The sequence below is a fragment of the Calidris pugnax genome, unplaced genomic scaffold (genome assembly GCF_001431845.1).
Source record: "Calidris pugnax isolate Ruff unplaced genomic scaffold, ASM143184v1 scaffold396, whole genome shotgun sequence".
Taxonomy (NCBI): domain Eukaryota; kingdom Metazoa; phylum Chordata; class Aves; order Charadriiformes; family Scolopacidae; genus Calidris; species Calidris pugnax.
The window spans coordinates 144,685-215,443 of record NW_015091219.1 but is presented as its reverse complement, the minus strand read 5'-3'; the positions used below and the strand labels follow the sequence as shown (position 1 = coordinate 215,443).

The 70,759-nt window shown below is 44.6% G+C and overlaps 3 protein-coding genes across 3 annotated transcripts; all 3 read left to right on the top strand.

The window, feature by feature from the left end:
• Positions 1-11,553: 11,553 nt before the first annotated feature.
• On the top strand, positions 11,554-24,535 carry PERP (PERP, TP53 apoptosis effector). The gene is made up of 3 exons (XM_014959821.1): positions 11,554-11,893; positions 20,513-20,656; positions 22,085-24,535. Exons 1-3 carry the CDS (start codon positions 11,683-11,685, stop codon positions 22,318-22,320), a joined length of 591 nt encoding a protein of 196 aa, XP_014815307.1. The 5' UTR covers positions 11,554-11,682; the 3' UTR covers positions 22,321-24,535.
• A 6,257-nt stretch (positions 24,536-30,792) lies between these two features.
• Positions 30,793-52,072, top strand: LOC106898524 (p53 apoptosis effector related to PMP-22-like). Its single transcript, XM_014959820.1, has 4 exons — positions 30,793-30,803; positions 34,209-34,542; positions 49,034-49,177; positions 50,096-52,072. The coding sequence occupies exons 2-4, from the start codon at positions 34,332-34,334 to the stop codon at positions 50,308-50,310; spliced, it is 570 nt and encodes a 189-aa protein (XP_014815306.1). The 5' UTR covers positions 30,793-30,803; positions 34,209-34,331; the 3' UTR covers positions 50,311-52,072.
• Positions 52,073-56,340: 4,268 nt separating this feature from the next.
• LOC106898522 (p53 apoptosis effector related to PMP-22-like) lies at positions 56,341-62,108 on the top strand. Its single transcript, XM_014959818.1, has 3 exons — positions 56,341-56,344; positions 59,394-59,537; positions 60,132-62,108. Exons 1-3 carry the CDS (start codon positions 56,341-56,343, stop codon positions 60,344-60,346), a joined length of 363 nt encoding a protein of 120 aa, XP_014815304.1. The 3' UTR covers positions 60,347-62,108.
• The last annotated feature ends 8,651 nt before the right edge of the window (positions 62,109-70,759 follow it).

Sequence of the window (70,759 nt, the reverse complement as noted above, 5' to 3'; positions counted from 1 at the left end):
TTCATTTTCTTATATTTGTCTTTTTCATGCTACCATAAGAAAGAGGAAATGCAGGGTAAAGAAAACTACTTGTTTAGAACAAACATAGAAATATAGGGAAAAAAAAAAAGGGCGTTACTTCTAAATTCAGGGTTTTGACCTCAATTCTGTTCAACTCAGCTTTTGATCTTGCAAAGATTTGCAGGAGGCTAGATCCAGCTGTGGTTGTCAGGGAGGGTTTATACATCTCTGCTGCTCATCCCACCACACGAGTGGGCATTGCCTGCACGTGGGCCACAGCCCTGTCACCTTCTGTCACCCCTGCAACTGGCAGATAGCTGGCAGGTCTTTCTTTTAAACATGGGACAGTCACAGTGGACTCAGTGGGACTTTCCTAGCTAAGAGCTGGGCATGGAGTGAGGGAACAACAGGACCTGGTCTTCTCAGTGGAATCTGTGGTTCAAGCACGTGTTTAAACTCATGGCTGCTCGGTGTGAGTCTGTGATGAACTTCTCACAGACGGGTCCTGGAGTGGTCACCACTGGATGAGGACCACAGACCACATCCATGCTGCTCTGAGTGTGCTGAGCTGGGGTTGGCAGCAAGCACTGCTCTGGGTACCTCTCTTCCTCACATCTGGACATTAGGAAACAATTCTCCACAGAGAGAGTGGTCGGGCATTGGAATAGGCTGCCCAGGGAGGTGGTTGAGTCCCCATCCCTGGCTGTGTTTAAGAACCGTTTAGATGTGGTGTTGGGGGATATGGTGTAGGGGAGAACTTTAGAGTAGGGTAGATGGCTGGACTCGATGATCCCGAGGGTCTCTTCCAGCCTAGATGATTCTGTGATTCTGTGATCTGCCTCATGCAGAAGCTGAAGACCACCTAGATAATTCTGTGGTTCTGTGATTCTGTGATCTGCCTCGTGCAGAAGCTGAAGACCGTTTGGGGCTGCTGCTGGACATACAAGGTCCTCCATGTCCCACAGAGAGCAAGGGAGCTCTGGCTGTGCCTGGAGCTGCCCTTGTAGGCTGGATCTCTGCACCGGCACTGCTGGGCTTCTCCATCCCTGCAGCAGTCTGTGCTGACAGACTCTGAGCAGCTGCAAAAGATTCCAGCATTCGAGTAGTTTATCGATGTTTACCCCATTGATCCCAGCCCATAGCCCATGTTTATGGTGTTTCTTCTTTTCTCAGTGGAGCAGAGTATGGGATACACTGGATGTTGCAGTTTAGATACTGCACTGAAAAGTACAGAGTCAGTGCCTAGACAGAACCGATTCCTATCCCATTTCTAATTGCATTCACTTTCTAAACATGGCTTAATCTCCTTTACAATAGTATGTGTGGGACAAAAAGTATCTCGGTAGCATTTTTGTTCAGACCACCTGTGATAAAGCCTCCTTTTCTCCTTCCCCTGCCTATTGTGCTTTTCTTTAAACTTTTGCTGAACCTACGTTTTGTACCGAGTTCCTTCCTGCTTTGAACTACGGAGATCCAAGGAATTATTTCTTCACAAATGGTAGCAAAAAAAAAAAAAAAAAAAAAGCAGGCAAAGGCTAGAAACAGGCGTGCTTTAAAGATAGTTTAAAAACATACATTTTCCTCTGTGTGTATTTAACAGTTTCCATCCTCGCCATATGTTCTTTCCCTCATCAATTTGCCTTTTAGATTGTTCTTTAACGCTTGCCTATTTTCTTGCTTCTGCAACAGAAGGGAAGTTGATCTTTCATTTGTTCCGCAAATATTCCTTATTGTCCCAGGTTTTATTACCCCATCTGTTATTGTGTGATCAATTGAAGTCTCTCGTGGTCTCACTTTTCCAACTGATCACACTGTACCACAGGTTATATTTCAATTTAATTGCTATCTACTGTATGATGTGTAAACTAGAAAGAGAGGAGCAAAAAGATGAGGATATTTTTCCCCTGCCTACCATTCCTTTTGTTCTGTGTAAGCACGTATCTTGAGTGCTTACTTGTTATTGGAGACAGCGTTTAAACTAAATCCCTCATCTCCGCTCTTTTCTACATGAATCTGATGCTTCCATCTCAGCATTTGCTACTCTAAAGCACAAAAGTATATACAGAAGAAGCTCACCAACAATTGAGGGAAACAGGTAGGTACCATCTCACTTCATGAACCAAAGCAACACTTCCCTGCATCACCCTTGCCAAAAAGGAAACTTCTCCCCCCAAGCACAGTGTCTCCCTCTTCTCCCTCTGCGTCTCCCAGCAAAAAGGAAACTTCTCCCCCCAAGCACAGTTTCTCCCTCTTCTCCTTCTGCATCTCCCAGCCCTTTCACAGAATCACGCGGGATTGGAAGGGACCTCTGGAGATCACCTAGTCCAACCCCCCTGCCAGAGCAGGTCCACCTAGAGCAGGTTGCACAGGAATGTGTCCACATTTTGAATGTCTCCAGAGAAGGAGACATTTCCTACTGCTCTCAACTCTTACCCTCAGTCACGTGTGGTTGTGCTAACTCTGCCTGTGTGCTTAGTTTTAAAATGACTTTTTCTCCCATTTTTTTTTCAGAGACTACCTTCTGCAAAGTCCTCTTTCATCTTCCTGCACCCAGCTCGGTCTATCACAGCAAGGTGCTCAAGAAAGACATGCTTTTAAAATTAGAAGTATGGTACTGTTTCTGCAAGGGGAAGCTAACCCTCTAAGTGCAATCAAGCTGATTTGAAGAAGGCGAGTCTTCTGATGGAAATTTCTCCTACCTGACCAGCACGATGGGAGAGAAGCCTCAGCAATATAACTATTTATAACTACTGCTTTTCATAATAACAGAGCAAAGTGGGTCATTGCCGGGGAGGAAGACGGAGGCAGCTCCTTCTGTAACAAGGCTTGGAAGAGATGGCGTGAGAAGCAGTACCCTCGGTTTGCCCCTGAAAATAATGACTCAAAGTATTGATGTCCGTTCGTGCACGTGGTGTGAATGCGGCGTCACGTCCACGTGCGCTGCTAATTTGGTGGTGTGATCCCTCATTTGAGCCTGTGCTTAAAAACCAGACTGTCTCTTAGAAATCAGGCCTCGGCGGCCTGAGCAATTTGTTGGGTGAGTCATTTATAAAAGCTAAACAGGGTCTTTCATGTGGAGCCACGCAATGGAGTGTTCTGCTTCTGGATGTGCAGGTGGACATTGAATTTATCCCAAAAGCTCCGGATGCTGCTGCTGGGAACCAAGACATCGTTTTACAAGAGCTGCCTGTGCCAAGGCTGGAAAGAAAAAAAAAGAGGTGATGGTCTTTGACAGTGCTGTGTGGACAGGTTTGAGATATGCATGGCTTTACAGAGGGGAAGGAGGAACTGAGACAGGAAACAAGAATCCAGTTCTGGGCCCCCCAGTTCAAGAGAGACAGGGAACTACTGGAGAGAGTCCAGCGCAGGGCAAAAAAGATGATTAAGGGATCAGAGCATCTTCCTTATGAGGAAAGGCTGAGAGAGCTGGGGCTTTTTAGCCTGGAGAAGAGAAGGCTGAGGGGAGACCTTATTAATGCTTATAAGTGTCTAAAGGGTGGTTTGAGGGAGGATGAAGCCGGACTCTTTCCAGTGGTTCCCAGTGAGAGGACGAGGGGCAATGGGCACAAGCTGGAATATGGGAAGTTCCACTCAAATATGAGGAAGAACTTCTTCAAGGTCAGGCTGCCAGAGCCCTGGAACAGGCTGTCCAGGGAGGTTGTGGAGTCCCCTTCTCTGGAGATCTTCAAGCCCCACCTGGATGCAGTCCTGAGTGATGTGCTCTGGGCAAACCTGCTTTAGCAGGGGAATTGGACTAGATGATGTCTAGAGGTCCCTTCCAAATCTGACAATTCTGTGATTCCGTAACTAATGCAAGCAAATGCTAATATTTATGGAAAGGAAAGCTGCTGTAAATCTATCGAGCCAAATATCTTTTTCTTAAGATATCTGAATGGAAAACTCTTTCTAGATTTGACTCTTTTCTCAAAAATATTAACTATATATATATATACACACATACATATAAAAGTTGCAGTGCTAAGAATGGACAGCAGTACAGCAGCTTCTGGCTCCCTAAGTGAACTCAAACCCACAAATGGAACCACAGAACCAGAGAATGGTAAGGGCTGGAAGGGACCTTCAGAGATCATCTAGTCCAACTTCCCTGCCAAAGAAGGGTCACCCAGAGCAGGCTGGACAGGAACCCATCCAGGCGGGTTTTGAATGTCTCTAGAAAGGGAGACTCCACCACCTCTCTGGGCAGCCTCTTCCAGGGCTCTGCCACCCTCAAGGGAAAGAAGTTTTTCCTCATGTTTAGTTGGACCAGTTTGAGGGGAGGGAAGCGCCCAAATATCTCCTTTTTGCCGGTATGTCCTGCCCCCTGGTGGCGGGGGCTGCCACCACCCCTGCCCTCGGACCACCGAAAGCCTCCGGGCTACCCGCCGAGTATGGAGAAAACGTGGCAGGGGGTCTTTTAGACACAACGTAATTAGTGTAATCGCAGGAGAAATCTCAGTTCCCGCTCAAGCTGAGTTTCAAATCTGGTGCCTGTACTCGGGATGCTGTGAAAAAACAGCCTCCCTGCAGGTCAGAGTCACAATAATCGCGTTTCCAGCGTTATACCTGATGTTGCACGGGCGTGCTGTGTTCCAAAACACGTCTTCTCACCACTTATTTGAAGTGAATACACAATTCAGAATAAATAAAAGCATGCTGCTCTGCCAGAATGATAAAGCCCTCCCTGTACTGAGTAAATACAAGTTTATGTTAAAGTAATCATAGAATCATTGAATCATCTAAGTTAGAAGGGACCTTCAAGATCATCTAGTCCAACCATCAACCTAACTCTGACAAAAAAACCATTGCTAAACCATATCCCCCAGCACTACATCAACCCATCTTTTGAACACCTCTGGGGATGGTGCCTCAACCACTTCCCTGGGCAGCCCATTCCAATGCTTAATAACCCTTTCCGTGTAAAAATTTTTCCTAATATCCAATCTGAACCTCCCCTGGTGCAACTTGAGGCCATTTTCTCTTGTCCCATTGCCTGTGACTTGGGAGAAGAGACCAACCCCCCCTGGCTACACCCTCCTTTCAGGGAGTTGTAGAGAGCGAGAAGGTTCCTCAGCCTCCTTTTCTCCAGGCTGAAAACAAAGAAAACAAAGCCAAAACCCTCTGAAAACCTCCAGACCCTCGTGCATAAGTATACACTATACCTTGGGTTTTACTTGGGGGGGTGATTCAAAAGGAAATATTATCAACTTTAGGAAATGATGTTCACGTGCTGCACCAAGCTCCCATTCCTGAGGGAATAGTTTCAGTGCTAGCACTTTGTTACCACTTTTTACCATGAGGCACAAAGATGGTCAATTTGCAGCCTTGGAAAAGTAGTTATGAACAAAACCAAATATCATCTGGAGGTTGAGGATGACACAGTTCTTTATTAGATGCTTTTCTTTCTATACATTTTGAAAATGCAAGTGAGAGGATGAGGTAAAGGAGGAAAAACTGCAGCAACAATTCCATAGACCTTAACTGTCTGAGGACCCTGGATGTGGTGTGAGCATGATCTAAGTGAGCTTGAGGCCTCTAGAGGGCTCTGGGGTGAAATCCCAGCCACCAGGACAGATTCTGCTGTTTCCTTTAACACAGACAGGATTTCATCCAGTTTAGAGGCCCCTGCACAACCCAAGTGTAGAAAGAGCATGATCTAAGTGAGCTTGAGGCCTCTAGAGGGCTCTGGGGTGAAATCCCAGCCACCAGGACAGATTCTGCTGTTTCCTTTAACACAGATGGGATTTCATCCAGTACAGAGGCCCCTACACAACCCAAGTGTAGAAAACTGGAGTTAGAGGGCTCACTTTCACAACTATTTCTATTCAACTCTACAACTATTTCTATGGCAGTCATAGGCACAGCGCGCACAGAAGGGGGAGGGCTCTTTACCATCCTTTTATTTCTAAGATTTTAGGTCGTCTCAGGCCGACAGAGTCACAGAAGTTGTCTCTTGGTGGAATGAGAAAGGGTTAGTCACACCTCTGCGGGCCACACTGATGTCCTAGTATTTTCCCCAGGTGGAGTCCCCTTCCTTGGAGATTTTCAAGACCCACCTGGATGCAGTCCTGAGTAACATGCTCTAGCTCTAGGCAATCCTGCTTCAGCAGGGGAGTTGGACTAGATGATCTCTATGGTCCCTTCGAACTCTAAAAATTCAGTAAAATTCAGTGAAAATTCAGTGAAAACTGGAGTTAGAGGGCTCACTTTTACAACTATTTCTAGTCAACTCTACAACTATTTCTATGGCAGTCATAGGCACAGCGCGCACAGAAGGGGGAGGGCTCTTTACCATCCTTTTATTTCTAAGATTTTAGGTCGTCTCAGGTCGACAGAGTCACAGAAGTTGTCTCTTGGTGGAATGAGAAAGGGTTAGTCACACCTCTGCGGGCCACACTGATGTCCTAGTATTTTCCCCAGGCTTCTGAAGCAGGCTCGGTGTGCCTCAATTGCACACAGACAGATTATTTCGGCTGTGCCAGCCCCAGATGAGTCTCTAATATAAGCCGAGTTCAACCAAGGGCTACTGATGAGACCTGGTCAGGAAAATTGCTTTCTTTTAAATTCAGACAATGGCAGGGTTTCAGCACACGTGTGGAAATTGAAGTTTGATCCCCAAATACTGCTGGAGCGGTTGTTGCGGGTTATACCCAAGTACCTCCCATCCCTATCCTGTTTTATGGGTTGAATGACTACCTTGTTTTGGTGGTTCTAATTAGGCTGTGATGCCTGAAGAGAGATTAAGTAGAATTAGGGCACCTGAACATGGAGGAAAGTGAGCATAAGACGCCGCTGAAGGACAACACCCATGAATTATAAAATAATTGGATTTACAACAGGTATTCAGTCAGCAGACATTGCTTTTTTTTTTTTCCTAATGGTTTTTAGCTGAGAGGTAAACAGGCTTAGAAAAACATATTCGGGTAAAATGGAAAAAGGAAAGGAAACCCAGCCTCCAGTACCTGAAGGGAGCCTACAGGAAGGCTGGGGAGAACCTGTTTAGAAAGGCCTGCAGTGACAGGACAAGGGGAAATGGCTTCAAGCTGGAGGGGAACAGATTTAGACTGGAGATGAGGAGAGGGTTCTTCACTATAAGGGTGGTGAAACACTGGAACAGGTTGCCCAGGGAGGTGGTTGAGGCCCCTTCCCTGGAGATATTCAAGGAGAGGCTCGATGAGGCCCTGGGCAACCTGGTCGAGTTGGGGGTGTCCCTGCTGACTGCGGGGAGGTCGGACTAGATGACCCTTGGAGGTCCCTTCCGGCCTGGGCAATTCTATGACTCTATGACTCAGGGGAGCCCCTGCCCTGCAGGACAGAGGGGTGGCCTTGGCACTGTGCTACCCACCATGTCCCCCCAACCTCCCCAAATACACCCTTGGGAACCAGCCTGCAGATTCCCACTGACCCCGTTCAAATCCGTCCCCGTGAGAGCCCGGCCGTGCTCGTCTGGGCTGGAGCTGATCCCTGACCTTCACTCGGCGCCGCTGGGTTTTCTCTGATAGCTGAGTGAATGATTGCCAGCCCTGGTAAATGATTTACTCCACGTAAAGCAGCGAGGGCCACGGCCCTCCTTAGGCTGCAGAGAAAAAATAATTGCAATAACGCCCCAAGGATTATGAAATTAGCTGATTATTTACATAATAAATAATTAAAGGTAAGGATAGTGGTGGTGAATGAAGCTTGCGATTTCTTTTTTCCATGGTAAAAGAAAAATTTGGGAAAAGGGTCTAGATGTTCATAATTACTAAAGAACTCCTAGTTGTGTTCATAGCAGAAGAGAACATAACTTTTGACAGAGCAGCTTGGTCCAGAATTCCCAGGTAGATTCAGGCATTTTTGATTGTTTAGTGAAGCAAGCCTCCAGTTTATTTTGTTCTGTATGAGGGCATCTTTTCCTCAGGATCAGAGCACTGCGTGTCTTTCACTCGTGTATCGTTGCAGCCCCACAGAGCTGACTCCTGCCATCTGGTCCCTGTGAAGATGTGGGCTACAGGGCCTGGAGGTGAGAAAAGCTACATATGCTGCTGGAGCTGCCTGGTTTGCTGCAGGAGGCACTGGTTTATTAGCTTGCTAGATTTCCTCACTATTAAATCCAAGCAACATTGGGACTGAAGGCAGATAACTTCATTGACTTCTTTTTTCAGTGGTGCCCAGGGATAGGACAAGAAGAAATGGGCACAAACCTGAATATAAGAAGTTCCACCTAAACATGAGGGGGATCTTCTTCACTTTGAGGGTGGCAGAGCCCTGGAAGAGGCTGCCCAGAGAGGTGGTGGAGTCTCCTTCTCTGGAGGAGAGACCAGACCCGCCTGGACAAGTTCCTGTGCAACCTGCTCTGGGTGGACCTGCTTTGGCAGGGGGTTGGAGAAGATGATCTCCAGAGGTCCCTTCCAACCCCATGTGATTCTGTGATTCTGTGACTGTGTTGTAGGCTCTCCATTCCACAGAATGAAATCTTTGGTATATTTCCTTTTGACTTCAGCCAAATTTCCCAGTTGTTTAAAAGCCAGATGTTGCAAAAGAAAGGAGAAGATGGCATTTCACTGGAAGCAGCAGGGAAGGCCATGAGAGCTGCTAAAGCCAGAAGTAGGCTTAGAGGTTGCCCTTGGTGCTTCTCTTTGTGTCCTCCTAGCCACCTCAGTGACCAGACCCCGAGGTACTCCAGGTGCAGGCACATCCTTGGGAAACCAATTAATGCAACAGCTAAAAACAGCCAGAACTACAGTCCTTTCTGAACTGGGGAGAACTCTCTAACTTTTGACCTTGGAGTGAAGCGAGCAGTTTCCTGAGTGGTCCATTCCTACTCTATTTCTTGCAAAATGGATGAAATTTAACCCCCCTTCTCTTCCAACAGCTCTCACCTATTTTTGTGCTGAAGAAAATACCTTCTGCCTCTCCTTCTGAAGTGACTCAAGTGCTGACAGTGAGACTGCTGGAAAATCACCTCTTGGCACTGCACAAATCGAGTTCTGCTACAGGGACAAAAAAGATGATCACAGTGCCCACCGTGTACTGATGAATTATGCCTGCAAGCAGTTCAGGCAAAATTTATTTACAGCTCTATTTTATTATGAATTCAGAATGAAATCTGAATGATGGGAATGACCACCAGCAGTAAAGGAGGAAGATAATTTTGATTGTAGTGTGGTCCTGGTGATTTGGTTGGATTAGAGAAGGACAAAGTTGTGGTAATCTAGGCTTGAAGAATAATACAAACGTAGATATGATTTAAATTGATATTTTAAGGCAACAGTAGCAAGAACTGAAGAGTGGAAGAGGAGTTATGAATAAAAAGTATTTGTGAGTAGTACATATATGTGTGTGTGTTTATAATTAAACAGTAAATTGATACCTTGTCATAATACAATTCAATACGCAGGAATATGCAAGCCATTAATTTTTCCAGATAGGTGATTTAAAGCTAGATTACATCTTAAAACCAGCCCTTCATTATTTTGCCAGCCAATATACGCTTGCCAGAAAAGCCCTTGAGACAGTTAAATGGCAAGTAGTCCCGCAGCAATATACAAAAGTAGAAATTCCTAAAAGCATTAACTTAAAAATACCTTTTTTTTTTCAATTTTTAGGAAATGTTACAATAATTCCTAGTTATAGCTTTTCATTTGCACTCTTTGAAAAGCCACATGCCATGCACCAAGTATGCAAATTACTTTTTAAAGCTAGTTTTTAATAGGAATTTTATACTTTATCTATTATTGACAGAATTAATACTTCTCACAGTCCCATTTTTCACTCACATTGTATTAACAAGTACATACAAGTACATACTTCCCAGATACAGCATCTTTCTAGATTTTTCTGGTGGGAACTTTGAGGAGGACGTTGAGAGGGCTGGTGGAACTCTGACACTGACTAACCCTGACACTGGGCATAGTTTGACCATGTTTGACATGAATCTGCCAAAATCCCATTTGATGAGGTCCAATAAGAACTCATACACCCCCTTCTTCCCTGAAACCCATGAAAACCACCTACCTGCTATTCTTCTTCAGCTCTTCAGACCTCAAAGATCTGTCCTCCTACTGACCTCTTTGCTGAGGCCTTGAAGCTGCTCCAAGAGTCAACCAAATGCGTGAATTACATGCCCAAAACACGTGCCCCCCCTAGTCCTGTGATAGGCACGTGTCTGCTTGTATGAAAAGAGTTTGCACTGGGATGATGGGATGGGATGGTGTGTGTGTAGATCTTATTGTGGAGAATTGTTTCTCTCATGACCCCAACTTTGGATCTTCATTCATGCCTTATGATGGGGAAGCCTTCATTTTGGTCATCTCGGGAGAGTATTTGCAGGCATGGGAAGGGGAAAGATCAGGGCTTATGGGTCCTGAGTACCACTGCTGGGCTGTAACCAGCACTGCTGGGTTGGAAGCCAGAGCACAATTGCAATCAAGCACTCATTAGATGGCCATTAGGAAATATGCATTTGCTGAATGCTGAGCTTGATGCCAGCCAAATGACGGCTTCCTTGTTAATAAAGACACACTCCCATCCCCACAGAACACCTTTCTTCCTTCTTCTCATTTGCATTAAAGCTGTCCAAAAGCTGGGCAAGAAGTTGACCATTTCAACTGCAAAGCAGCTCATAACAAGCTTTTGGTACCTGAGGTGGCTAACATCATTAGGAAGGACATGGACCTGTTGGAATGGGTCCAGCAGAGGACCATGAAGATTATCTGAGGGCTGGAGCACCTCTCCTATGAGGATCTGAGACTGAGAGAGTTGGGGTTGTTCAGCCTGGAGAAAAGAAGGCTCTGGGGAGACCTTAGAGCCCCTTCCAGTCCCTAAAGGGGCTACAGGAGAGATGGGGAGGGACTCTTGATCAGGGAGTGGAGAGATTCAATGAGGGGTAATAGTTTTAAACTGAAGAGGGGAGATTTAGATTAGATATTAAGGAAGAAATTCTTTCCTGTGAGGGTGGTGAGACCCTGGAAGAGGTTGCCCAGAGAAGCTGTGGCTGCCCCATCCCTGGAGGGGTTCAAGGCCAGGCTGGATGGGGCTTGGAGCAACCTGGTCCGGTGGGAGGTGTCCCTGCCCAGGGCAGGGGGTTGGAACTGGATGGTCTTTAAGGTCCCTTCCAACCTGAACCATTCTATGATTCTATAATTATTGATGTTGTATGATGCTGATCCGTCTCTCTAATGAACAGAGAGGAGACAGCCGAAGCTCCAAGACCCGGGAGGAGGCCGGGGCTTGTGAAACCTAGCAAGAACCGAAAGTTTTGGCCTCGGTTACGTCTTTTTTTTTTTGGTGGGCGGCGGGGCCACGTCGGAGAAAGGGCTGTGGAGGCTGGAAGCTGGCAGCCAGCAAGGGGTTAAACGCCAAACCCCAGCCGGGGGTAGGACGAGAGAAGGGACGGGGTGGTGGTGGGGATGGGTTCGGGGCTGGCTGGCCGGTGGAGGGGGGGTGAACCGGGGCAGAGCCGGTTCCCTCCTCTCCGCCGCTCCCAGCGCTTGCGGCCGCCGCCGGGCTTAGTCAGAGGAATGTGGGTGGTTCTCCCTCCTCCCCCGGCGCCTTAAAAACCGGCTCCGAGCGACAAGGCACGCAGTCACCCGTCCCGGCGGAGCCTCCCCGCCTCATCCCCGCCTCTCCCGTCCTTCCCCGGCCCGTCGAGTTCCCGGCCCGTTTCCCCCCCCCCCTCCACGTCCCCGTCGCCGGCCGGGCAAGATGGTGGTGTGCGGCCTAGCCTGCTGGAGGTGCAGGTGGCTCCTGCCCTTGCTGCTGGGGCTGGCCATCATCATGGGCATCATCGCCCTGGCAGGTAGGGGCTGGCTGGAGTCCGAGTCGGCGCCCTACGTGCAGCAAGCGTCGCTATGGGAGAGCTGCACCCGCACCCCGGATGCCCTCAACTGGAATTGCGAATCCCTCATGGACTACGGTAAACTTGGGGGGGGTGGTGGGATGGTGGGATGGGGAGGAGACCCCTCGCTGCCCTCCCCACCCTTGGGACCGCAGCCCCTGCCACCCGTCGGACCCAAGGTGGGGTGGCTGGAAAGCTGCAGGTTGAGCGGGTGCTGATGCCACCAGCCTGTCTCCCCACCGTTCGTGGGGAGCAGTGGCTTTCTGGGGTGGGGTTTCCCTTGCAGAACCCCTTTCAGGGCTCAAACCAGCCAAGAATTACAGGTCCAGACTCCTTCAGAGCAACCTAGTTTGGTGGGAGGTGTCCCTGCCCATGGCAGGGGGGTTGGAACTCAATGGTCTTTAAGGTCCCTTCCCACCCGAACCATTCTATGACTCTATTATTCAATCTTTTCTTATCATTACAACACTATTTTGTGGTGTTTCGTCTTTTTTTTTTAAAAAAAAAGTTATTTGACAACCAAACTAAGGGAGCCAGCTGGCCGCAAGTCCCTCCAGCTCTCCAGTTTGCTTTCTCTCCGTGACCTTCAGGCTGGGGTCCTGGCACTACCAGCACCAGCAACCTCACTGGTGGGATGGTGAACATGGAAACCTTCAGGAAGGGCCTCCTATGCAGAGCTGGAACCTGAACGGTAGCAAAACTGCCTTCCCCCAGCTCTCCGGAGGGAGAGAGCACCTTAATTTAACCCTGCCTGGCCAAGGGAACTTGGGATAATCAGTTCCCTCCCGACCTGTAGCTGAAAATGGCCTGATGTGGGTTTGCAGATGGAAAAAAATGCCGTTTCCTGAATGTACCTCTCTATTGCACTGGGGCCTAAATCAGGGGATAATTGGGCCTCTGTTTTAACTTGCTGAGCTGCTTCTGTATCTGGCATCACCAGTATAATATTCTTACTGCACACTCCCAGTTCCTGGGCTTTTGGGGGACTTTTTGTCGTTTGTTGGTTTTTGTTTGTTTGGTTTTTTTTTTGCTAGGACACATGGGTCTGATTACATCTGCTTTTCCCTCAAACAAAAATACTTCTGGACAAATAAGCAGACCCGCCTTAAGATCCTGGACGAGGGTACTTTGGGGACTGGGGAGCTGGAAGGGTGTGTTTTAGCTGGGAGAGCTGCCCCGGGCAGATCCCTTGTCACCGAGGTCTGACTTCCAGAAGTTTTCCATTGCAACCCTCGTGCCTGAGCTAAACCTTCCCTATAGTGCAAGAGCAGGGGGTTTTATTTCTCACCCAGATGATGACGGCAGGTCTCACCGTAGGTGGAAGAAACCTGGCTGACGTGACCCAAAATACCCCACACCCCCTAATTGGGGGGGGGGGGGAAACCCCATTAGACAGAGAAGAAAAGCCAGCCCAGAGTTGCTGAAGTTTGCATTGTGTAGGGGAGAAGCGCTAATGCGGTGGAGCTGCTGAAGTTGGCTTTCTCCGGTGATGACACTGCTTCTCCTGTCCCTCAGTACCCATGGGTGTGTGCTCTGCGTCAGCCCTCAGCCTTGTGGGGCAACTTTCTGTTTTTTCTTTTTTTTTTTTCTTTTTTTTTGCTAGTTAACAAGCTGTCAAAGAGGAATAGTATCCTTGACTTCGCTTATTTAAGCCTTGGCTTATTTAAACCAAATTTTATTTAAATCCTTGGCTTATTTAGACCAACTTGGGCTTTGCCTCTTCTCTAATTTTCATGACATCAATGCCACTGTCTGCCCAAGTACTATTTACATCTGGAGACAGGATGTAACGTAGTAATTCAGGTTTGATTTACTTTGTTTCCTTTTTTTCCATGCTAATGCAATTAGGCTCAAAATAAGCGAGGGCATTTACAAAGGAAAAAACGCCTGGCAGGCATTTACAGCACCGCTGCGGGAAAACAGAAGTTAATTAATTGAGATGCATAACTTGTGTTTTGCATACAATAACTACTATGCACTAAACCATCCTGTGCCTCTCCTGATGAAAACTTCAGAGTGGATCCCCATTAATGGAAAGTTCCATTAGACAGCCTCTTAATTGAGCCGCGGCGTGTGTGCTGAGGAGAGGAAGAGAGAAAAAAGCAGCCGGGTGGCTTGTTTTAAATGGGGAGAAAGGGGCAGGGGCAAAGATGGGCAAATGGGGGTGTCTGCTGAGCTGCGTCGCTGCTTAATGCCCGCTGGCAGATGCCACATGAGAGGGATAGAGGTGGAAAGGGGGAAAGGAAAGCAGGGTGTCATTGGGTGGGAAGGGGTTTGGTTCAGAGCTCTCTGTACTGGTTTGTGTCTGGGAAGTACCTGGCTGGCAGCATCTGCCCATTATCCACGTGTTGCAACCCGGAGCTGCTGTTCCGTGCTATAACGTGACTCCAGATGACTTAGTCTGGACCACCGCAGGATTAAACTGTTGATTTATGTGTTTAAAACACATCAGCGAGCCATCAGATAGGACCGGGGCTGTTTGCAGCGCGGTTACTTGGCAGAGGGTGGTTGTCTTTATAGCAGCCAGGCCATAATTTAAAGAGCAATATTGGTGGGTGGCTGCGTCCTCCCAGTTCTGAAGGGCTGCTCCCAGCGACTCCGCTTTAAATCATCGCTGTAAAAGATGGGAATGTAAGCATGAGTTAAGGGTGATCCCACAGAGGTTGACTCTTTCTGATATTCCTAACAGCCGCTTGGTATTCATCAAGTACGAAATGGCTGGCCTGGAAAAAAAAAGGGAGCATTCATCTGGATCCTTAGTAGGTGCCAAAGAGAAAAAAAAAATAATAAAAAAAAGAAGGTGGAACCTGGAAGTAGGAGCCCAGCCTTTGTGAGTCATGTTTCACCGTGGCTGATCCACTGTACCTGTCTCCCTACAGGCACGGACTTTGATACCGGGGGTTATTGGTGAAGCTGAGTGCGGGTGTCAGCTTCACTCAGGGGCTGGGTAAATAAAGGAGGAATGTTACAGGGAGGCTTATCTTCTCAGCATGCCTCTTTTCAGGCACAGCTTCTCTCTGATGTACGATGCCAGGGTGTATTCGAGAAAAACTAACTTAGTTTGTAGTGTCAGCCAAGTGCAGGCACTTGGAAAATGCTAATCCAAGAGGTGTAGCAATTGGTGTCCCTGTTTACACCCGGAAAACATGTACTGCAACTCCCCAGTAAAAGATCCCAACCAGCAGGCGAGGTTGGTGTCCTGGCCAGTGGGTTTTGCTGGCCCCTGAGCAGGCACACTTCCACTGCTGGCAACCAGGAGACCTTTTTTTTTGCAGGCACAAACTTTTGCAGGTTTGTGCCTCTCCTGAACTCCCATCAGAGCCAAGAGATAATCATAGAGTCATAGAATGGTTTGGATTGGAAGGCACCTTAAAGATCATTGAGTTCGACCAGGGACACCTCCCACCAGACCAGGTTGCTCAAAGCCCCATCCAGCCTGACCTTGAACACTTGCAGGGATGGGGAATCCACAACTTCTCTGGGCAACCTGGGCCAGTGCCTCACCACCCTCACTGGAAAGAGTTTCTTCGTGAGATCTAATCTAAATCCCCCCTCTTTCAGTTTAAAATCATTCTCTCTTGTCCTATGGGTCCACTCCCTGATCAAGAGTCCCTCCCCATCTCTGCTGTAGCCCCCTTTAGGGACTAAGGTCTCCCCGGAGCCTTCTCTTCTCCAGGCTGACCAACCCCAGCTCTCTCAGCCTCTCCTCATAGCAGAGGGGCTTCAGTCCCTCTTTGTGATCCTGATCATCTTTGTGGCCCTAAGTTTGTTTGAAGCCAAGTTTGTACTAGTGGGCTTTTATTTAATAGTTTGTTGTTATAGCAATTAATTTTCCTGCACTCCTAAGACCAAAACAGAGCTGTGATTCCCAGTGTTAAATCCCAGGCAACCCTTCTAGCAAATCTTTGATTCTGGGCTCTCCTGTGCTCATGGTGGGTATGCACATAACTTCACCAGTCACGCTACTGTGGAAGTTTGCACATTGTGTGAGTGAGAAAATATTACTGATACTGCTCTCTTAGAATCCACTACTTCTTTGTTTCCTCAACAAAAGCAGATATTTTGGGGCATTCTGTATCATGGGCTCTCAAGGCCAAGCAAGAATCGCTACTGCCATTGAAATACAGAAAAATATTATAACTACAGTGTAAGAACGTGCCTCATCTGTGCCTGTCATGGTAAAGACTTCTACCCTAAGATTCCAGTTATTCACAAGCTAACCAACTAGCTTCTGACTTTTGTAAGTGAGTGAACAAAGACGGGAGAGGCTTGTTACTTCAAATCCTGTAGTAGTTCATTTTCCTGCTAGACTCTTTTCCCAGTCCTTTTATTCATTTCTAAAGGGAAATATAGATTTAAATATCCTACTGCTTCAGCTTCCATCTCCTCCCTAGGGAGGCTGAGACACAGCCAAATAAAATCAGGAAACACACCTAACACTAAGGTTCTGCTGCCTTTTTTTTTAATTTTAATTTCATCATATCACTCATGATTAACTTTAAATAATCCCAACCCCTCCTAGTTATTTGCACGATAACATTTGCAGCTTAGCTTCTTCCCATAGTCATCATTAATCAACCTATGTAATAAAACTCTTAATCCTTCCTAGTAATTATAGACCTTCAGCCTCCGAACAGTTTGGGTTTTTTTAAATGTTCTTTCAACACCACCTAATTGATAAATACTTTTGTGCTGATTAAATGCAAAGAAGTTGATTCTTCTTTGAGGCAAAGCCGACCTGGGGAATGCTAATACCTCCAATTGTTCTTCTGCTTTTCCGCTGTCCTATTTATGCAGCCCCAAATTACTGGGGCGTTATTGTTGGTTTCATAACAGACATCATATTTATGCCTATTTTGAGTAAGAAGTACTCTCTCTGCCAAGTGAAGGAGCCTGAGGATTTTCTGTTTTTATGGGAAAACTTAAATTCTGGCGAAACATCTTGCGATTACAAGGTATTTCTGAGCACAAACCAGCTAGAAACTGGGGCTGGCCTGTCTTTCTATGAGTGTGAGCAGGTCTCTCCAGGTCCTAAGGCAGCATCTCTCCCCTCCTGGCCACCGGGAGCCATAGGCAGAAGATCTCACAGATGGAGACAGGAGACCTGGGTGCCTGCGGGGGCTCCGTCAGCTTTCCAGAGACTCTGAGGGCAAAAGGAGCTGAGAGATAATCTCAAGCATACATACACAAGGCCAGAGCTTTTTGCTGCTCTTCCCACCAATGCTCATGTGGCCAGCTGGCCACTCAATGGCTGTTGTCTAGTCTAGCCCAGAGTAGACCCAACCAACTCAATGGCTGTTGTCTAGTCTAGCCCAGACCGACGCTGTGGAGAGCACCTATGACAGTCTTATCAGTAGCAACCCACTGATAACTGCTGCTGGAGAAGATAATCCAGCAGCAGAAGGAGAGGAAGGTATCACCAGCAATGATCTCTGTCACACGTGAGCACAAAACCCACTGAATTTCATGGTGGTGGTGCTTTCTACTACTGCCCTGTGTTCTGAAGACCTGAAACAAAGCTGGGCTTGATGTTAATCTTCCTGACGAGACATCTCCTACAGCTGTGTGTGTTGTCATTTTCGTATCGCCAGAGCCAAGAAAATAAATCACTGTGAGCAGAGCCGGGGCTGACCTGTATCCAAAAGCTCATTACACTTGTAAAGTAGGCACAGAGGATATGGAAACAGCAGAGAGAGCGCTGGGGGTTTTCCAGCTTCTATCTCCTCCGGTCTTATTGGTGTGGCACCAAACCTCAGGGTGTCTAACCTGCAGGTGTGTTTGAGTTTGCAACCTAAATATTCTCAGGCAGATGCCAGCCTTGGCTTGGTGTGCCGTGTCAGCGTAGGTGAGGCATCTGAAAGGGAATGTACTTTGATAACCAAGTGTTCTTTCTTCTTCTTGTGCTTTTTTTTTTTGTTAACAGGGCAAATATCATAAAATAGCATTCCTAGGTCATTTAGTCTGAATCACTTGTCCTGGGCTGGCTGTGCGTAATGGTTGAATAGCCCTTTATATTAGTTATCCCAAAAAAACACCCTGTTGTGGAGACAACATCCAGTACCTGCGTTAGGTAATGTCAGAGAACATTCCGTATGAGAAGATTTTATCTCATACGAAGGTGAGATAAAATCACTGGCGTAGCTTTAATCTTCAGACACTCATGGGGTGTCCTCCCTTCCTCCTCACCCTTCTTCAGGAAGGGGTATGAAACACGCATGGCTGCCTGAAGGAGAACGAGTTTGGAAAGCTTTTGCTGTCTTGAGTAGCTCCAAGAAGGGAGAGGGGAAAGAAGACCCTCTTCCTTACCCTGTCCATGCCAGCATGGCAGCCTTCAGGTGGTGGTGGTGGTTGGGGATTTTGGGCTGAGGTCTGGCTGACAGATGGCCGCTGTGTTTCACTTTTGCTATTGGAATACAAGGAAGAGAAACCGGTTCAGGCCTACCTAATGAAATTAGCTGTAAAACAATGCTTTGCTTTCAGACAGTAAATTATGTACGTAGTTGAGGTGTCTGAGATAGTTTTACTGCATTCTCTGACTCAAATTACTAGGTTTTCCCCCATTTATGCAACTAGTAGAGTAGGTGGGTTAAGGTGGAGGATTTTAACTCTTTAGGAGAAGGTTCTCTGTCTCACTATCTTTTTCCTCTCAGTTTTTGCCCGGAAAAGAAGGGAGGCTGTGTTGAAAGGAGGGTGTCTCCAGAGTCGCTTCAGGCATGTTGGAACAGACAGCTCTGACGAAAGAGAGATTATTTTATTTTTTTCTTTTGGAAAATGTTCCGGCCTAGATCTTGCCGCTCTCGTTATTCCTACGTTAGAGGGAGCTCGGGATCCGGCCCTGCCTCTGTCTGAACGGGTGAAAGCAGAGATCCACATTACACAGACGTGGAAAGTGAGCCCTGATGACAGCTGAGCTGGAGAACAAAGCCGTAGCTGGTATGGGTCAGCCCATGTGGGCAGGTATCCTGCCTCCAGGGCAGGAACACCTTCCCTTCTGGTTGTTTGCATTGGGCTCACCTGAACTCCTGGCTGGGTTTCTAAAGAAGATGGGGTCTGGCCATAATGAGGCCATGTTGCTGTGGAAATGGAATTGCTGGCTGTTTTTCTGGGAGGTTTTCTTACCTTTGTTGCTCCGGCTCTGGCCTGTGGTGGGTGGGTTGTGTCCTGATGCTTCTCTCCTGGGATAAGGCCACTTGCTTGGTGTCCCAGCCTCTCCAGGCTGCAGTTCCTTGATGGTGTTGCTTGAACCTAGGAGTCTGCACCACCCCATCCCACCAGATGTCAAAGTAATGAGTTAAAGAGGACTCTTCCATTCTAGCCATTTGACACGCTGAGAGAGCCAGGGTTGTTCAGCCTGGAGAAGAGGAGGCTCTGGGGAGACCTAATAGCAGCCTTCCAGTACCTGAGGGGGGCCTACAGGAAGGCTGGGGAGAGCCTGTTTACAAAGGCTGTCAATGACAGAACAAGGGGTAATGGCTTTAAACTGGAGAAAAGCAGATTTAGATTAGACATTAAGAATAAGTTCTTTACTATGAGGGTTGTGGAGCACTGGAACAGGTTGCCAAGGGAGGTGGTTGAGGCCCCATCCCTGGAGATATTCAAGGTGAGGCTCGACGAGGCCCTGGGCAACCTGGTCTAGTTGGAGGTGTCCCTGCTGACTGCGGGGAGGTTGGACTAGATGACCTTTGGAGGTCCCTTCCGACCCAGATGATTCTATGATTCTACCTCTGACTCTGCTCTCTCCTCTAACTGCTGCATTTGGGTTTCTTCTAAAATCTTTCCAGCTGCAAACAGAGATTTACCTTCAACAGCTTTCTCTTTGTCCTCTCTCCCTTCAGCTATTCCAACTCTGTTTCTCTGTGGTCATGCTACTTTTGATCCACTTCTGTACTTTATTTGTGTCATAAACAAACCGGCAAGAAGCTGAATGCTGGCAGCACTATGACTTCCCAGCAGTTATCTCCCGTGGTGGTACCCTCTCCTCTACTCTCACGCTTCCCCGTGCCTGGAAGTGGTTTTGTAAACCTCCATGTGGAACTCTGCAGCCGTGTGCTTTGGAGACATCCAGGATCTGAGACTGAGAGAGCTGGGGTTGTTCAGCCTGGAGAAGAGAAGGCTCTGGGGAGACCTTCTAGCAGCCTTCCACCATCTGAAGGGAGCCTACAGGAGAGCTGGGAAGGGACTCGTTGTCAGGAAGTGTAGTGACAGGACAAGGGGTGATGGTTTTGAACTGGAAGAGGGGAGATTTAGATTAGGTATTAGGAAGAAATTTTTTCCTGTGAGAGTGGTGAGGCACTGGAAGAGGTTGCCCAGAGAAGCTGTGGCTGCCCCATCCCTGGAGGGGTTCAAGGCCAGGCTGGATGGGGCTTGGAGCAACCTGGTCTGGTGGGAGGTGTCCCTGCCCAGGGCAGGGGGTTGGAACTGGATGATCTTTAAGGTCCCTTCCAATCCAAACCATTCTATGATTCTATGATTGCTTTGATGTAGAGCGTGCTTCTTGCAGCAAAGGATTTCAACAAAAAAGAAAAACGATCAAAGGAAACCACATTCTATGATTCTATGATTGCTTTGATGTTGGGCGTGCTTTTTGTAGCAAAGGATTTCAACAAAAAAAAAATGATCAAAGGAAACGAAAGACCTGCACTGACCTACAGTTCAGTGTGCTGCTGCCTCTGACATCTTTCTTGTTTTCTCTTGAAGGATGGGGGAGAGCAGCGGCCGCCACGTACCTCGTCGGCTTTGTGATCCTGGTCATCTGTTTCGCCCTCGCTGTCATCGCCTTCTCCATTGAGATACTCCGCTTCAACTTCGTGAGAGGAATCGGAGGCTTGCTCTTCGTTGTTGGTAAGGCTGGGCACAGAGACAGGGTTATTTTAGATGTAAAACAAGCGTCAGCAGAAAAACACACTAGACGGAGCCTCCCTTATGAAATGAGCTGTCTTTGTCTGGTTTATGACTCATTTTCATGGGGAACAAGTGAAGGCTGATTTATGCTCTGGGAAGATAATGGTTAGGGAAGCTCTGGTGGCCTTTGCCAGTTAGCACTTTCCCAAAGGCAGAGCACGGTGGCAACCAACACCTTTGACCCCACATGTCACGTATTGAGGCTTCGGAGCTGAGAGCCCCATCTGCTTCCCACCTCTCCGAGGGCTGGAGGATCGATGGGGCTGTGGTACAAGTGGGAGGTAACCAGCTCCACAAGGATTGTGGTGCCTGGCTGTGGGACAGGGCTGGTCACGGCATGCAGGTATGTGCCTCGGCAACCTAGCAATGTCAGCCCTAGCTCTGCAGCCAGATGGGTGTGGGGCCTTGGCCAGAAGTCATGTACCTCTGTAAGAAAGCAGGATTGTAGGAATGAAACTAATCTTTACGTATCTTAAAAGGATATGCAGTTAACTCCAGGCATCACAGAATCACATGGGGTTGGAAGGGACCTCCGGACATCATCTAGTCAAACTTCCCTGCCAAAGCAGGTCCACCCAGAGCAGGTTGCACAGGAATGTGTCCAGGAGGGTTTGGAATGTCTCCAGAGAAGGAGACTCCACCACCTCCCTGGGCAGCCTGTTCCAGGGCTTTGCCACCCTCACAGGAAAGAAGTTCTTCCTCACGTTTAGGTGGAACTTCTTATATTCAAGTTTGTGCCCGTTACCTCTTGTCCTGTCACTGGGCACGACTGAAATAAGACTGGTCCCATCTTCTTGTCACCCATCCTTTAATTATTTATAAGCATTGATCAGATCCCCCCCTCAGCCTTCTCTTCTCCAGACTAAAAAGACCCAAGTCCCTCAGCCCCTCCTTGCAAGGGAGATGCTCCCCTAATCATCTTTGTAGTCCTCTGCTGTCCCCTCTCCAGCAGTTCCCTGTCCTTCTTGAACTGGGGAGCCCAGAAATGGACCCAGTGCTCCAGATGGGGCCTCACCGGGGCAGAGCAGAGGGACAGGATGACCTCCCTCGACCTGCTGGTCACACTCTTCCTGATGCACCCCAGGATGCCATTGGCCTTCTTGGCCACAAGGGCACATTGCTGGCTCATGGTCATCCTCTTGTCCACCAGGACTCCCAGGTGTTTTTCCTCAGAGCTGCTCTCCAGCAAGTCAACCCCCAACCTGTACTGGTGCAGGCGGTTATTTCTCCCCAGGTGCAGCACCCTACACTTGCCTTTATTGAAGTACATCAGGTTCCTCTCTGCCCAAAGGTACCTTTTTTTAAAGTGAGAAATGTGATATATCCATTGTCATTTACTCCTGCGTTTCTTTGTTCCTTTCTTTCTAGCTGCATTCCAGATCATAGGCTTGGTCATCTACCCAGTCAAATTCGCAGAAGAGATTCCACTGATGGGAGATAACATGTTCAGCTGGGCCTATGGCTTTGGCTGGGCCAGCACTGTTGTTGTCATAGGTTGTGCTTTCTTCTTCTGCTGCCTCCCCAACTGGGAAGATGAAGTCCTGGGAAACATCAAGCCTACCTATTACTACTCCTCCCCAGAGCGAGCACCGTACTTAAATTGAAAGGTTAAATCCAAGTACAGTCAACTGTCAAAACAACAGAGGAGCACCTCTGATGCAAATTTGGTGCGATTACAGGAGACTGAAAAAAACACACCTTATTTCTCCAGAGTATTTCTTACTACCCTGGCGATAAATTAGTAAAAACATTGGCATCTTTAAGCAAATAGCTTTTACCTAAAGTATTACATATGTATTCTCATGCCGATTCTGATTGGGTGGTTTACTTGCTCGTTCCCCTCCCAACTAATTGAGTCATCCTTATTTTATTCAAACATTCGCTTATGAATAAAGACGTAGTGTTTCAAGTGTAGAAGGGAAGAGGAGAGATTTTAAACAACCCACTAGAGGGACCTGCAAGTTATTTTGTTTTCACCTCTGACAAAAGTGCCTTAAATGGAACTAGAAAAAGAACCAACCTTCCAAAGAATGCTTTTTCTTCCACCAAAGTCAGTCCCAAGGAAGGAACTTCCCTGAGACTATTGCAGTCACCTGCTGCCTAAGAATCTCTTCTCATTCCTGTTACTGGACTATTGTTGACTATTAGCTATTTGAACTAAGGGGAAAATAAAAGTAAAATCTATTTTCCACTGATTGGTGCTGTTGGACGGAGATCTCCTCTAAAGCATGGAGCTGGTGTGTATAACAGTGGTTAAGGTAACACTTACTGGTGTTTTTGTGGCCACTGCAGGACTTGTGATGGAGCCACATATAATTTAATATACATTGTCACAGAGAGAATCAATAAACTTCCAGATGTTAAGCTACATACATTTTTACATGGTATTTGAGGGATGCTGATTTAGAAAATACCTTTGAGTAGAAGCATACACTGTTCTTTATGTCTACCTTTTTAAAACCTCAGTGTTTTAATTTGCAGCTGTACTTTGGAGGGAAATCTTAGCATAAGGTGTTGAAAACCTCCCAAAGTTCCTAAAGCACGCTGTAGGTACTCCAGAGTTTAGTAAACTTGGGGATGCTTTGTGAGTCACTAGGATTAACAGGTAAAAATAGGAAAGCAGTTCTGGGAGCAGTTTGTATATGCAAACTTCATACAGACGCCTGTCTCGGGGAGCAATCTGGCTGGCTCGTGTTTCTGGAGCCAGCAATTCCAAATAAATATTCCAGCGAGGCAGAGCCCTGTCTGTGTTGGTCATGGACCTGCAGCAGCTTACAGCAGATTTAATTACGGTCTATAATCTTCGTCAGAGCTTTCTTCAGCTTGGGAGGAAAAAAGGAAGAGACTCTTTGTTGAGCTCTTCTTCCAGGTATGGGGGAAGTAGCTCTAGCAGAGACAGGTTTCCAAGCAGGGTACAGGCAGGGTGGAAAGCAAATACTGTGCATTACTCTGTGTAACGAGCATCTGGGAATTTAATTCTTACTATTGTGAGCCGAGTACTAGGGAGAGTGTAAGTGTGTGGGTATATGTGTTCATGCATATGTACAAAACACAACATACAGAGCATTAGCCAGCACACTGTAAAGCCAAAGTCCTTCAGAACTAAGCTTTTTCAATGCCCAGTATTTCTTGTATTATATATTGTATAGCTTTCTGTTTTGTAACACCTTTTTAAATTTGATAATTCTGTATATTGCATGTGATCCTGTGTTGGAAAGGCCGGGTGATTTCTTCCTGGCCTGTATTTTATACATCTGCAGACTTCAGAATTATGTTACAAGCTCAGTCGTGGCATATACAATCAACTGTATTTATGATTCTTGCTGAAAAAGAGAATCCTTTTCTTTTTTTTTCCTCTTTTCTGTACAGTACTGGCTGATGGGGAATACTGTGTAGACTCATCTGTATCATGAGTAATGATAGTACCTAATTTCTAGTGAATTCAAAACACGGCAGAGAACCCCAAGTCTGAAAAATCCTTGTGCAGCTAAAGCTGAGAAGGAGAAAATGTCTAAGAAAATGGACACCCTTCCTCATGAAAGGAAGGACGGTTTGGTAATAGCGTTTACCATAACTTAAGTCTTTTGTATGGTTTTTTTTTTTTTATAAGCATTGTCATAACTTGTCAAAAAAGCACAAATGTAAAATAAACTTGGCTCTGAACGTACTGGGAGGGGTGGAAGCATAACCAGCATGTTACACAATTAAGATGTTCAGGAGAAAGCTATTGCAAATAGTCATCAATTACTCTCAAGTGATACTAATGTATGTGGCACTCCTTTCAAATGTGGTGGCTTAATTAAAACTGTTTTAACTGACGGTTGTAGAAACTTGGTGGCGTTTGTGGTTCACAGATTCGTTTCATCAACTCAAGCGAATAGCTGTCCTTCACTTCTCTTTAGGTGAATGCCAGTACCCGTGAAGTGCTGGCAATAAAATGAATAATAAAATGAAGTTGAAGACCTCTTTTGTCCAGGAGGCAACAGCTTCATTTTCCAGTCAAATGAGCTGGGGTGTGCGCTGCAAAACACGGCTGTGTTGTGCTTTCCTCAGCAGCGCCAGGCGCAGAGAGCTCTTTGCTGAGCCCAAACCTCTTAAATGCATGACTATTGAGGGGGAAACCTAAACATCTTAAGAACATTGCGATCTACGGAAGGTCTCAGGTGTGAGAAGCCTCTTCATTCGGTATCAAAACCGTGACAAATAGCTTTCATATACTGATCAAGAATTTTTAAATATAGAGAAAAGGGTGATGTACTCACCTGCTTCTTTCAGCGGAAGACGGTACTTCTCCTGTGACTGGAAACCTTCCCATTTCTAACCTCAGGTTATTCATGGCCCACAAACAGCCCTGTGCTAGTGGCCCTCTGTATCCTCAACAACTCTTCCTCCCTCTGAGCCCGTACAGGGAGTGAATCTGCCAGACACTGCTCTGTTAAACCGGCTTCTGATTTCTGGAAAGACAGGTTTGCCATTCTCCTGATTTATTTTTTTTTAAGCTGTCCTCTTCCTTAAATGTTTTAGTTTTGAAATGCATTTACCACCCTGGATTCTGGCAGCTTGCCTTGCCATTCTCCTGATTTTTTTTTTTTTTTTGTAAGCTGTCCTCTTCTTTAAATATTTGAGTTTTAAAATGCATTTACCACCCTGGATTCTGACAGCTTGCTTTTTTTGTTTGGTTTTTTTGTTTGTTTGTTTGGTTGGTTGGTTTTTCTTTTAGTTTGTTTTTCACCCCCTCTTATTTTATTACTCTTAATTTTATGTAAACAATTAGGGAAAATATTTTCGTTCCTTTTAGTTTTTCCTAAAAGCTCTGAAGATAACCAGAGGGTTTGTATAATGCCCATTTTTTTTGACACGAAGAACATCTGTACCCTTGTTTACCTGCCAATCTGTATTCATGTTTTTGTTTTTGTTTTTGTTTTGTTTTGTTGTTTTTCTTTGGTTTGTTTTTCACCCCCTCTTGTTTTATTACTCTTAATTTTATGTAAACAATTAGGGAAAATATTTTCGTTCCTTTTAGTTTTTCCTAAAAGCTCTGAAGATAACCAGAGGGTTTGTATAATGCCCATTTTTTTTGACACGAAGAACATCTATACCCTTGTTTACCTGCCAATCTGTATTCATAAAATCATAGAATCGTAGAATTGTCTAGGTTGGAAGGGACCTTTAGGATCATCTAGTCCAACCATCAACCTAACTGATAAAAAACATTGCTTACCTTTAGGATCATCTAGTCCAACCATCAACTTAACTGATAAAAAAACATTGCTATTCAGCAGCAGCTTAATTCTGTGCTCATTAAAATCCCCTGAACAACTCTGGTGAGCTTCAGGGGAGCTCCTTCTGGCCCAGCCCTGGAGGGGAGAGAGCAGGTTGGGAGAATCCGACCACACTTGGCTCTCGTCTCAGGGGGAGTTATGAGCAATCAAACCCATGTGTGACGGGGTGCTAGGGAAGGCTGAATGACCTGAATGGGATGATTAATGATTAAATCTCACCGATATGGGAAACAGCTGCCACACCCCACTGGGATTTTGTATTTTTAGTTGATGTAACAAGTGACTCATTTTTTAGACAATTCCTTGGCATGGTAGAGTTCTTAAGAAGAAGTCACCTGTCCTTTGTGTCCTGTATCTAAGGACTTTTGGACCTAGAATACATACATAAATCACAACAGTGTAAAACCAGATCATTCAAGGTAATTTTTTGGGGGGGAGGAGGGTTGTTATGGTGATAAGCACTATAGAAACAAAACCACCCATGTACTAAAAGGAAAAGTTAAAACACACACAAAAAAAGGAGCTGCTGAGATCATTGAGCCCTGTTGAATTAACGATGAGCCAAGTTTCAATGGAAACCAAAATGCTGAGAGCTGAGGTAGGGGTCCAGTCGAGGTTCCTGGCAATACGGAACAGCACCCTGAAAAAACAGGGGTTTCAGTGCTCATAGGTGAAGCTGCACAGATTTTAAAATGAACCTGGGAGATGATACTCACAACCAGAATAAAGTGTAACCCAACGTGGAGGAGATGTTTGCCAAAAATGGGGATGCTGAGTTTCTGAATGAGGTTCCTGTAACGAGCAGGAGCAGTGACATCTGTGGGCAGCGAGTTCACGGCACCTGGGGTACGTCAGCATTACTGCACGGGTGCAGCAGGTCACATGTGGAGATCCCATTGACCCAAGAACAAATCGTTCTGTTGCCCAAACACAAAAACGTTGTGTATGGGCAACGTGTTTATAACACAGGTCCAACACATCCATCTACGCTGGTACCGCAAGCAGCCTTTTGTCTGGGGTTTCCTGGCACCCAAAGGTGTGGACCAAGCTACTCCAGCTATGGAGCCTGACAGGCAGAAGTTCCAGGCAAAAAGCCAACGCCCTCAAATTTTGCCTCTATAAAATTATATTTAAATTACTTAGGAGTTGTCGGAATAATCCAAAGTGTATTTTTTATTGTGATTTTTGAGTACCTAAATTTAATGAGTCTGTATTTATAATAAAGACTGTAGTGGAAAACACGCAGGCATAGCTAGAGCTTTACAATACAAATAATACAACTATAAATAATATAAATAATAAGCAATATGCATTGTATGATATAAATAATAAATATACATGTTTCTATGAATGATACTCCTCATGGCTTTGTCTTTGCAGGATTGGATAACATTTACTAGAAGAATTGGCATGATGTGCTTTTTATTTATTTATTTATGGGACCATGGGCAACACATACTATTTTCCACAGGGATCTTTACAAATACAGAATAATTTATAAGTTCCAACCCCCTGCCCTGGGCAGGGACACCTCCCACTAGACCAGGTTGCTCAACAAAAAAGCCTGCTAACTCCTGCCCTCAGTGGGCTGCCCTGGCAAATGGTCACAGATTAAAGGACCTCAGTTGACCATCACAGTCTTGAATACAGATGGAGGCATATAATTGGGGCAGGAGCTGACGTGTGGCCATTACAGTCCCTTTTCATTAAATAGCCTATTTTTAAGCTCTCTTTGGGTTGGCAATCCCATAGGACAAGAAATAAGCAGAACTTATTGTGAAAAAGGAATTTAGATGAATCATGACCCTTGAAAATTTATTTCTGTTCTAATGTGTAGTAGAAAGACAAAACAACTTGCAAAACAAAACTCAGGAAAATCATAACAGGCATTTTGTATCAAGACAAAAGGAAACGTTGACAATGTTGATAGGAGACCACGATTTTCATTCCAGCATGCTTTCCATAGCAATTCCATGTCTGTTCCATTTAAAACTGAAGAGGTCATTTCAAATACAAGATTTTCAGCATAACAGGTTTCAGAAAAACCCTGCTTCTGGCTGGAGAATCTCAAAGTGAAAATTCATGGCTGAAACTCTTAAAGATATGCTTGGTATGCATGCCTTATCTCTAACTCTCACGGCGCTTAAAGAAGTAGCTGCTGCTGTTCCCAACTGACCCAAAAGGCACAGTAAATGAAAGCCATTTCTTTGACAGAGGAATGTAAGTAGCAGAGGTGTGGCACCTGGGATTTACCTGTGTAAGGATGATTTTATTCCTCTCTAAGGCAGCTGAGCTATATGTTTTACAAGCAGTTACTTCTACGATCCGCTGCGATAGGACAATTATTTAGTTAGCCTAGATATGTCACAGAGAAGTTCCTGGGCCCAAAGCAAGTAGTTTAAGTGAAATTATCCCATATGTAGAACAGGACTGTGCCGTACCACTTTAAACTGCTTACACAGAATTTCGTTTATTTATTTATTTATGGGACCATGGGCAACACATACTATTTTCCAAACCCCCTGCCAAAGCAGGTCCTCCTAGAGCAGGTGCCCAGGAACGTGTCCAGGTGGGTTTTGAATGTCTCCAGAGAAGGAGACTCTGGGCAGCCTCTTCCAGGGCTCTGCCATCCTTAAAGTGAAGAAGTTCCTCCTCATGTTTAGATGGAACTTCTTATATTCAAGTTTGTGCCCGTTACCTCTTGTCCCGTTTCTGGGCACTACTGGAAAAAAACACCTGGGCATCACTGAAAAAAGATTTTCATAAAAACCCAGTATGCAACATGCTTCATGCTTGCCCGCCAGAGAGGTTGTGCTCCTGAGAGCCACCCGAGGAAGATAGAACAGAACCCCATTACAAACAGCCTGAAGCCACCTCAGCTGGTAACTGCGTAGTGGGTTCACAGGACACCTTTGATTTCAGCCATTTGCCTGGGGGGAGGACGGGTTGACTGAACTCATCAAACTTCTACAGACCATCTCTAAGAAATAACTGGGGATTATACCATGTTCCAGTATAGAACCTACCCTGAAGAAACCATGTCCTTTAGCAAAAACTAGCAGAAAATCAAAGGCATGCTTAGATTTAGGCACGCAGAGATTTCTGTGTTTTCCTAATTTTATGTTTCCCTAATGTTGTGTTTTCCTAATACACCCTTGAATTGCTCACATAAATAACAATCCTAGATGCAGCCTCACGTTTGCGACTTGGTTGTTGAAGTGTGCCCTTGTGATAACCATGTTCCAGTATAGAACCTACCCTGAAGAAACCATGTCCTTTAGCAAAAACTAGCAGAAAATCAAAGGCATGCTTAGATTTAGGCACGCAGAGATTTCTGTGTTTTCCTAATTTTGTGTTTCCCTAATGTTGTGTTTTCCTAATACACCCTGGAATTGCTCACATCAATAACAATCCTGATGCAGCCTCACGTTTGCAACTCGGCTGTTGAAGTGTGCCCTTGTGATGATCTTCTGGTTTTGCATATGTAGCCTGGCTAAGGAAAGGAAAAAAGTGCTTTTTAAACCTAAGCATTTGTCTTGTCGAGGTAGGTCTGCTTTACTGACAAGACTGAGGGAGTGCTGTGGGTCGGGCAGGCTTTGGAGGTCCAACAGCAAGCCAGTCCTGGATGGGTCTTTCTAAAACTCTTAACAAGACCCCGTGGAAATTCTCCATGATTCACAGCCAGCGAACAAAGGAGGTTGCAAACTTCTGGAGAGCTTTCCTACACTGGGCAAGGCAGATAGAGGAAGGCTTTCCCAGATGCCCGGCAGCAGGACTAAGCACCAACCACTCCCAGGTCACCACAAGCATCATGGATGAACCTCAGTGTCCAACCACCGTGGGAGAATCCCTCAGAAATGCTTGGTACATAGGAAACGACAAGATCTCAACTGGGTTTGGTTTTTTAGGAGGGGGTTCTTATTTTGCATTAAAGTCAGGTCCTGTTCAAAATATATTTCCAGTATCCCTCTAATTAACCCAAGGGAATTGCAGCTTGGATTATCCTGTGAACACTTTTGGTGTCTAAAGATACTTTTCTACATGTGCTTACTATGGGTGAAATATTAGTCATACTGAGAACGCTATTGCCTCAGTGCCCAGGTGATGCAGGGTGCAGAGAGCGACCAGAAGGTACAATTTAGCCCCAGTTGGATTGGCATCACTGTGTGATTTGTAAGTGGTGCAAATATTAGAGAATGAAAATGTGCTTACCCCAAAAGTCATGAATATGCATCACAGCTGGTCAGCCCATGTCAATCCAGTCGTTCATACGGATGAGCAGACCAGACCAGATTGGCAGACTAAAGGTGGATGAAAATGTGCTGCTAATCATTTGGTAGCTTCTCCTTCCACTAAGAAAATCATTTGTGTCATGGCTGAAAAGGGCATCTTTTTGTTTTTAGCTCTAATGCTGTAGAATTGCTTGTTTTATCAATATCCTCCTGCTTAATTGATTACTTCAAGTAGCAACGAAGATTCACTAGGAGCATTTTCAGATGCAGAAAGTGCACTACAGTCTAACAGTTGATGATATTGATAATACTGATAACAAGTTGATAACATTTATGATCATCATAGAATCATAGAATGGTTTGGGTTGGAAGGGACCTCAAAGATCATCTAGTTCCAACCCCCTGCCATGGGCAGGGACATCTCCTACTAATGCAGGTTGCTCAAATGATAGATCTTCATTTTCAACAGACGATGCTGGTATTAACCAGGAGGAACTATCCACAGAGAGTGAAAAGGAGAAAGCATTTGCTTTCACGTAAACACTCAGCTCCAAAATACAAAGCACATTGTGGGTAAGTCATAACTTCAAATCACAGAATCCTTAACAAGAGTTTTCAATCATTTTTCCCTGTTTGCCACAGGAGTATCAGAATTACACGAGGTGCTTCATTTTGTCACTTCTGATTACATCTACCTCTCTGCTGTTCCATATATCACAAATTACCCTTGTATTGAATGTGACAATGGCTTGTAGTTTTAAGTTACTTAGGGATGACAAAGATGGACAAGATGCAGAAACACCCACGATGACTGAACGCTACTCATCTTTCTTTCACAGCGTGATAAATACGTTCAGTGGTATCGTCTTGCAAATGCTAACATTTATGACAAAATCCATTGGTCCACAGGTGAGTTATAACAAAAACTGATGACAAATCTTTTGGTCACAAATGCCTACCTGGCCCATGGATGAGCATTCTAAAAACAGGAAAAAGAGAGGATTTTGTTCTTCTACAAACACTGGCCGTCAAATACCTGACAGTGCCTGGCTTCCTACTGGATTTCAGCTACAAAATTGCTTTAACCTGGGTTTTCTATTTTCTCTGAGAAGACAAAAAGGCTGAGTTTTTTGTAAACTGTAGCTATTCCTGAAGGACTGAAACTTGGCAAGAGACAGCTGAGTGAGGGCTTGGCTACAGTCTACTGACACATGCATGACTGTTTCTGAACCTATCTTCTAAAAAAACATTTAATATCCAAATCCAAGTCAATATTCTCTCAATCTTTTGGAGTTTGATGTGCCCATTTGCTACCTCAGCAGTGGAAACAGTAGAAAGATGTGCAGCTGGACAGCTTGCAGGTACCAGCATATTGCATTAAGGGTCAGCTTCAAATTATATTTGTTTTAAATATCATGCATAAAAAATGTTGTATTGCAGCGTTATAGAACTGGTAAATGGCATTTAAAACATATTTAGGTTAACAGTAACTGAATTTGTGAATAGTACAAATGTGGACTACAAGAGAAGATACATAATATTCTAAGGAAATGGTGAGGTTTTGTCCTTTACAAAAAATGCTTGAGGCTGTCCCTTATTTCCAACCCAAAAAACCAGCTGAGGTGTCTTCATGGTTCATGGAGAAGAGAAGGCTCCAGGGAGACCTTATAGCAGCTTTCCGTAGCTAAAGGGGGCCTGCACAAAAGCTGGAGAGGGACTGTCCAAGGGCATAAGAAGAGGGGTAATGGCATCAAACTGAAAGAAGGGAGATTTAGATAAGATATCAGGAAGAAATTCTTTCTGTGAGGGTGGTGAGACACTGGAAGAGGTTGCCCAGAGAAGCTGTGGCTGCCCCATCCCTGGACGGGTTCAAGCCCAGGCTGGATGGGGCTTGGAGCAACCTGGTCTGGTGGGAGGTGTCCCTGCCCATGGCAGGGGGGTGGAACTGGGTGATCTTTAAGGGCCCTTCCAACCCAAACCTATGGGTCTATGAAATTCAAAGACCAACTCTGTAAGAATGTCTCCTGCTCTAACAGAGACTCGTTGAACTTAAGGTCCCTTCCAACCCAAACCTATGGGTCTATGAAATTCAAAGACCAACTCTGTAAGAATGTCTCCTGCTCTAACAGAGACTTGTTGAACACCACTGATAGAGCTCTCACAACGGCAGGGACATTGGGCTGTGTCCGTACCATGGGGGAGCTGCTGGCAGGATGCTCCAGCTAGCCAGAGTTGCATCAGCTGGAGAACGAGAGGGAAAGCAGCCACACCACTGCTAATATACCACCAAGCTGCTAATGAGATACCTCTGATCAGAGATAAGGCATAGTGTCATGTTAATCTGTTTAAATTGCTTTCATGATGGAGCTACTACCTCTTCAAAGTGCTGCAGCTCATTGCCATGGATGTTCCAGTGTGGGTCTGTGCAAGCTCAGCACCCCTTCATGCACTCCCCTGTACCGTGTATAGATTCAATGTAAATTATTAATGTATTTTATCTAGTCCATTATTGATTTATGAATATTAATTCAGCAAAATGCTGTGGAGTTTGCAATTGAGTATAGATGTCATATTTCACTGTGAAAGCTGCAATGTAGTAGAGTATCTCTGAGTAAATGAGGTCTGTACTTGGATGCAGACCCCTCTGACAAAATCTACCATGGGACCAAAGGGTACTTTGCATCCTCTGTGCTTAAACGTGCTGCACAGAAACCAGCTTCAATCTGCAAGATTCAATCTTCAGTCTTCAGCTGCAGCTGATGAATGAGTCCTACCAAAATACTTGGTTGTAGCATGTGTTAGTTCAAAGGTGGAGTGCTATGGACGTGGCTATCTGGCTACTGAGCTGAGTGATGAAAATCCCTGCCCGCACTCGGCATGATGGCACGGTGAGGGACAGAATCACAGAATCACAGAATGCTATGGGGTTGGAAGGGACCTCTGGAGATCATCTAGTCCAACCCCCTGCCAGAGCAGGGTTGCCCAGAGCAGGTTGCACAGGAACGTGTCCAGGCATGTTTTGAATGTCTCCAGAGATGGAGGCTGCACCATCTTCACCACCTCCCTGGGCAGCCTCTTCCACGGCTCTGCCACCCTCAAAGTGAAGAAGTTCCTCCTCATGTTTAGATGGAACTTCTTATGTTCAAGTTTGTGCCCGTTACCTCTTGTCCTATCCCTGGGCACCACGGAAAAAAGCCTGGCCCCATCCTCCTGACACCCATCTTTTAAGTGATGGTTCCATGATGGTTCACCTCTGCATCGCACCCACAGCACATCGTGGGCAGGCTCTGACAGGCCCCAGGGCAGTGCACGTACAACCAGGGCCACACCAAGGAGTGTTCATAAAGCACGGCCAAATAAAAACTCTTTTTGTTCCCCCACTGAGGCCATACCCAGACCATACTATATTTTTAATGCTAAACCTTGTTATATATTTTCCCCTGCAGCTATGTCCCAAAAAGGGGGAGGGAGGGTGGTCGCACGTTCTTTATTGTCTTAGCTTTACGGCAGGTAGAGGTATTCTTATTTTAATTGTAAAAAAAATAAGGTATCATTTTATTTTTAAGTGGAGACCGAGAAAAGCAGCTTTCAACCTCCAGGTTGGCAAGTTCCAGAAGTAACCACCCTCTAATGCAAATAGTTCCCTGGCTTGTCTCCTGCATTCGCCTGCAGGAATGCAAATCCTGGAGGAGATGGGAGATGGGACGGGGTAAACACAGCTGTGAGATGCTCCTGCCGGTGGGGAGCGGAGGGGAAAGAAAGTGTTAAATGCTGAGGGGGATTTGTTTCCGAATCAGCAGGGCAGAGAGGATCCCAACAGATAAACCCAGCCTGGAAGCTTCTCCCCAGCTCAACTGGTTATTGCTCAGCGGCAGCTCTTACTCATCTGAATCTAGGTGGAGCTTCTCCCCTGCCTCCTTCCATCCTTCCCTCCCTCCCTCCCCGCCGTGTCTCTCCTGATTAAAAACCTTTTCTCAGACACACGCACAGGCGCTGGTAGGGACCGGCGCTCGCTTTCCAGGAGCTTCTCAGGAGCACCCATCCCTTGCTGCCAACGGAGAGGGCCACCTTCATCCCACCAACCTCCCCCTGCCCTGCAAGATGGTGAAGTACGGCCTCGACTACACGCGGTGCAGATGGATCCTACCCCTGCTCCTGGGCATAGGCGTCATCTTCGGCATCATCGCCTTGGCGGGCAGGGGCTGGCTGGAGTCGCAGACCTTGCCCTACGTGCACCAAGCGTCGTTATGGGAGAGCTGCACCCGGTCTGGCCCGGGTGCACCATGGAACTGCGAGTCCCTCATGGGTTATGGTAAGTGCCCGCAAGGGTGGTGGGGAGCAGCCTCTTGAAGCAGTGGGTCGCGTCTCCCAGCCCGTCTTCCCTCAGCTCTCCTGACCATATCACCTCATATTTGGTGGGGAGCAGCCTCTTGAAGCAGTGGGTCGTGTCTCCCAACCCGTCTTCCCTCAGCTCTCCTGACAATATCACCTAATATTTGTAATGGTTGGACTTGATGATCTCAAAGATCCCTTCCAACCAGGAAGATTCTATAATATCTGGTGTCTATACATGAAGTTATGGGCAACAGGGACTGTCGCTGAAATACATCAGGGCTTTTGACTAACAGGGCAAAGAAGAAAAATGCCCTCACCCCTGTGCAGAAAGAAACCCGTTTGCTTTAGATGGTGGGTTGCATAGCATAAAAAACCACACGTTGCAATGTAGCAGGTCAGAAATATTACAGCATTTAAGGTTTTCTTCCCCCTTTAGAAGACGCTAGTAACCTCTTCTCACTAATCACTGCTTTTCAAAACTTAACATCTACTGCTGATCAAATGTGCAAACAGCAAGGTGCATGGGGAAACCTGGCATTCGCCTGATCAACCTGCCCTGAGTGCCAGCAAGAAACGGGGAGGTGAAAATAGAAGATGTTAGGAAGATATTCCCAGGGAGTGTCAGGCTGCAGAATGCTGCCTTGGAACTGCTCCGGTAGGTGGGTCGTGTGAAAGAGTCTCCTCATGATTATGAAAGAAAGCAGCTTTAGAAGATGAAAGGATTTCTTGTTTGTAGCGAGTTTTGGTTAAGCGTGCTATGAAACGTGTTGACCCAGGTGCAACCTTCAGCTTGAAAAGAAGTAAACCACTGGGCCTGGGACAATAGGCCAAGAGAAGGATCACTCTAGATTTTTTTTCTTCTTTTTTTTCTGAAACAAGTTATTGTGAGTGATGAGCTGTTAACCTGAGCCAGGAGGAAAGTTCAAGCACCTTCCAATTTATGTTAATTCAAATCGAAAGGAATAACATTTTCTCTAAGGCTCAGAATCTCAGCTGCTCTTGTTGAAAAAGGGTGTTTAAAACCCAGGCAGAAGCAATCTTGGGGATCGTTTATCACAGCTTTTCAAAGTTGTTCCTGAAAGTGTATTGTCTACGGTCAAACTCTATCTTCTGGGCACAAAATTCAGCTGTAAGGAGCCCGTTGTAGCAGGCCTCTATGAACGTAGGGCTCCAGGACAAGACTGGCTCCGTTCAGCATCACTCCCAGTCCTGCTCTCAGAGCTCCTGCATCAGATCTGTGCCTTCCTGTGACTGGGGATAGACCAACCCAGCAAATTGGCCTCTGATATGTGGCTCTGGAGAGCACAGAAAGACCATGGAGCTCAGCAAAGTGTTTCTCAATCTTGAGTTTCCATGGAAAGTGAGCCCTCCTCCTGATCTCCAGGTTAGGCCCTATCTGTGTCATTTCTGTGTCCAGCTTTAACTGGACAGAAAATACTAAGAAGTTCTACTTCACTTCTCTTGGTAATACAAGAGAATTTTCACCTTGCTTCCAGATCCTACACAGTTGTTTGGAGTTTCACTTCCTTCCCTATCCTTCCTCTCTCTTACATGCTTAAATTCTGCAGTTGTACATGCAGTTTCCCACTGGAGAGCATCTACAGACAAACCAGGCAGGTCATCCTCTGTGTGGACTATCACATAATATCTGGGGTTATCATGAATCACACCCATAGTAAGTCCAGCACTTCTAATACAGAAATGTTGGACATAGTAGACACATGCAGAATATTCTCCAGTGTGTACTTTGAAGAGTCAGCTGATGCTTCTGAGAACATTAGAAACACCATTGGTGTGTTGTGTGATTGTGTCTCAGTGGGCATGCATCTGCCATTTGACCTCTTCAAGCTTATTAAAAACCTGGAAAACCTAAACAAATCCTCAAAATCATCCTGGACAAAATTTCCAGGTGGTAAAGGAAGGTATGTCTGGGACAATGGAGTCATTTAGTCAATGGGAGAATATGGAAAGCCTGTATGTAAAAAAATGTGTGTTTAGGCCACATGAGAGTGGATTCTGCTGTCAGGCTTCTGCCTTGGCAAGATTGTGCCATTACAATGTAGATGTCAACCATTGCAGGGATGGGTCACCCCTGACCCATAACAGGGCTGTAGACCTGACCGTTAAGGATGCAAACTCATGTCCCAGTCCTGATCCTTTCCAGCCCCTTCTTTCCGACACCTTCTCTCCAGACATGGGATGTGTTCGGATCCAATCCTGTCCTATGTTTTTCTTAACATCCTATCCCTGCTCATCTGGTCTAGCGTTGGGATTTTATTTCTGGGGCTCTTGTGACTGATACTGGTCTTGGATTCCACCCAAAGGACCAGGCCATGGAGACAGCATCTCACTTGCATCCAGGTCTTGTGTTGAACCTGATTCTACCTGCCTCAGTGCTGAGACATAGGGTTTTAATAATTCTGGGATGACATTTATCCACAGTGCTTCAGGAAGGTCAGAGAAAACAAGCATTCACCATCATGTTCTGTGGGATCTTTAACTTCGTATCGTGCCAAGTTAAACACGATGCTGGATAAACAAAGTGTAATTACAGACTTCCCGAGCAGAGATTTATCCACAGTGCTTCAGGAAGGTCAGAGAAAACAAGCATTCACCATCATGTTCTGTGGGATCTTTAACTTCGTATCGTGCCAAGTTAAACACGGTGCTGGATAAACAAAGTGTAATTACAGCCTTCCCGAGCACAAAGACAAAAGTCGTGATATAAACAGAAAGGATGGAAGTGTTTTACATCTTTCCTGAGGTGAACTCTCCCTTTCCCCCCTCTTTTCCACAGTTCACATCTCCTTTCCTCTGGGCTTTACACTCAAGTTCCCTACTCAATCTGCCACAGGCTGAGTAGGTTCTGAAATATGGTCTTCCTGCGGGGATGGTTTTCCTGACTTATGCCATACGCGTGTGTATCCCAGCAGCTGCCAGCAAACATTCTCAACATGACTTGGACCGTGTAGCTGTGTTAATCCACTGCAGACATCTTCATCCTATCATAATTAGATATAATTGTAACGTTCTTGCAGGTTGTTCAACACAATGTGCAAATTGAATTTAAATTCTCCACCTGCAATGTTTGTAATTCCCCTTGAATCTCTGCCGTTTGGCATAAGATATATAACATATATACACACAGAAGACAAAAACCCAACATCATTGAGGTTGGTCACACTGGAAGAGAAGAAGGCTGAGTGTTCCTTTGATTGCACAAGTGGAGTTTGGAGCCTCTGAATAGTTGCTTAAACTGGCAGAATTTAAACCTCACAGGGAACATGAGGCCTGTACAATTTATTTTTTTATTATTATTTTTTTTTGAAAGCCAGTAGAGTAACTCCAGTGGCGCAGTTATTTTCTGTGAAAATATCTGCACACCCTTGGTCTTTTGCAAACTTTATCAACCCTGTGGAAAGTGAGAATATGAAGAGTTTCTACACTTTGTTATCTTCTCCAGGAGTTCAGATCTTCTGCTTCAACCACATGACACTCATCTGGACTTTATCAGAAGTCTTTTGCTTTTCAAGCATATTTAGCTCAAATAAATAGAATTTTCTAGGAAAAAAAATATCTAGTGCATTAGGACACCGACTCAAATAAATAGAATTTTCTAGGAAAAAAAAATATCTAGAGCATTAAGACACCGATTAGAAATGCATGGAGTTTAGGATGAGGGACTGAGAGACGCGAACTGCAGCTCTACAGTGTTCTGTCACTCGGAACAAAGAAAGGTCTCGAGCTTATACTATGCTTGGACCTTTACAAAGCCAGAAAGACTTTTTTGATAGATCATAAGCACAGTATGGGATGTATCTGGCTGGGACATGGCTGAGCTTGCAAAGAAAACACAGAAGTTAAATCCCTTCCTGAAGCTGGCACAGCACTCCCTTGTTTTTCTTGATTTTTGGCTACGTAACCTCTCTTGAGCAAGGTGTGTCTTGCAGACCTGAGACACTTTTTCGGTGTGTAATTTATTCTACTGCAGGCTTTGAAGATGTATAAACATGTGTGGGTTTGGTTGGGGGAAAATAACTGATTTTATTTTATTAGTCCCAATGTGATGCACAACAGGATGAAAAACTCATGGCTACACTTCTCCCATCTTATGTTCCACCCAGTCCTGCAGCTCTTCCACTGGGGCAGATGCTGCTGTCAAAATAACTGCAATCTTAAAACTCTAAATTTATGTTGAAGTGGTCAGCTCATTTGCATGTTGAAAACAGAGATTTTTTGGGGAAAAAAGCCAGCAAAAGGCATTTCCACATGACAAGTAGAATCTAGATCTTCAGGTATTTTCCCATTGTTCGATTCAATTACAGCTTTTTCCTAAAAGCCAGCAAAAGGCATTTCCACATGACATAGTCTATATCTTCAGGTATTTTCCCATAGTTCAATTCAATTACAGCTTTTTCCAAGGATTTGTGGAAGGTTTAGTGGCTGTGGGGATTAGCAGAGGGATGAATCACTTTGCCATCTGGAAAGGACACCTTCCTGCACCTGTCTTCCAGGCAAATTTGCCTTTATCAGGCTTTTGGGTGTGGGGAATCTCTTGCCGTGATGAAGCACCATTTATGACTCTGGAGAAATAACAAAAAGGATATCACTTGCTAAAAATCCCCAGCTAATGACACAACAGCGAGGTACACGGTGTGGTCAGGAGCGGTCTCTGAGCAGCAAAGGACTTCTTTTGGTACTACACTTAATTGCACCGATGGCCCCACAGCTCTCCCCCTGGAAAACCAACTTCTCCAGCAGACCATTGACTCATCACACCTGGGGCACGGGACAGACCAGACACTGGGTTTCCCAGTTGCCACGCTGCCTACGTAAAACTGCTTCTCCTTCCCCTGCCTTCCCATCACATCTGACACCCATCAACCCATCCCAGGCATGGGGAAGCCCTCACTGACCTCCAGCTGAAGCAAGTACCCTGAGCAGAGTGACATGGGGACAATCCCTCTAAGGAGGGTCTTGGGAGGAGGAGCAGGATGTCCCGGCAACTCTTTGGCATCCCAGGGTGTCTGCACGTAGGAATAGAAAGGAAGCAAACGTGTAATTGTGCTTTCCAAGAAGGGACCAGCTCAAGTCATGGGGCATTTATTGCAGACTTTCCCTGAAGTCTAGATTCTTCACCCAAAGGCTGTCAGAATTTGGTAAAATTCAAGTAGATTTGGAAAAGTGTCCTTACAGCTGGGAAACAAAGGCTGGGGAAGTTTCTGGCCGGTCCAAGGAAGCCCAAGGGAGAGCCCAGGATGGGGTCTGTGCGTTGCCTGGATTATAAGGCAAACCTTGACTTCTTTGACACAGGGTGAACAGAAAAATGGAAGCTTGTTGCTGTTCCTGCTGCATCAGGAATGAAACAGTTATATTTATATACAGTGATTGCCAGTGGTTTTAATGACAGTGCATAGAGAAGCACGTAATTTCCCAAGTCATCGGTCTCCTAAAAGCGTAACGTTACCTGGGACTAACCAGTGAGAAATGAGATTACAAGACTGGCTACTTAATAACGTAGAATATTCAATCGTTATTCAAAACTTAGAATGCTAGAAAATACAGGCTCAATTAAAAGCATATGGTAATGAAAATATCACAGCAACATTATATTTCATGAACTCTGATGCAAGAAAGAAAGGACAAATTGGACTTTTTTTCCCTAGCTTGTAGGAAACAGTCTGATCTTACTAAAGAGGTGTAAGAGAAGGGAATCAAGCCCAGAGCATTTAATTACCATGGCAATTTTCATTCCTCATCTGCAATCGCCAGCATGCTTTCCCTTGTAATTTTAGGGCTTGTGCTTTTATACGTTTAGTGGCAGATTCATTTAATCAGGCTCTTTTCTAAATAATAGTTATGCACTTCAGCAATTAACTCTACAGAGGGCAATTGCAGATGGCATCCCACTGTTTATTATCCAACTTCACTTCAATAATTAAAGTCAAATTGGGTGGAAAAATAGCAATCGTGTGGAGGGTTCTCATCTCCCCATCAGGATACATGATCTGCTGGTGCTGAGGGCTCCGTGAAGATCCTCAACGCTTTGCATCATCAGGACCTTAAATCCTTGAGAGGATGACGTTCACTTACACACTCACAGGAGGCCTCTCTTGCTTAAAATGTGTGGAAACTTGTGGCTAAACTCTCATTTCTCTTCACCTCATCTCTTCCTCCAGCTTATTGAGGCAATCTGATACAGCAGGGCTACGATAACCTCTCCATAGTCCGGACGGTGATAAGGGCTGCGAGGTGGATGTGAAATTCCGCTGTAGGGTTAAACCATCAGGTTACTTTGGCAGGAAAGGAGTTAGGCTGGAAAAGAGACAAAACACTCAAAACATTGGGTTTTTTTTTCACATTTCCATATCGCTTCTCACCCACCGCTTGCTCCTTGTTTGTTGTGTGGGTGTCTATTTTTGTCAGTTAGATTGACGGTTGGACAAGATGATCTTTAAGGTCCCTTCCAACCTAGAAGATTCTGTGATTCTGTGATTGTTCTGAGCACGTTGAGTCAGTGAGCATTGTAATCCCGTGTTTCTTCTTTGTCAAGCACCATCACCAAATCTCTCATCACTCAAAAATTCCCGGGAACTGGAGGCAGTTTGTGAAGTGTGGAGGGTAATCCGTGTCCCAGAGGTTTCTGGCTTCCTTCTGCTGGCAAAAATGACACTTGAGATCACACGCAGTCCCGCTGAAGTACTAATCTGCAGTTGAATACATCTAATGTCACCTAACATGCTAGATATGCAGACTGTGCCCAAATCAGGTCCCAAATGTGGGAAGTCCCTGTGTGGTTCATTAACTACCCCATCAGCAATAGGTGGCAAGTGATGAAGACTTTCAGGATGCAAAAAGCTATTGTAAAAGCTTGTAAAAGCTATTTCATTCACAAGAAGAGCAAACAGAGTTTATAATGTATTCTATGAGCACAAAGTAGCATTTCTGCTTATATATTGGGGTTTTTCTTTCACAAATGGTAAAATTTTGCTTCTAACAGAAAACTAGATCCAGATCCAGAACTGCTCTCTACCAGAGAGACACTCCCTAGTGCAAAAGGCAACTTTCAGCAAGGTTTCAGACCAAAGTTTGCTCACAGCATGAAAACTGCCAATCAAGAGTGAGAACAATACTTGGTGCATATTGAAATGAGATGCAAATTCCACATACTTCAGCCTCAAAGGGCCCTGGGAATACAGAACTTAAAAAGAGCTTTTTGGAAAGGTTCCACTCTGCTGTGTCGATTAAAACTCCTAGTTCATAGCCTGTGTTATCATGGAAATTGATTCTGTTTAATTTACATTAAATATTTTAACCCATCTTTATCTCGGGGGCAGTTTGGGAGCAGGTACATCTCGCTTCTCTGATTAACTGAGCTTATGCATATGTACTGATTCATCAGTACATTACCTGCTTTATTTACCTGACCCCTCCCAACACCCATATACACACGCAAGTGTAAGCAATCCTGCTTTAATTTAAAATAAATAGGGAAAAAAAAAAGGAGGAAAAAAATGTTACAGCATTAAAGTGTGTAAGACTGAGCTGTAATCCCGGGATGTTCTCAATGTATGCAACTGCTTCTGAAGCTACCAGAGAGACACTCCCTAGTGCAAAAGGCAACTTTCAGCAAGGTTTCAGACCAAAGTTTGCTCACAGCATGAAAACTGCCAATCAAGAGTGAGAACAATACTTGGTGCATATTGAAATGAGATGCAAATTCCACATACTTCAGCCTCAAAGGGCCCTGGGAATACAGAACTTAAAAAGAGCTTTTTGGAAAGGTTCCACTCTGCTGTGTCGATTAAAACTCCTAGTTCATAGCCTGTGTTATCATGGAAATTGATTCTGTTTAATTTACATTAAATATTTTAACCCATCTTTATCTCGGGGGCAGTTTGGGAGCAGGTACATCTCGCTTCTCTGATTAACTGAGCTTATGCATATGTACTGATTCATCAGTACATTACCTGCTTTATTTACCTGACCCCTCCCAACACCCATATACACACGCAAGTGTAAGCAATCCTGCTTTAATTTCAGATAAACAGGAAAAAAAAAAGGAGGAAAAAAATGTTACAGCATTAAAGTGTGTAAGACTGAGCTGTAATCCCGGGATGTTCTCAATGTATGCAACTGCTTCTGAAGATAATGTGAGATAGGGGTACTCCCCGAATCTCTCATGAGCAAACCTTTAATTTCGAGGCACTCTGTGCACATTATATTTAATAGCTGACTTACTCCCTTAACGCTCCCTTTGATGGTGGCTCTACGCCCTCTGCCACTTCTGCCTGCCTGGCGCTAACTAAGCATCAGGGAGCAGCCCTCATTAATACCAGATTTGCAGAAGCCAGCTTCCAAGTCAAGCTCGTACATGCCGGGGCTTATGATGAGATGAATTCGAACCACTCCCTCAAGATGTAACTGCTCCTCCCCTCAAATTCAAGTCGGAAGGGCTTCTAAATTGAATTGCTTACCTCAGTAGGAGAAGAGGTTTGCAGAAGAACAGAAAGGCTTGGATGCAGGCTTTGCCTGTGTGCATTTGTGAGTGAGGTCAGAGTGATGGGGAATTAATAGCTTTTTGCTTTAAAGCAGTTCAGGTCCACCAAGCCAAACCAAGCTATCACTTTAGCACTAAGCTGTGGCCAAGACACTGCTTTCTGCTAATATATACTGTGCTTTACTGATAAATGGCCCATGCATAAATGGTCTTTTACTTACTGTTGTTATTTAAAATCATCATTATGGGGTAATTGTCCTAAATTCCTAATCCTTTCTCATTTGCATGAGACCTGCTGTTAATCACTGAGAAACTTCTGCAGTGAAATTATCTTAGTGTGAACCTAAATAAATAATTCTCTGCTTCCATGGTTGTCTAAGTAGAGGCAAGCTTAACGCTGGTTCCTGCTCACATAAAAATGGCTTGCGTGTTGTGAGACAATACTCTGTTATTAAATGAGAAATCCATACTAACTGCCAATGAATTCTAATGAAGTAATGCTAGGGGGAAAAAAAAACCAGAATTATCAGCTGGTAACCCTTCAGCTGATAAACTGTGATGTGGGTTAATGAGTCTGGTGGGCCATCTTAGGATTCATGTTAAGGAGAACACAAGTTCTGCTGAAGACATGCTCACTTTCACGGGGAAACTTTCTCGAGGAGAACAAACCAAAATGGAATGGGTAAAACCCTGCCAAAGCAGGTCCTTTCCGAAGTGAAGTGTGTGCTCTGCAGAGTCCACCACGCCCTGGTGAAGAACGTCAGGTTGAGAAACCTAAGCGAGTTCAGCTTTGTTTCCAAAATAATGCTCTTTCCCTTTAATCAGGGAGACGTAAAACAGGTTGAGCTCTGCAAACTCAGCCTGGAAACATCCTCATTACGTCCAACACAGCGATGAATCACCACCACAGCAGATCTTAGGTCGTGTAAAAATTGTTTTGTGAGAGTGGAGCTAGAACTGCAGGGTGTGTGTTTCTTTTTCCCTTGGTGGTGTGAAGGATAACAGAGCAAAATATTACTCCCTTTTACATTTTCTTCGCCCTCCCTCCCTGTTTCTTTTGAATTAAAACTATCCTTCCTAAAATCACTGCACTATCGGCCGCGGCAGATGATGTGTTAAAACAATCAGTCAGCAAGAACCTGCAGATAATTATCGGTGTCTGCGAGCTGGCAATAAACATTTGTTTTTCTTCCCAGTGCTAGTTGTGTCTTTAGCTTCAAGCCAGGAGGAAGATTTGCAGAAGTATGTTCTTATCGATTAGACCAGGAGAAGGACTTCTGAACTCCCTGGGGCTGCTGTCAGAAAAGGTCACCCAAAGAGAGAAACTCTGTAGTTCATGTGGTTTGGGGACACCAGATCAAGGGAAAACAGGAGAACGGCATTGACAGTATTTTCCCATGTTTCGAACCACATGCAGCAGAAGCAGAGAAATTAATATTTCTCCCAGGGGAAGTAGATTTCCCATGTTATTTTCAAGGCAAGGCAGCTCTTTTTTTGAAGGCAGCGTTTGGAGCACGAAGCACAGCAGGCTGAGGAAAGGCTGGATCTGGTGGTTCAAAGTTTTGGCTCCACTTACTGCTGAGCAAGGAAGTTTATTTCCTCATGTGTGAAGCACGGACAGTGTTTACTCTTTTGCAAACTGGAAAACGTACCAGGGAGCAAAATCAGGAAGGCAGGAAACCAGAGATGCTCTTAGTCCTGGATCCCTAATGGAGTCCATCAGCTTCCCTATGGCTGCAGTCAGCAATGGGATGTTCAGGAGGTGTGTAGGTGGTGCAATACAAGAGGTAGTCATGCTGCCTCTAAACTGAGGTAGCTTTAATGGCAGAGTAATGAAGCTGTGTTGTTATTGTATGCTGTCTCAGCTGATTACCACGCTCATAAGCTACAGGGAGCTCTCTACTGGCATAGGTGGGCTCTTTCTGGTCTCTAAATTAGCTCAGGGGTCTTCCCACACTGCAGGGGGTTTTAGAAGGCTGGCACTTATTTTCATTTTTCAGTAGTCACATACTGCTCCACCCACCAGTGGGTAGTCAGGACTCTTACAAATCATTGCTGATTGACTTCCAATAGGTAAATAGAAGCACTCTCCTTGCTGTGCTTGAGATAGGCATCAAAACATGGGCTTCTTTTGCCCGTTTGGGAGTAGCAAGGTCTTATTTTAAGACAAAATTGCTCAGAAAATTGCCAGTTAGAAGGTGTTGTTAAGAGTGGACAGGGTGTAGCTTCCTACAGACCCTTCCATAGTGTTTATTCATGTTCTTTCAGCTGATGCAGGAGCTGGAAAAGGGAGAAATAGGACCAGCAGGCAAATGTTACAAGATCCTGCTGGTATTCAAGGACACTCTTGCATAAACATACATTTATTTTCCAACAAGCAGATTTTAACTCTTAAACAACCAAAACATCACTGCTATTTTTGGGGGCTGAGAAAACAGATCTCACACATCCCTGAATATTTTCACAGACTCAGCTTGGTGTCCCATAACCTGCTGCTCCCTCTGTTTCTATTTTTGATTTGATGAGAGGTGGACTGGATCCTTTCAGCTTTCAACTTGACTCTCTCTAGGGTGAAGTGTACTTTGAGTGTTGCTCCTGTGACGATTCTTTGGACTGGAGTTGACTTCTTTAAGAAAAAACTTTGCAGTTAGAACAATTTATTTATGCTTCTGCTTTATGTTAAAGCTAAAAAAGCCCACAACAATGGAAGAAAAGAAAATATTTGGGACCAGATTAGCTCCTTGCTTGTCCGTGTTTTCTGACCAAATAATTTCTTATATGTCTGGTATTTTAAAGGAATTGTAAGTCTTAGCTTTATTGGTAAAGACACTAAGCTAGTCTTGTGCTCCTGGCTGGCACAAGGGAAAATAAGCATCTGAGATATAGAAACAGTTGCAATTATTTCTATAAAAACATTTTGCTGTCCTTTACCCCAGAAATTTAAGGTGTTTGCAGGCTGTGGTTTTAGGCAGCTGATAAATGCTACTTTTTTGTAAAGGAAAGATGAAGTTGGGGTACCATTTCTCACAAAAACCCCACACTGTAGTGACTCTTCCCTGCAATCCTTACTTGGAGCTGTGTATTGTTTTTGTTCCCAAGGTTGAGTTAACTCTTTTTTGTAGAAGTGAGTATTGTAAAATTGGCTGTTAGGTGATTAAGCAACGCCTCCTAAAGATGTAAAGCACCCTGCATGTCTCTTCTTGCCATACAGCCAGTGCCCGGCGGGCAGGGTGTGCACTCCCATCCCATCTGCTTTCGTACAGTCACAGCCCTTCAGGAGAAACACCTGGGCGAGCCCGGCGGAGGAGGGAGACTGGTGGCATGGGCAAGGTGCCACCACGCATGGCTGTGGCCACCAGGCGCTGCCCCCTTAAGCCCCCAGCCCAGGTGATGCTCCCAGCCCTGGTGGGATGCTGCTTTGCCATCAGCTGCTCATGGGAAGCAAGGCTGAGCTTTGGCAGACCCTCTGCTGGCCACATCATCATGTGTTGACAGAGGGTGAGGCAAAACCCCCCCAGGTCTCAAGGTGCCTCAGCACTTCCCAGGTGGGCAGCCAAGCCCACCCAACTCCACCCAAGGAGTTTTTCACCTAACCACAACCGGTTGTAACAAAAAAACCCAACAAACCCCATCACCTCTAGATGTCCTTGTCATTTCACCCTTCTGCTCAAAGTTATAGCCCTTGTATCCAAGAGCAGTGAGGTCACTCCTGCTGAGCAACTTCTTTTACCCTAGAGTCATGGAATGGTTTGGGTTAGAAGGGACCTTAAAGATCATCCAGTTCCAACCAGGGACACCTCCCACCAGACCAGGTTGCTCCAAGCCCCATCCAGCCTGGCCTTGAACCCCTCCAGGGATGGGGCAGCCACAGCTTCTCTGGGCAACCTGTTCTAGTGTCTCACCACCCTCACAGGAAAGAGTTTCTTCCTGAAATCTAATCTAAATCTCCCCTCTTTCAGTTTGATGCCATTACCCCTCATCCTATGGCTCCACTCCCTGATCAAGAGTCCCTCCCCATCTCTCCTGTAGCCCCCTTTAGGTACTGTAAGGCCAAGTGCCCTTTTTTTGCTGTTTTAGAGGGGTGTCAGAGAGGCTGGGAGCAGGAGTATCCTCAACAGGGTAAATTGAGCCAGGCAGTATGAGAAATTCCTCTTCCCAGGCTTTATCCTTTGGTACTGTGCCTGAGTTGCCATCCTCCCATTGGCGTCACCACATTGAGTCTACCCTTCTGTAAACTCCCCAAGAGGAGAGTTTGGGCTAAAATACTGGGCCAGAAAATGAGATGTAGGCACGTCTTTGCTGTCCCTTTCAGTCTTCTCAGGCAGCTGCCTGTTTACAGGAAAAATGATACAGTTGAAAAATCCTATAAAGGAGGTAGAAACTTTTTGGCATAAGGAAGAAAAAGGACACGACAGAATACTGAAAATATGGTGCAACTGCCAGAATTGAGCAGGGATCATAAAGAAGGGGTGAAAAGCAAATAAAAATGGAAATTGGTTTTGCTGGGATGATGGGAAGAAAGGTAGAGCTGGAAAATCCCGACCCATATTTCTCGTCTAATAGCAGCAGTGGTGTGGGGTCTGGGGGGAAGAAAGGTTGAGAAGAAAGGTGTCACTCGCCAGGGACAGGACGGTGGCTTTTGTGCCTACCTGATGGTGGCCAGGGGGAAGGTAGGACACCCTACTACTTGCATGCTCAAAGCAAACAAATTGGCGTGTTACTGGGTACCAAAAATCTTGACTTACTCAGTTCCAGAGGGAACTTTTACTGAACGCTGCTGCATGCGCTGCATATATAATTAGTTGAGCTATAATTATTGTCGGGGTTGTTTGGGCTGTGATAAGTTTTCAGCTCTGCTGCTGTATATTTGGTTACAAGCTGACGCCTTACGAACACACAGCGTAGGCGAGGAGGTGAAGTCTGTAGTTGCCCAGCAGATGTCAACTGCCTACTCCATCTCCACTCCCAATTTAAAAACTGTCAGTGGTCTTTTTACATTCAGAAAAGGAGACACTTTGATCTCTTTGAGCAGTAGTTGCCCCTCAAGACTTAAAATATTGAATAAATAATACCTTTTTTTTTTTTTCAGTTGTTATGCCAACACAGTATGCTTAGATCTGACATGTTGTAACACAAAGTTGTATAATTTGAAAATGAAAGTATTAATAAACTGAACAAGCTTCTCAGAATGAAACAGTTCTCACTTTGGATCAAAAGCAGATCAAAATTTCCCTACAAAACAGATTGCAAATCTTTAGCTCCTTTAGGACACAGAGCTAAGCAAAGGCTGAAAAGGCATAAACCACTGAATTTTGACTTTTATGGATCACTGCCATACCTTTGAATTTGCATACTGGCGTGGTAGTAGTGCTTGTATAAACACTTTTTTTTTAAAAGGAAGAGTTTAATTACTTTCAGGGACAGTCTAATTCTCTTTGTCCATGCAAACTGCTGCTGGTTTTATGGCATCTGCCAAGCCAATGACATTTGTTATTGAAGGAGAGTGTCCTTTCTTATGTCTTTACAGTAATTTTTATCTCAGTTCTTAACTGTTAAATCTACAGAGGAAGCTTGCACAGGAGCCCCATTCCATTTTCTACAAGAGGTCAAAGGGGACAGTCTAATTCTCTTTGTCCATGCAAATTGCTGCTGGTTTTATGGCATCTGCCGAGGCAATGACATTGGTTATTGAAGGAGAGTGTCCTTTCAGTACAGTAATTTTTATCTCAGTTCTTAACCGTTAAATTCGAAGAGGAAGCTTGCACAGGAGCCCCATTGCATTTTCTACAGAGGTCAAATCTGGTGTTTTTATGCATCCTGCACTTAGTGAATGATTTCTTGTGGAACTCAAATGTTCACCTACGAGAGGAGAGAGCTGACCTTCTTCTCCCATTTAATTATAAACCAGATTAAAACACCGCAAGAGAGAATTTTGTTCCTTTCTAATGTATCTTCCCTCTGATTTCAGCTTGGGGAAGAGCTGCTGCTGCCACATACCTGGTCGGCTTTTTACTTCTAGTCATCTGCTTTGCTCTGGCCATCATCGCATTTGCCATTGACACGCTTCGGTTCAACTTCATACGCGGGATCGGAGGCTTGCTTTTTGTGGCTGGTAAGGAAGTATATGCAGTCAAATTTAGGTTGTGCAGGTATTAGTGAATGATTTCTTGTGGAACTCAAATGTTACAAGAGGAGAGAGCTGACCTTCTTCTCCCATTTAATTATAAACCAGATTAAAACACCGCAAGAGAGAATTTTGTTCCTTTCTAATGTATCTTCCCTCTGATTTCAGCTTGGGGAAGAGCTGCTGCTGCCACATACCTGGTCGGCTTTTTACTTCTAGTCATCTGCTTTGCTCTGGCCATCATCGCATTTGCCATTGACACGCTTCGGTTCAACTTCATACGCGGGATCGGAGGCTTGCTTTTTGTGGCTGGTAAGGAAGTATATGCAGTCAAATTTAGGTTGTGCGGGTATTTCCATACTAACTCTGGTATTTATCTCATCGATGCTTATAAATATCTAAAGGGTGGGTGCCAGGAGGATGGGGCCAGACTCTTTTCAGTGATGCCTGGTGACAGGTAAAGGGGCAATGGACACGAGCTGGAACATGAGAAGTTCCGTTTGAACACGCAGAAAAACTTCTTTCCTTTGAGGGTGGCAGAGCCCTGGAAGAGGTTGTCCAGAGAGGTGGTGGAGTCTCCTTCTCTGGAGACATTCCAAACCCACCTGGACACGTTCCTGTGCAACCTGCTCTGGGTGGACCTGCTTTGGCAGGGGGTTGGAGTAGATGTTCTCCAGAGGTCCCTTCCAACCCCTACCATTCTGTGATTCTGTGGTTTCCCTCAGCTGATTTTATACCCAGGTCTTTGTATCCACTTAAACTCTCCATGAAAAATAATATAAAGTCTGTCATGGATCAATTTTCAAATCCTCCAAACCATGGGTGGGGTTGGCTACAGGTATCATGGAGTCAGGCAACACGATGGTTGTTAGCTTAAACATTTTTTGTTTTTTCCTGTTTCTTCAGCTGTGTTCTCCATCATGGGCCTGGTCATTTATCCAGTAAAGTTCTCCTCCGAAATCGACATGGTAGGAATCAATATGTTCAGCTGGGCCTACGGCTTTGGCTGGACCACTGCCATTATGGAAATATGCTTGGGATTCTTCTTCTGCTGCCTTCCTAACTACGAAGATCAGATCTTGGGTAATGTGAAGCCCACATATTTTTACTCTTCCCCATAAGCACCAGGAAAAATGCATTTGTATTCCAGAGATATATCACAGACCAACTACGTTTTCCAGAATATCGTCATTGGATGTTAGTAGAAAAGGCTGGAAACTTTTCAAATGTGTACAGAAAAATGGTACTGGCATTCTGCAATAAAGTTATCTACTCTATTTTGGACCTTCATATCTGATGCAGGTTTATTAGATAAAGTCTAACCACTAAAAAAGCCCTTTGTGTATCCACATTCATTCCCATGAGGATGGTGTATGTGGATTCCATTGCATCTTAAATGCATTTATATTTCTAACTAAATTCAGAAAATCTTTTTAAACTGCCAGTAAACAAAAGAACGTATATCATCTTCCTGAAGGAAAGCAGCTCACAAAAATCCCCTTTTGTATGTATCATCTTACTTTAATCTGACTATTTTGCATGTTCTTCAAGAAGCCAAATGCCTTAAACGCTGACTGCCAAAGCAGCAAATTAGTGAAGCCAACACTTCATAGTTTTGCTTCCATTTTTCTTTCATTCATCTAAGCCATAGGGACAGGGTAAGAAAAGACAAGAGAAAGTCCCCTACCAAAGCCAGCATCTTGTCTATTACCCATCCATGTGGAATGTAAGTATTTGTTTCTGAATATTTTTAAGAGTAAGGAAAGGCCATCAATAGACCCTTAAAAATCCTGGCAGCACGGAGCAGGCAAAGGCAGAGAGGATTTCAAGCCACCCCTGCAACCTACAGACGTGGTTCAAAGTGGCTGCTGGTGGGGTTTTCTTCATGGGTATCTGCTTCTTTTACCTCCTGTATCAAAATCTATGGCTTTAAAAAGCTCTGTCATACTGGTCCAGCTCTTTTATCTAGCAGAGAAGGGTCAGGAAGGACTTCAGCAGAGGTATGGTTCCCCTTGGTGGACTCAGCACACATCAGGACTGGAGCTGGAGCCATATGAACGTGGGTGTCAAACATTTGTTAAAAGACCCTTTTTTTTCGTGGGTTTGCTGTTCGTAAGTCTTTTAAAAGTGGAAAATGTATACCATGAGATGTAACTGTAAAATGCATAAGTATCTCTTACCATCTCATACTAAGGCTCTCATAGAGAAAAATCAGGTCATAAACCACCTTCCAGTATCTTACACTCCACAGTGCTGCAAACCCAGACACAGTGCAGTCAAAACTCTGCTGGTTCTGCCTTGTTAATCCTAAATTTATAATGCTCCATTTCTCCTCTTAAGTGAAAAAAAGAAATGGATAATTCTGCTACGTGGAAAAAGAAGTCCCACTGAAATCTTAGTTACAGAGGATTACTGACTTCTAACACATCTGCAATTTTCTAACTATCTGTATGAAAAGAGCCCCAGGAAATGTTTTTAACTGCAAAGAATGAGAGGTAGGAAAATATTTTGGTAAAACCTCTGGGAAGCTAAAATTAATAAAGGCACAGGACTTAAACCTTTTTTTTTTTTTTAAAAGTTATTAACTCCATTCACTTTTATGGAGTGACTTTAAGCTTTGATCAATAAACATGAGAGGTGTATCAAACAAATGGGGAGAGTATATGCAACAGGGAATAGTTAGACAAGAACTTGCAAATACATTAAGAAGATGTCTCCTAGTTGGATGGAAATTAAAAAGAAAGGGAGCTGAGAAAGCAATTTGCATAAAATGGCTTGCAGTTCTTTATGTAATGTTTTATGTTCAGGAAAAAAATTATCATGAGTCTTTTCACTATGTTTATTATACCTAATAAATGATGGTACCTGTGTATTGTTTCAAAAGTGAGTCTTAGCTTTTGTTTTTTACTAAGAGCAGGGAAGTGTGGACCCCGAAGCCTCTTCTTCGTAGGCACCACCTTGGGGCCCTTGGCTACGCTGGCTGGATTTTGAGAGGGGAGAGCAACAAATCCAGCATCACAACGGCTTGTATTATCCTTCAGTCCTATTCCAGCTTTCTCCTGGAACCTTGAGAGTAGTGGGCTTGCTGTGTTTGCTTATGGGCTAAGAAAAAGAAGTCGGTGTGGTCCCATGCCATGTTTTTGCTCCAATGGATGTGTCAATCCCCTGAGGAAGCCAAAGGGAGCTTGAGCAACCACTGATTGCATTTACAGGTTCTGTAACATTAGCTGGACACTGACCCAACATCTGGAGGTGGGGAAAGGTGTGCAAAACAAGGTTTAGGAGTGTGACTCTAACCTTGATGAGAAAGCAGCACATAATTAAAAGGCAAAGAAAATCTCCAGTGACAGATCATCCCCCCTCCTCCCTTCTCTCCCTTGCTGCTCTCAGCAGGTTCACCACCTCCTCGTCCTCCTCTTTCTCCTTGTCCTCCTCTTCCTCCTCCTCCCTAAGGGTGACAGAGAAGTGTCAGGGGTGGTGGCCATGGCTCTGTGGGACACAGCCCCACTCCCCGTTCCCCACTGCCACTTTCCCCTTCCTGGGAAGGAGGAGGGTTGAAGGACCACAGGGATCCCAGCACAGCTCCCTGCTCCGGACCCCCAGGAAAAGGCTTTCTCTAAGAAGAAGGAGGGGGACAGGTGGGTACCCAACAAGCAGAGGCATCACAGGGGCTGAGGATTAAGTGCCTGCCTTTAGGGTAGTTTGCTTCCAGTCGTGCCAGGCCAGTTCCCTGGAAGGCTGCTCTAGGGTGTCCCCAGAGCCTTCTCTTCTCCAGGCTGAACAACCCCAACTCTCTCAGCCTGTCAAGATTAACTTGAGCTGAATAAGCATAAGAATTGGATTTTCAAGCTAAGGAGAAATTAGAGAAAGAGAAGACACCCCTTTAGTTTTGCATCTCTGTTTGGCAGGGCTCTTGCTCTGCGTCTTACCTGTAAGAGAAAAGGGCTCTTAATCACTAAGAGCACAATAAAAGACCTAAAGTTTCTTTGTGCCCAATGGCAATGCTAAAGAGGGATCGGGAAAGAACAGATGTCTGCAAGATTTGCCTTTCAAGAACATCAGGTTTATTACAACAACAGAAGTAAAGACTTGACTGCCAAAGGCATTGCTGTTGTTCCTGTCAAATTAAGATTAGGGAAACATCCTCCAACAAACACATTCTATTTCATTCAACTACATTACTGAAAAGCAAAGGAAAAATTGCGCTGAAAACAAGTGGAATGTCGAGCAGCCCTACAGGTACAAACCAAATCAGAAGAAATAATGAAATTTTTCCACTGGTAAGTTAGTATGTTCAATTTAATTCCTGGTGTTTCTGCCAGAGCTTGTGTAACGTGGGCATCTTGCTCTGTTCAATTTCCTCTGCAAATATATCCATCTTTCACTATACATTTTCAGGCACCTGCCATTTGGTCTTAAAATACAGCTTACCTCCTAATCAATAATTCAAATGCAATCTAGGTTGCAACTGTATTAAAGTTGTGCATATTTTGTTGAATGAACTAATGCTCTGAGTGAAGTGACATCACTTGCAATACATTTATTGATTTTCCTGAGGCTGATATTTCATTCTTGAAGTGCAAACCTTTTTTTCACATGTGCTTGGAATCAATAGTATCTCTACAGGCTGCTCTGCTTCTTCCAGCATCTCTCTTCGTTTCTGGAGTAGAACACTGGTCTGTTCAAGGTAAGGAAGCAGACAGGATGATTCGCAGAATAAAGGACTATTCAATGTGTGCAGATTAGCAGAATCTGGGTCATATTTAAATCACATTTTGTTAGGTATGTAACATGGTCGCAGTGAAAAGATTCCTTTTTTCTTTTGACACATCTCAGTTCTGCAACAGTTATTGCTTCATATAATTCAATTTCTTGGAATACTTCCTTGCACATTTCTACATTCAGTGAATTTTGGTGTGCTCTGAAGATGGGTAGATTTAAGAAAAGCATGAAACAATCAAGTTTGTGATAAGGGAAAACAAAATCGGCCCGTTTGTACGCTCAGTCGGAAAGCGGGAATCAAACCATCTTACTAGAAGGATCGTAAACTGAGCAACTGAAGAGTTACTTCAGAGTCATTTTGCAAATTCAAATAAGAAAACCAAGAACTGAAAGACTGCTATGCATGTGAATAACTGGGGGAGAGAGAGGAAGTCATGTGGATCTCCCTTTATCTTTTTCCTCACTGTCAAAGTACTGCTAGAAATTTTGGTTTCAAGAAAAAATTGTTACTCGGGTGCAGCTGCATAATAATATCTAGACCTAGGTTTTATCTGCAAAGTTCTTCAGCGCTAAGCACCAAAATTTAGAAGAACACCTGGATAACCTTAAGCTTGCAGATGGGTCTGATGGGGCCATCAGAGCTGTTTACACAGGGATTCCTTGAGTGACTTACAGATGAGGGCCCTTATGCCCCTCTACACACACTCTTCCACATTGATGTTACACCTTAGTTCCACAGATTTCCTACAGATTAAATGATACAGTAAATGTCTTCAATTTTGTTTTTAAACTTTCATGACCAGAGGGAAAACGTGGATGCATCACAGAATTTCATATGAGTCTGCTGGGTGTGAGGAGAATTTATAGAAGAAAACTTTCAAAATAGTTCTACTGTTTATGTTAAATGTGCGAGTAGATGAAACTGCCCTCTCTTGGATAGTTTTTATGATACATCTTTTTACTTGTGCCACTGTTTGCCTGAGCCATCTGTTTTTCTGTAAAAACTGTTTTGTGAAAACCTACTCTAATGATCGTATCATACCAAGAAGAAATTATATTAGGTAGCCATGGAGAACCCATCATCAAGCACTTTAAATAGCCCTTGATTGCTCATATGCAGTTCAGAGAGGGAGATGATGCCTGTAGGATTTTTCCACAGAATAGTGTAAACCCAAGAGAAGCAAATTCACTCAACTGTTGACTGTAGGGCCTAGGTTACATGCCCAACTCCCCGTTTCTTATAAAGTAATTGGTGCCCTAGAGCCTTGTTCTTAGCAAAACAGCAAATAAGCCAAATGCAAAGCAGAAAAACAGTGAAGGAAAAATATTACATAAAGGCATATACATATACACACACACTTTGTATCACCAATTAGTCTATAGTTGACCTCGATGGGAGTGAGGGTGGACCAAAGTTATGTAAAACATGCTTGGGTTTGCACTATTATTTCCAGTTTTTCATTTTTTTTCTCCCATATGGAAATTTTCTCACCTCAGTTCTGTACAATGTTACTGATTTTTGGTAAGCTGTCCCAATATTACCACACCCTGTCCTGACAAGCACACCCGTGCTTCCCTCGCTTGTACCTGAAGCTTATATGAAGTATTAATAAGCTAGGATTTATCCCTTAACCCTCCCTCTTTGCTTGAAGCAATAAAATCTTGCTGACATTAGGCAAATGAGAAGAATGGAAGATTTTCTCAGCCTGCTTTAGAATTAACCCTCAAAAGAAGAAAGAAGCAAGAACCGAGATTCAAGAGGAAAATCCAGTCTGGTGCAAAAGTGCTATCCCAAAATCTGCTTGGTAAATTGGTTTGGGATGATTAGCAGCCAAATTACCTTTGCAGCCTCCTCCCTTCATGTGAGTGTGTACTCTCTCTGCTGTCTTGCAGTTTTTCACTAACATCAACAAATCTTCTGGGCACTGGTTTCCAAGTCCTCCAGTACAAAGAAGGAGGAGCTGCCCATCGCTTCTGCCTCTAACAGTGCCCAGGGAAGGGAGTTTGAGGAGAGCCCAAAGGACTCATTTGGCTGGTGCCTTCGTGGCAGGATGGGATGGTTACCCACCTGGGCGGAAAGTTTCCCTCAGTTTTAGCCTACAGTCCCAAATGAGTTATCAGCAAGTTGAAATTGCCATTTCATTCAGATAAGAGGGTTGTGTGTGAGGGCTGATGAAGGTTGGAGACTTGGTGACTCGCAGTGGTTAGCCCGAGACAGAAAAATATTCTTGTAAAATCAAAAATTCACTGTGTCAAGATTTACAACCTCCCATGTACAGCACACGGAAAAAGGGAGGGAACAGAGGCGTCTGTTTATCTTCGTAATTGCTGGGCCTGGTGCTTTTGCACCAAGAAATACTCTTTGGATTAGTGTCAGGAGGATGAGTACAAAGAGCTGAAGAGTTTTACACTTTGCCCTGAGTCACAGCATGGGTGAGGACCTCCTGAGTCACCAAGTGCTGTCCCTGGCTATCAGAGAAAATTTCTTATCATCTCATTCATTATCTGATCCCAGCTCTGCTTTGCCATCCGTCTTCCACAGGAAGCTGATCTGAACTATCATCTGAGAGTTGGCCTCTGATTTCCATCCAACACCTGTCACTAGCCAGATGATAAGTACCTCTCCCCCTGGCACTACCCCGACCTCACCCTGGGGCAGTGTCACAGCCTCTGAGCTCTCCTCCAGCACAACTTCTTGTTTCATCTGCAAGAACTTGCATTTTGGCTTGCTCCATCCCCTTCAACAAATCCTTCCCCAAGCAGAACACTGCCTTCCAAAGCTGTGCTCCTATACTGACTGCTGCCTGGCTTCCCACACCTGCCACTGGATAATTACTGCCATCCCCACCAGTGTCCCGAGTGTCCTTCAGGTCCCCCCTTTCCCATGGCCAGCCTAGAGCACAGTTATTCTGAGCTGGCCACCCAACAGCCCGATGGGGAGCACTCCCCAAGCCATCCATGTGAGCAGGCTGGAGGGGAGCCTGGCTCATCTCTGTGGTAGAACAAGCTTAAACAGCATCTAGGCCATCAAAAGGGAGCACTGAAATTAAAAAAAAAGGTGAAGAATGAGGTAAAAGCAAACTTTAGTTCTCCATCTGCGCAGTGAAGACAAATAAGGTCACAAGAACTGTTTGCTAAAACACTCTTAGCAATGGTGGACTTGCAATGACATGTTCTGCCTTCACCTCCCAAGCTCCTGAGGGCACTTGGGAATCGTGGTGCTAGCAGGGATGGGTCCTCTAAAGGTTCAAAGAAAGCGCAAGGGTTTCTCCTCCATATACATTTCCACCTCCTCCTAGTGATAGAACCCAAAGATGGCTCTGGAACCTGCCATGGGAGTGGAACCAACACTAAGCAATCCAATCAAAATAGCTCCAAGGAGGAAAAATGGCTTCAGGCATCACAGTGGGTTGTCAGCTCCTATGTATAACATTAGTTTACATAGAATAGTACACAGATCTTATACATTGCATGTTTTGGGAAAGGATGCTTTGTTCTAATGTATTAAACACTGCTGCAGGTGGGATACTGGATTGTATTAATATTGGGAATGAGGATTGATATTCAGCATCCTTGTGTCATCAAGACAGCTCCAGTCTGAGCAGTGTTTATTTGTAGTTTACTGTGTAAAAAAGTCTAGAAGTTTGGTATTAAGTTTGCCTAAATGATGGATTCTTTAGGGCATTTTTGGTCTGTTTTTATTTGGCTACTTTCAGGATATTTATTTCAGCTTCCTTTTCTCAGTACATTTTTTTTCCAGATTTCAGACCAATAAAACTTTGAAATATTGTCAGAGAGGCTGGGAGCAGGAGTATCCTCAACAGGGTAAATTGAGCCAGGCAGTATGAGAAATTCCTCTTCCCAGGCTTTATCCTTTGGTACTGTGCCTGAGTTGCCATCCTCCCATTGGCGTCACCACATTGAGTCTACCCTTCTGTAAACTCCCCAAGAGGAGAGTTTGGGCTAAAATACTGGGCCAGAAAATGAGATGTAGGCACGTCTTTGCTGTCCCTTTCAGTCTTCTCAGGCAGCTGCCTGTTTACAGGAAAAATGATACAGTTGAAAAATCCTATAAAGGAGGTAGAAACTTTTTGGCATAAGGAAGAAAAAGGACACGACAGAATACTGAAAATATGGTGCAACTGCCAGAATTGAGCAGGGATCATAAAGAAGGGGTGAAAAGCAAATAAAAATGGAAATTGGTTTTGCTGGGATGATGGGAAGAAAGGTAGAGCTGGAAAATCCCGACCCATATTTCTCGTCTAATAGCAGCAGTGGTGTGGGGTCTGGGGGGAAGAAAGGTTGAGAAGAAAGGTGTCACTCGCCAGGGACAGGACGGTGGCTTTTGTGCCTACCTGATGGTGGCCAGGGGGAAGGTAGGACACCCTACTACTTGCATGCTCAAAGCAAACAAATTGGCGGGTTACTGGGTACCAAAAATCTTGACTTACTCAGTTCCAGAGGGAACTTTTACTGAACGCTGCTGCATGCGCTGCATATATAATTAGTTGAGCTATAATTATTGTCGGGGTTGTTTGGGCTGTGATAAGTTTTCAGCTCTGCTGCTGTATATTTGGTTACAAGCTGACGCCTTACGAACACACAGCGTAGGCGAGGAGGTGAAGTCTGTAGTTGCCCAGCAGATGTCAACTGCCTACTCCATCTCCACTCCCAATTTAAAAACTGTCAGTGGTCTTTTTACATTCAGAAAAGGAGACACTTTGATCTCTTTGAGCAGTAGTTGCCCCTCAAGACTTAAAATATTGAATAAATAATACCTTTTTTTTTTTTTCAGTTGTTATGCCAACACAGTATGCTTAGATCTGACATGTTGTAACACAAAGTTGTATAATTTGAAAATGAAAGTATTAATAAACTGAACAAGCTTCTCAGAATGAAACAGTTCTCACTTTGGATCAAAAGCAGATCAAAATTTCCCTACAAAACAGATTGCAAATCTTTAGCTCCTTTAGGACACAGAGCTAAGCAAAGGCTGAAAAGGCATAAACCACTGAATTTTGACTTTTATGGATCACTGCCATACCTTTGAATTTGCATACTGGCGTGGTAGTAGTGCTTGTATAAACACTTTTTTTTTAAAAGGAAGAGTTTAATTACTTTCAGGGACAGTCTAATTCTCTTTGTCCATGCAAACTGCTGCTGGTTTTATGGCATCTGCCAAGCCAATGACATTTGTTATTGAAGGAGAGTGTCCTTTCTTATGTCTTTACAGTAATTTTTATCTCAGTTCTTAACTGTTAAATCTACAGAGGAAGCTTGCACAGGAGCCCCATTCCATTTTCTACAAGAGGTCAAAGCTGGTGTTTTTATGCATCCTGCACTTAGTGAATGATTTCTTGTGGAACTCAAATGTTACAAGAGGAGAGAGCTGACCTTCTTCTCCCATTTAATTATAAACCAGATTAAAACACCGCAAGAGAGAATTTTGTTCCTTTCTAATGTATCTTCCCTCTGATTTCAGCTTGGGGAAGAGCTGCTGCTGCCACATACCTGGTCGGCTTTTTACTTCTAGTCATCTGCTTTGCTCTGGCCATCATCGCATTTGCCATTGACACGCTTCGGTTCAACTTCATACGCGGGATCGGAGGCTTGCTTTTTGTGGCTGGTAAGGAAGTATATGCAGTCAAATTTAGGTTGTGCAGGTATTTCCATACTAACTCTGGTATTTATCTCATCGATGCTTATAAATATCTAAAGGGTGGGTGCCAGGAGGATGGGGCCAGACTCTTTTCAGTGATGCCTGGTGACAGGTAAAGGGGCAATGGACACAAGCTGGAACATGAGAAGTTCCGTTTGAACACGCAGAAAAACTTCTTTCCTTTGAGGGTGGCAGAGCCCTGGAAGAGGTTGTCCAGAGAGGTGGTGGAGTCTCCTTCTCTGGAGACATTCCAAACCCACCTGGACACGTTCCTGTGCAACCTGCTCTGGGTGGACCTGCTTTGGCAGGGGGTTGGAGTAGATGTTCTCCAGAGGTCCCTTCCAACCCCTACCATTCTGTGATTCTGTGGTTTCCCTCAGCTGATTTTATACCCAGGTCTTTGTATCCACTTAAACTCTCCATGAAAAATAATATAAAGTCTGTCATGGATCAATTTTCAAATCCTCCAAACCATGGGTGGGGTTGGCTACAGGTATCATGGAGTCAGGCAACACGATGGTTGTTAGCTTAAACATTTTTTGTTTTTTCCTGTTTCTTCAGCTGTGTTCTCCATCATGGGCCTGGTCATTTATCCAGTAAAGTTCTCCTCCGAAATCGACATGGTAGGAATCAATATGTTCAGCTGGGCCTACGGCTTTGGCTGGACCACTGCCATTATGGAAATATGCTTGGGATTCTTCTTCTGCTGCCTTCCTAACTACGAAGATCAGATCTTGGGTAATGTGAAGCCCACATATTTTTACTCTTCCCCATAAGCACCAGGAAAAATGCATTTGTATTCCAGAGATATATCACAGACCAACTACGTTTTCCAGAATATCGTCATTGGATGTTAGTAGAAAAGGCTGGAAACTTTTCAAATGTGTACAGAAAAATGGTACTGGCATTCTGCAATAAAGTTATCTACTCTATTTTGGACCTTCATATCTGATGCAGGTTTATTAGATAAAGTCTAACCACTAAAAAAGCCCTTTGTGTATCCACATTCATTCCCATGAGGATGGTGTATGTGGATTCCATTGCATCTTAAATGCATTTATATTTCTAACTAAATTCAGAAAATCTTTTTAAACTGCCAGTAAACAAAAGAACGTATATCATCTTCCTGAAGGAAAGCAGCTCACAAAAATCCCCTTTTGTATGTATCATCTTACTTTAATCTGACTATTTTGCATGTTCTTCAAGAAGCCAAATGCCTTAAACGCTGACTGCCAAAGCAGCAAATTAGTGAAGCCAACACTTCATAGTTTTGCTTCCATTTTTCTTTCATTCATCTAAGCCATAGGGACAGGGTAAGAAAAGACAAGAGAAAGTCCCCTACCAAAGCCAGCATCTTGTCTATTACCCATCCATGTGGAATGTAAGTATTTGTTTCTGAATATTTTTAAGAGTAAGGAAAGGCCATCAATAGACCCTTAAAAATCCTGGCAGCACGGAGCAGGCAAAGGCAGAGAGGATTTCAAGCCACCCCTGCAACCTACAGACGTGGTTCAAAGTGGCTGCTGGTGGGGTTTTCTTCATGGGTATCTGCTTCTTTTACCTCCTGTATCAAAATCTATGGCTTTAAAAAGCTCTGTCATACTGGTCCAGCTCTTTTATCTAGCAGAGAAGGGTCAGGAAGGACTTCAGCAGAGGTATGGTTCCCCTTGGTGGACTCAGCACACATCAGGACTGGAGCTGGAGCCATATGAACGTGGGTGTCAAACATTTGTTAAAAGACCCTTTTTTTTCGTGGGTTTGCTGTTCGTAAGTCTTTTAAAAGTGGAAAATGTATACCATGAGATGTAACTGTAAAATGCATAAGTATCTCTTACCATCTCATACTAAGGCTCTCATAGAGAAAAATCAGGTCATAAACCACCTTCCAGTATCTTACACTCCACAGTGCTGCAAACCCAGACACAGTGCAGTCAAAACTCTGCTGGTTCTGCCTTGTTAATCCTAAATTTATAATGCTCCATTTCTCCTCTTAAGTGAAAAAAAGAAATGGATAATTCTGCTACGTGGAAAAAGAAGTCCCACTGAAATCTTAGTTACAGAGGATTACTGACTTCTAACACATCTGCAATTTTCTAACTATCTGTATGAAAAGAGCCCCAGGAAATGTTTTTAACTGCAAAGAATGAGAGGTAGGAAAATATTTTGGTAAAACCTCTGGGAAGCTAAAATTAATAAAGGCACAGGACTTAAACCTTTTTTTTTTTTTTAAAAGTTATTAACTCCATTCACTTTTATGGAGTGACTTTAAGCTTTGATCAATAAACATGAGAGGTGTATCAAACAAATGGGGAGAGTATATGCAACAGGGAATAGTTAGACAAGAACTTGCAAATACATTAAGAAGATGTCTCCTAGTTGGATGGAAATTAAAAAGAAAGGGAGCTGAGAAAGCAATTTGCATAAAATGGCTTGCAGTTCTTTATGTAATGTTTTATGTTCAGGAAAAAAATTATCATGAGTCTTTTCACTATGTTTATTATACCTAATAAATGATGGTACCTGTGTATTGTTTCAAAAGTGAGTCTTAGCTTTTGTTTTTTACTAAGAGCAGGGAAGTGTGGACCCCGAAGCCTCTTCTTCGTAGGCACCACCTTGGGGCCCTTGGCTACGCTGGCTGGATTTTGAGAGGGGAGAGCAACAAATCCAGCATCACAACGGCTTGTATTATCCTTCAGTCCTATTCCAGCTTTCTCCTGGAACCTTGAGAGTAGTGGGCTTGCTGTGTTTGCTTATGGGCTAAGAAAAAGAAGTCGGTGTGGTCCCATGCCATGTTTTTGCTCCAATGGATGTGTCAATCCCCTGAGGAAGCCAAAGGGAGCTTGAGCAACCACTGATTGCATTTACAGGTTCTGTAACATTAGCTGGACACTGACCCAACATCTGGAGGTGGGGAAAGGTGTGCAAAACAAGGTTTAGGAGTGTGACTCTAACCTTGATGAGAAAGCAGCACATAATTAAAAGGCAAAGAAAATCTCCAGTGACAGATCATCCCCCCTCCTCCCTTCTCTCCCTTGCTGCTCTCAGCAGGTTCACCACCTCCTCGTCCTCCTCTTTCTCCTTGTCCTCCTCTTCCTCCTCCTCCCTAAGGGTGACAGAGAAGTGTCAGGGGTGGTGGCCATGGCTCTGTGGGACACAGCCCCACTCCCCGTTCCCCACTGCCACTTTCCCCTTCCTGGGAAGGAGGAGGGTTGAAGGACCACAGGGATCCCAGCACAGCTCCCTGCTCCGGACCCCCAGGAAAAGGCTTTCTCTAAGAAGAAGGAGGGGGACAGGTGGGTACCCAACAAGCAGAGGCATCACAGGGGCTGAGGATTAAGTGCCTGCCTTTAGGGTAGTTTGCTTCCAGTCGTGCCAGGCCAGTTCCCTGGAAGGCTGCTCTAGGGTGTCCCCAGAGCCTTCTCTTCTCCAGGCTGAACAACCCCAACTCTCTCAGCCTGTCAAGATTAACTTGAGCTGAATAAGCATAAGAATTGGATTTTCAAGCTAAGGAGAAATTAGAGAAAGAGAAGACACCCCTTTAGTTTTGCATCTCTGTTTGGCAGGGCTCTTGCTCTGCGTCTTACCTGTAAGAGAAAAGGGCTCTTAATCACTAAGAGCACAATAAAAGACCTAAAGTTTCTTTGTGCCCAATGGCAATGCTAAAGAGGGATCGGGAAAGAACAGATGTCTGCAAGATTTGCCTTTCAAGAACATCAGGTTTATTACAACAACAGAAGTAAAGACTTGACTGCCAAAGGCATTGCTGTTGTTCCTGTCAAATTAAGATTAGGGAAACATCCTCCAACAAACACATTCTATTTCATTCAACTACATTACTGAAAAGCAAAGGAAAAATTGCGCTGAAAACAAGTGGAATGTCGAGCAGCCCTACAGGTACAAACCAAATCAGAAGAAATAATGAAATTTTTCCACTGGTAAGTTAGTATGTTCAATTTAATTCCTGGTGTTTCTGCCAGAGCTTGTGTAACGTGGGCATCTTGCTCTGTTCAATTTCCTCTGCAAATATATCCATCTTTCACTATACATTTTCAGGCACCTGCCATTTGGTCTTAAAATACAGCTTACCTCCTAATCAATAATTCAAATGCAATCTAGGTTGCAACTGTATTAAAGTTGTGCATATTTTGTTGAATGAACTAATGCTCTGAGTGAAGTGACATCACTTGCAATACATTTATTGATTTTCCTGAGGCTGATATTTCATTCTTGAAGTGCAAACCTTTTTTTCACATGTGCTTGGAATCAATAGTATCTCTACAGGCTGCTCTGCTTCTTCCAGCATCTCTCTTCGTTTCTGGAGTAGAACACTGGTCTGTTCAAGGTAAGGAAGCAGACAGGATGATTCGCAGAATAAAGGACTATTCAATGTGTGCAGATTAGCAGAATCTGGGTCATATTTAAATCACATTTTGTTAGGTATGTAACATGGTCGCAGTGAAAAGATTCCTTTTTTCTTTTGACACATCTCAGTTCTGCAACAGTTATTGCTTCATATAATTCAATTTCTTGGAATACTTCCTTGCACATTTCTACATTCAGTGAATTTTGGTGTGCTCTGAAGATGGGTAGATTTAAGAAAAGCATGAAACAATCAAGTTTGTGATAAGGGAAAACAAAATCGGCCCGTTTGTACGCTCAGTCGGAAAGCGGGAATCAAACCATCTTACTAGAAGGATCGTAAACTGAGCAACTGAAGAGTTACTTCAGAGTCATTTTGCAAATTCAAATAAGAAAACCAAGAACTGAAAGACTGCTATGCATGTGAATAACTGGGGGAGAGAGAGGAAGTCATGTGGATCTCCCTTTATCTTTTTCCTCACTGTCAAAGTACTGCTAGAAATTTTGGTTTCAAGAAAAAATTGTTACTCGGGTGCAGCTGCATAATAATATCTAGACCTAGGTTTTATCTGCAAAGTTCTTCAGCGCTAAGCACCAAAATTTAGAAGAACACCTGGATAACCTTAAGCTTGCAGATGGGTCTGATGGGGCCATCAGAGCTGTTTACACAGGGATTCCTTGAGTGACTTACAGATGAGGGCCCTTATGCCCCTCTACACACACTCTTCCACATTGATGTTACACCTTAGTTCCACAGATTTCCTACAGATTAAATGATACAGTAAATGTCTTCAATTTTGTTTTTAAACTTTCATGACCAGAGGGAAAACGTGGATGCATCACAGAATTTCATATGAGTCTGCTGGGTGTGAGGAGAATTTATAGAAGAAAACTTTCAAAATAGTTCTACTGTTTATGTTAAATGTGCGAGTAGATGAAACTGCCCTCTCTTGGATAGTTTTTATGATACATCTTTTTACTTGTGCCACTGTTTGCCTGAGCCATCTGTTTTTCTGTAAAAACTGTTTTGTGAAAACCTACTCTAATGATCGTATCATACCAAGAAGAAATTATATTAGGTAGCCATGGAGAACCCATCATCAAGCACTTTAAATAGCCCTTGATTGCTCATATGCAGTTCAGAGAGGGAGATGATGCCTGTAGGATTTTTCCACAGAATAGTGTAAACCCAAGAGAAGCAAATTCACTCAACTGTTGACTGTAGGGCCTGGGTTACATGCCCAACTCCCCGTTTCTTATAAAGTAATTGGTGCCCTAGAGCCTTGTTCTTAGCAAAACAGCAAATAAGCCAAATGCAAAGCAGAAAAACAGTGAAGGAAAAATATTACATAAAGGCATATACATATACACACACACTTTGTATCACCAATTAGTCTATAGTTGACCTCGATGGGAGTGAGGGTGGACCAAAGTTATGTAAAACATGCTTGGGTTTGCACTATTATTTCCAGTTTTTCATTTTTTTTCTCCCATATGGAAATTTTCTCACCTCAGTTCTGTACAATGTTACTGATTTTTGGTAAGCTGTCCCAATATTACCACACCCTGTCCTGACAAGCACACCCGTGCTTCCCTCGCTTGTACCTGAAGCTTATATGAAGTATTAATAAGCTAGGATTTATCCCTTAACCCTCCCTCTTTGCTTGAAGCAATAAAATCTTGCTGACATTAGGCAAATGAGAAGAATGGAAGATTTTCTCAGCCTGCTTTAGAATTAACCCTCAAAAGAAGAAAGAAGCAAGAACCGAGATTCAAGAGGAAAATCCAGTCTGGTGCAAAAGTGCTATCCCAAAATCTGCTTGGTAAATTGGTTTGGGATGATTAGCAGCCAAATTACCTTTGCAGCCCCCTCCCTTCATGTGAGTGTGTACTCTCTCTGCTGTCTTGCAGTTTTTCACTAACATCAACAAATCTTCTGGGCACTGGTTTCCAAGTCCTCCAGTACAAAGAAGGAGGAGCTGCCCATCGCTTCTGCCTCTAACAGTGCCCAGGGAAGGGAGTTTGAGGAGAGCCCAAAGGACTCATTTGGCTGGTGCCTTCGTGGCAGGATGGGATGGTTACCCACCTGGGCGGAAAGTTTCCCTCAGTTTTAGCCTACAGTCCCAAATGAGTTATCAGCAAGTTGAAATTGCCATTTCATTCAGATAAGAGGGTTGTGTGTGAGGGCTGATGAAGGTTGGAGACTTGGTGACTCGCAGTGGTTAGCCCGAGACAGAAAAATATTCTTGTAAAATCAAAAATTCACTGTGTCAAGATTTACAACCTTCCTTAAGATACTCCCATGTATAGCACATGGAAAATGGGAGGGAACAGAGGTGCCTGTTTATCTTCGTAATTGCTGGGCCTGGTGCTTTTGCACCAAGAAATACTCTTTGGATTAGTGTCAGGAGGATGAGTACAAAGAGCTGAAGAGTTTTACACTTTGCCCTGAGTCACAGCATGGGTGAGGACCTCCTGAGTCACCAAGTGCTGTCCCTGGCTATCAGAGAAAATTTCTTATCATCTCATTCATTATCTGATCCCAGCTCTGCTTTGCCATCCGTCTTCACAGGAAGCTGATCTGAACTATCATCTGAGAGTTGGCCTCTGATTTCCATCCAACACCTGTCACTAGCCAGATGATAAGTACCTCTCCCCCTGGCACTACCCCGACCTCACCCTGGGGCAGTGTCACAGCCTCTGAGCTCTCCTCCAGCACAACTTCTTGTTTCATCTGCAAGAACTTGCATTTTGGCTTGCTCCATCCCCTTCAACAAATCCTTCCCCAAGCAGAACACTGCCTTCCAAAGCTGTGCTCCTATACTGACTGCTGCCTGGCTTCCCACACCTGCCACTGGATAATTACTGCCATCCCCACCAGTGTCCCGAGTGTCCTTCAGGTCCCCCCTTTCCCATGGCCAGCCTAGAGCACAGTTATTCTGAGCTGGCCACCCAACAGCCCGATGGGGAGCACTCCCCAAGCCATCCATGTGAGCAGGCTGGAGGGGAGCCTGGCTCATCTCTGTGGTAGAACAAGCTTAAACAGCATCTAGGCCATCAAAAGGGAGCACTGAAATTAAAAAAAAAGGTGAAGAATGAGGTAAAAGCAAACTTTAGTTCTCCATCTGTGCAGTGAAGACAAATAAGGTCACAAGAACTGTTTGCTAAAACACTCTTAGCAATGGTGGACTTGCAATGACATGTTCTGCCTTCACCTCCCAAGCTCCTGAGGGCACTTGGGAATCGTGGTGCTAGCAGGGATGGGTCCTCTAAAGGTTCAAAGAAAGCGCAAGGGTTTCTCCTCCATATACATTTCCACCTCCTCCTAGTGATAGAACCCAAAGATGGCTCTGGAACCTGCCATGGGAGTGGAACCAACACTAAGCAATCCAATCAAAATAGCTCCAAGGAGGAAAAATGGCTTCAGGCATCACAGTGGGTTGTCAGCTCCTATGTATAACATTAGTTTACATAGAATAGTACACAGATCTTATACATTGCATGTTTTGGGAAAGGATGCTTTGTTCTAATGTATTAAACACTGCTGCAGGTGGGATACTGGATTGTATTAATATTGGGAATGAGGATTGATATTCAGCATCCTTGTGTCATCAAGACGGCTCCAATCTGAGCAGTGTTTAATTGTAGTTTACTGTGTTAAAAAGTCCAGAAGTTTGGTATTAAGTTTGCCTAAATGATGGATTCTTTAGGGCATTTTTGGTCTGTTTTTATTTGGCTACTTTCAGGATATTTATTTCAGCTTCCTTTTCCCAGTACATTTTTTTTCCAGATTTCAGACCAATAAAACTTTGAAATATTTAAACTTTATTTCAAAAGCATGCAGGTACAACATTTTAGCTGGCTTGGCTTTATTTTATATTACGTGCAAATATTCACAAACAACAAATCTGAGAGTTTGAAGGCAAGCTCAAACTTTGAAATATTTAAACTTTATTTCAAAAGCATGCAGGTACTACATTTTAGCTGGCTTGGCTTTGTTTTATATTACATGCAAATATTCACAAATAACAAATCTGAGAGTTTGAAGGCAAGCTGAGATCTGGGTTGCTTCTTAGTGAATAATCTAGAATTTTCCCTAGAACTGGCCCAGTTCTGCTGTTGTAAAGGCAGTAGCTGTTTTGCTACTAAAACCGGCAGCGTAGCTGATGTAAAGCTAATGTAATCTGGAGAGACTCTTTCTTTCCAGTCGACAGTGATAAGGCACAAGCAGGGAGTGAAATGCAGCGAGCGGCAGGGCTGTGCAGGTTATCAGATGAGTGATCACAGGAGATGGAGCCAAGGTACAGATGACTGGGCTTGTACACGGGCTCCTCCTCACTTACTCGCCCGGTTTTCAGGGTCCCTGCCAAGTCAAACGCAAACATAAAGACTTGTTGACAGCCTGTGAAAAGCATTTTGGAGACAGGGAGGCACTGCAGACGACTGCCAAATAATTAGAGCGCTGCCGCCGTACGCTCCTGCCACTGAAAATGTGGTCTGTGCCTCACTACAGCTCCACAGATGCTTTAATTTCCCCACTTCATTTAGCTAGCGTTAATAAAAGGAAGATGTGGGCTGAGCTAGCAATAAAAACATGAATGAACCAATGTGCAGGGGTTGTTTGTAGAGGGAATTGTTTGTGTCCATCTTACAGGGCTTTCATAGGCTCATAGAATGGTTAGAGTTGGAAGGGACCTTAAAGATCATCCAGTTCCAACCCCCTGCCATGGGCAGGGACACCTCCCACCAGACCAGGTTGCTCCAAGCCCCATCCAGCCTGGCCTTGAACCCCTCCAGGGATGGGGCAGCCACAGCTTCTCTGGGCAACCTCTTCCAGTGCCTCACCACCCTCAGAGTGAAAAAATTCTTCTTGTTATCGAAATCTACCCTCTCCCACTTTGAAGCCACAAAGTGGCCTTACTATTTGGCATTTCTTCTCAAGTCAGTCCCTTAGTTTTCCTAGTCTGCCCTCTGTAGCAAAGTGGAGCCCTCACAGGAAACAATTCCTTTCTGGTATCTAATCTAAATCTCCCCTCTTCCAATTTAAAACCATTACCTCTTGTCCTGTCACTACACTGTCCTGACAAAGAGTCCCTCCCCGTCTCTCCTGGAGGCTCCCTTCAGATACTGGTAGGCTGGTAGGCTTTACCATTGTGTTTCCTGCTTCCCTCTTGGTGGTGGCAAACAGTGCCATAATCCACCTCCTGTAAGGAGAAAATATGAATTGGTATCCCTCAAATACCATATCCATGCCATATCCCTCAAACACCTGGTATCCTATCAGGCTTTGGGACTGCCAACCTACAGTAGAGATGCAAATAGTAGGCACCTAGCGTATTTACTCACATCAAAATTAAGCTCAGCACAAAACAGTTGATCTGGGCAACAGAAAGCCACTCTTTTCCAGCTTTAGGGCATCCACTGTGTTTCTGCTGTCACAACAGATGAAGAAACACACCGCGCAGTCCCGAGGAGCTGAATCGGCAGAAAAACCTGGGCAGGGACATCGGTGATGAGACATTATTTGGTATCAGTTCTTGGGCAGAAAATGCCCCTCGGGCTGGGGCTGGGCTGCTCCAAAGCTCCATCCTGATGCTGGGGAGCAGCAGCTCCTCTGCGATGGCTCCAGGGCAGCCAGGCGGTTGGCAGAGAAGCCACCACAGCACTCAAATTAAAGTTACAAGCTGCTTTCCCATGGCAGTGCTGGGACATAGCACCGTGCTTTATAATTATGTTTCAGGCAGCCTCCGCCCTCTCGCCCTAATTTCCAATTAACAGTTGTACCCTTCCACATAGTGATCGAAAACATCCTGCCAACAGGGGCAGGAGGCCAGGAGGGACCATCCTGTGTAGGTCAGTAGGAGACAGCGATCTGGAGAAACGACTTCATGTCACCACCAGCAGCTTCTCAGCCCCAGCACCTCATTATTTATCTCTTGTAAACTCACTGGCAGTGTATTTAAAGCCACAAGGAAAAATGGACAGAGAGTGAAATAAGAAGGAATGGAAGGAGAGGAGAAACTGAGATGAAGCAGCGAGGCACTGGGATGCAAACTCTGCAATGCCTTATTTCGGTTGTTGGCCAACTGTGACTTGTCCAGAGTGATATGCTGGGCTAAATGTGTCAGCAAGGGATGTCCCTTTCTCTAGTTTGTTCCCTAACCATATCTAGGTGTTAGATGATGTCTTCTCCAGTAGGGCTCCTCTGTTAACCCCTCCCTATTTCGGTTGTTGGCCAACTGTGACTTGTCTGGAGTGAAATGCTGGCCTAAATCTGTCAGCAAGGGATGTCCTTTTCTCTAGTTTGTTCCCTAACCATATCTAGGTGTTAGATGATGTCTTCTCCAGTAGGGCTCCTCTGTTAACCCCTCCCTCATCCTACATGTCCCTCAAAAATCCCCCAGAACCAGCGCTGCTCACAAGCTTTTGGAAGGTGGAACATCAAAACTGTGCAACTAACACAATTTTTCAATATTTTATTCCTTAAGTTTTGTGAACTGTTTCACAGCCTTCACAAGCTCCTGCAGGTTTATATGCAGACTTTAAAGACGTTTGCAACTCCTGATTCAAATTCAAAATGTGTAAGGGCCCTCAGTTTCACCTCCAAAAGTTTGTCAATTGAGATTTCCTGGTGGCTTTAAATGGCCAGTAAATGGCTCTGAATTGGCAAATAGCACAGAAGAAACCATCATATTTGATTTCTGATGGTGGCTGGCAGCACCTACTTTAATGAGGAAGAAGGGTGTAGGTATGTCGTGTTTTTGGCCGAATTTACCAAAAACAGAATGACAGATGCCCTCCTCCCGCCCCCGCCCCACAAAAGAGAGGAG

What these genes read in the sequence shown, in the direction of transcription:
- LOC106898522 (XM_014959818.1), top strand. An exon ending in AGGCTTGCTTTTTGTGGCTG is followed by an intron (nt 59,538 to 60,131) that starts GTAAGGAAGTAT and finishes CTGTTTCTTCAG; the next exon opens with CTGTGTTCTCCATCATGGGC.
- LOC106898524 (XM_014959820.1), top strand. Translation starts at nt 34,332, where the DNA reads ATGGTGAAGTACGGCCTCGACTACACGCGGTGCAGATGGATCCTACCC. An exon ending in CGAGTCCCTCATGGGTTATG is followed by an intron (nt 34,543 to 49,033) that starts GTAAGTGCCCGC and finishes CTCTGATTTCAG; the next exon opens with CTTGGGGAAGAGCTGCTGCT. An exon ending in AGGCTTGCTTTTTGTGGCTG is followed by an intron (nt 49,178 to 50,095) that starts GTAAGGAAGTAT and finishes CTGTTTCTTCAG; the next exon opens with CTGTGTTCTCCATCATGGGC.
- PERP (XM_014959821.1), top strand. Translation starts at nt 11,683, where the DNA reads ATGGTGGTGTGCGGCCTAGCCTGCTGGAGGTGCAGGTGGCTCCTGCCC. An exon ending in CGAATCCCTCATGGACTACG is followed by an intron (nt 11,894 to 20,512) that starts GTAAACTTGGGG and finishes TTTCTCTTGAAG; the next exon opens with GATGGGGGAGAGCAGCGGCC. An exon ending in AGGCTTGCTCTTCGTTGTTG is followed by an intron (nt 20,657 to 22,084) that starts GTAAGGCTGGGC and finishes CTTTCTTTCTAG; the next exon opens with CTGCATTCCAGATCATAGGC.